The sequence below is a fragment of the Arachis ipaensis genome, chromosome B4 (genome assembly GCF_059453495.1).
Source record: "Arachis ipaensis isolate K30076 ecotype BB chromosome B4, ASM5945349v1, whole genome shotgun sequence".
NCBI lineage: Eukaryota > Viridiplantae > Streptophyta > Magnoliopsida > Fabales > Fabaceae > Arachis > Arachis ipaensis.
This window is the reverse complement of record NC_142439.1, coordinates 37,005,534-37,077,622: the sequence shown is the minus strand read 5'-3', so window position 1 is coordinate 37,077,622 and position 72,089 is coordinate 37,005,534. Positions and strand designations below refer to the sequence as shown.

At 32.9% G+C, this 72,089-nt stretch overlaps 5 protein-coding genes across 6 annotated transcripts in view; 1 reads left to right on the top strand and 4 right to left on the bottom strand.

Annotated features, from left to right (window-relative positions):
- Nucleotides 1–4,653: 4,653 nt before the first annotated feature.
- Nucleotides 4,654–5,754, bottom strand: LOC148567207 (uncharacterized). The gene has a single exon (XM_088484534.1). The coding sequence runs from the start codon at nt 5,752–5,754 to the stop codon at nt 4,654–4,656; it is 1,101 nt and encodes a 366-aa protein (XP_088340660.1).
- A 9,299-nt stretch (nt 5,755–15,053) lies between these two features.
- On the bottom strand, nt 15,054–22,962 carry LOC107636420 (synaptonemal complex protein 2-like). The gene is made up of 19 exons (XM_088484940.1): nt 22,603–22,962; nt 22,441–22,490; nt 22,107–22,314; nt 21,883–22,008; nt 21,664–21,762; nt 20,715–21,391; nt 20,376–20,624; nt 20,174–20,302; nt 20,022–20,090; nt 19,838–19,948; nt 19,345–19,452; nt 19,146–19,256; nt 18,991–19,077; nt 17,852–17,917; nt 17,629–17,739; nt 17,409–17,495; nt 17,234–17,293; nt 16,566–16,669; nt 15,054–15,348 (listed from the first exon to the last, which is right to left on the bottom strand). The coding sequence occupies exons 1-18, from the start codon at nt 22,757–22,759 to the stop codon at nt 16,568–16,570; spliced, it is 2,607 nt and encodes an 868-aa protein (XP_088341066.1). The 5' UTR covers nt 22,760–22,962; the 3' UTR covers nt 15,054–15,348; nt 16,566–16,567.
- A 20,075-nt stretch (nt 22,963–43,037) lies between these two features.
- LOC107639270 (DNA-directed RNA polymerases II, IV and V subunit 3) lies at nt 43,038–46,118 on the top strand. Its single transcript, XM_016342753.3, has 3 exons — nt 43,038–43,663; nt 44,288–44,528; nt 45,659–46,118. The coding sequence occupies exons 1-3, from the start codon at nt 43,200–43,202 to the stop codon at nt 45,929–45,931; spliced, it is 978 nt and encodes a 325-aa protein (XP_016198239.1). The 5' UTR covers nt 43,038–43,199; the 3' UTR covers nt 45,932–46,118.
- Nucleotides 46,119–46,392: 274 nt separating this feature from the next.
- Nucleotides 46,393–59,823, bottom strand: GRL (transcription activator). The gene is made up of 24 exons (XM_016342754.3): nt 59,619–59,823; nt 58,480–58,931; nt 58,317–58,391; nt 57,586–57,666; nt 57,263–57,343; nt 57,042–57,124; nt 56,275–56,359; nt 55,722–55,847; nt 55,520–55,627; nt 55,225–55,269; nt 55,006–55,148; nt 53,987–54,119; nt 53,630–53,740; nt 53,250–53,328; nt 52,323–52,516; nt 51,829–51,974; nt 51,648–51,729; nt 51,437–51,547; nt 50,238–50,363; nt 50,035–50,174; nt 49,836–49,932; nt 47,772–48,763; nt 47,285–47,497; nt 46,393–47,103 (listed from the first exon to the last, which is right to left on the bottom strand). Exons 2-24 carry the CDS (start codon nt 58,897–58,899, stop codon nt 46,602–46,604), a joined length of 4,173 nt encoding a protein of 1,390 aa, XP_016198240.1. The 5' UTR covers nt 58,900–58,931; nt 59,619–59,823; the 3' UTR covers nt 46,393–46,601.
- Nucleotides 59,824–71,082: 11,259 nt separating this feature from the next.
- The window catches only part of LOC107639272 (chaperonin 60 subunit alpha 2, chloroplastic), a 4,382-nt gene continuing 3,375 nt past the window's right edge, over nt 71,083–72,089 (bottom strand). For both annotated transcript variants that reach the window (XM_016342755.3, XM_088485831.1), the window contains exon 9: nt 71,083–71,746. In XM_016342755.3, the coding sequence (XP_016198241.1) occupies nt 71,459–71,746 (288 nt within the window). In that variant the 3' untranslated portion in view covers nt 71,083–71,458. The remainder of the gene's footprint in view (nt 71,747–72,089) is intronic.

Below are 72,089 nucleotides of genomic sequence, written 5' to 3'. Positions count from 1 at the left end.
TTGATGTTTTGGCTAAAAAAGGTCATGACCTTCCCATCGGCTTGCATATTTTTTACGCCCCACTCCCTGATATTTTCTAAGTTCTTGATGCTAATGTATTTGGTACCCTTAGATTAAGGGGAACTAGCTAGTTTCTTGGCTTTTCTATTATTTCTTTATTTGTTGGGATTCTTGACTCCACTTTTTCCAACAAAAATAAAGAATAATGAAAACACGTATTTATCTTCAAAAATTTAATAAATACTTTTTTTTCAAAAGTAAGTGTTATTCATTAATGATAAGAGAAATAACAAATGTCATCCCATTAAGGATTAGAATTAGAAGTGGGGGTCTCCCGAAAGTCACTATACAGGCAAAGAAAAGAAATTAATTAACATAGAAAAGGGACCTTCATTGCTCAATACGATTCATATGTTTGCAGCATCCTGGAGTTGTTGAGCCAGTTTCACCGTCAGCCACCACTTTTAATGCCAGTACCACTTCTTTCTCAAAAATAAAATGGTTCCTTGCTTTCCAGCAATTCTAACAGAGAATAGCTAGTAAAGAAAGCTTTCTCCTCCCTTCAACACCTGCCACTAAAGTGAAAAAAGCTCTCTCCCACCAGTTGAAGAAGGAACTCGCGCCATGTCTCCAGATCTGGTCCTCGATTCCGCTATTGGTCCAGACCGCAGCTGAGAGTGGGCATCTAATCAAGCTATGGAGGATTGATTCTTCATCAGTGGAGCATCTCGGGCACATGCTCGGCATCTCTAGGAAGCGGGAATGGAGCTACTGTAACACATGGATCTTCTCATACAAGTACTTCCAGAGAAAAATTTTGATTTTTGAGGTATCTTCATCTCCCATAATTTCCTCCAAATTTGGTGTTGTTGCATGTATTATGGCCCATGAGTAATTGGAGCATGGTAGAAAGCATAAGCTATCTTGTAACCTGAGGCTACTTCATAGCTACCAGATTTGTTACCCAGCCATATAATACTATCATCTTCATCTGTTGGTACAATTGATAGGATGCGCACTACAAGAAAAACACCCATTCAGCCACACTTTTTTTAGGCTACATTTGATAAGCGTAGCCTATTCCTAGAATAGGCTACGCTATTCTCCGTGTTTCCTTTTTTAGGAGAATAGGAAACACATTTGTGGCATCACTTGAAAAGTGTAGCCTTAGGTATTATAAATATCACGCGTAGCCTTATCTTAGAAGCTATGGGTTCACTTTTTACACCAAAGAGTACACTTTCAAAGAGTAACCTATTTTTCCGATTTCAGATGCGCTTTAAAAGTGTTGCCTAATGTATCTCAGGTCAAATGTCCAACACTTAGTAAATTTTTTTTCAATTTTCAGCAAATGATACACATACAAACACTTAGCCAAATAAAATGAAAACATAAAACCCCACCTTGGCTTTTCCCTTCTTCACGCCACCCCCAACCCAGAGAAGACTCTGCGCCATCACCACTTATCACCCCCAAATCAGAGAAGACTCTGCGCCATCACCAGTCACTATAACATCCCTAATTTCTAACCCTAAATTCCAAAATTCCCAAATTAACTCAGAAAACCCTAATTTTCCCAATTCCTAACCCTAACAGCCGCAACCTCACCCTCTTTCAACGTAACAAACAAAAGAAGCTACTGTAGAGAGAAGAGGGATCGGGAGAAGAAGAGAAGAGAGGAAAGGCCTGCCCAGCCGTCACCACCGCAGCGCCGCTGCAGCTATTGCCACCTTCAGAATTATGGAAAGTCGTCCTCCCTGCCGTCGAATGCCGCCATCGTGTCGCACATGAGAGAGAGAGAAAGAGAGAGAGAGAGAGAGAGAGAGAGAGAGGAGCTACCCACGATCGCTGTCGTCGAAGCCAGGCTCGTCGCCGTCACCACCGACGAAGCTGCGAGGAGTCGCTGTCGTGCTCGTATCGCTGTGCGCTGTCGAGCTTCCCTCACCCTAAGCCATCGATCTGTCACCACCGCTACAAGGGCTTGTCGCTGGAGCCATGACTGCCACTGAGCTTCCACCACTGCTGCCGTTCAAGCTGCTGCTGCCATCGATTTGGTGTTGCTGCGATTGGAGCCACTAGCGGGGGTGAGTTGCTACTGCCATATTGCCATCCTAATCATATTCAACGCCCACTGCCCTGAGCTATTTCTATCCTTGAGTTTGTTGAGTTCGGATTCCTTGTGCTACTATAATTGTCATTACTGCTGCGGGAACCAACATTTCTGTTTGGCTACTGCTGAAGGTCTTCCACTATCACTGGAGCTGCCCAGAATCATCGTGGAAGCTGCCAAGATATATGGTTGATTTCTAATTATGCCAAGACATCATCACTAATTAAGTTTTATGTTGATTTTTTTATTTTATTTTATGTCCTGACTGCATTATAACTTGTGAATCCCATTTCCTTTTTTATATTCAATGTTTTGACAAACTGCCATGGTTTATAATCTATTGATACTTGCCTTTTTCATGCTTAATCAATCTGATTTAAAGATATTTTGGAGCTAACTAAGGCTTTTAACATGAAAGAGACTGAGGCATATATATATATATATTTTAAAATCCAGATTACTTTCCTTTAATGCATCAGCTTGCTCTTTTTATTTTGTTATGCTTCTGTTTTATGTTGCCTCTTTAATAGTAAAAAGGATTAAGGAGGCTCTATCTTGTGTTTTAGTTAATAGTTTAAGGATTAAGACATGATATTGACTAATGAATATGAATGAATAGTATTATCCTATTGTGCATTTCACCAAAACCTCCTTATTTAGCATCTAAGAGCTAATGCCTGCTGGAAAGGATTCTGTTATCAGAGCCTGGTTCCAGCTTCAGTCAGCATTCAGCAAGTCCTTAACATAAAATAAGGACTGAGATAGGAGATTTGAGACTGCTGACACAGGGACATTGAACGGGTGCGGTGGTGGAAGCCAAGGGTCCTGTAAGATTCGGATATTCCTACCCGAACCAACTCTCCAAACTAGACCTTTCTCGATAACTTTTCGGCCTTCCAGAATACTTCTCCAACCCCAAGAAGGTACGCTGCCCATCTCAGCATTCATAATGTTTCCATATCGGAAATACTTTCCTCTGAGTAACTGAGATAGAGTAGAATTAGATTGTTTAACGATTCGCCAGCATTGTTTACCTAGCAAAGCCAAGTTTTGGGCTCGTAGGTCCTTTATCCCTAATCCCCCTTCCTTCTTAGCTCTTGTCATGGTATCCCATTTGATCTATGCCATTTTTCGTTCGTCGCCACGCTGTCCCCACTAAAATTGAGAGAGAATGCTGTGAATTTCATTTAGTAGCGTGTCTGGTAGCCGAAAACATGAGAGGGTGTATATAGGTATAGCTTCACCAACTGCTTTGATCAGTACTTGCCTGCCACCTGAGGATAGCAAACTTCATTTCCAGCTATGCACCTTCTTGCGAACTTTATCTTTAATTGCTCCAAATGTCTCTTTTTTTTAACGCTGAACAACTAAAGGGAGCCCGATGTACTTATCTTGGGTTCCGATGTGGTTGATACTGAGGGTTCCTGCAATTTCCAATCTCATATGTTGAGGCGTGTTTTGACTGAAAAATATAGCTGACTTTCCCAAATTAACCGTTTGGCCACTGAAACTTTTATAGTTTGCCAAAAGGTCTAAAATGCTTTAACTAGTTTCAATTGAGCCCCTGCAGAAAAGGATCGAGTCATCTGCGAATAAGAGGTGATTAATAGCCGTACTTCGTCGATTAACCTGAATCCCATCAATGAATTTGTTTTGCTCTGCTTTGTGTAGCATAAAGGATAAACATTCAGCACAGAATAAAAAAAGATAGGGAGATAGGGGATCACCTTGACGTATACCCCTATTTGGTCTAAAAAAACTAAACGGTTGAGCTTCCACAACAACAGAGTAAGAAACAGTAGTCACTAATTCCTTGATCCAGTTAATCCACTTTGAACCGAAACCCAATTTTTTCATAATATATCATAGGAAGTGCCATTCAACTCTGTCGTACGCTTTACTCATGTCAAGTTTTATGGCCATTTTAAACTTAGAGCCTCTCTTCTTGCACTTCAAATAGTGCATACATTCATGTGCAATAAGAATGTTGTCAGAAATGAGGCACCCTTTAAGGAAGGCACTTTGATTCACACTAATAATCTTATTCATAATTCTTTGTAATCTATGCACCATAATTTTTGAAATTATTTTGTAAATAACTGAAGACAAGCTAATAGGTCTTACTTGAGTCATGTTATTTGTGTCTGGGGTCTTTGGTATGAGACAAATCCGGGTGTGATTGAAGTTCCTAAGCATGTGGCCACTATGAAAGAAACTCTGAATCGCTCTAAACAAATCCCCACCAACAACTTCCCAAAAAAACTGAAAAAATTTTGCTGTGAAACCATCCTCCCCTGGGAAACTTTGGGCAGACACACTGAATATAGCTCTCTTCACCTCTTCCATTGATACTAGTCTTTGCAGCCTTCGGTTCATGTTGGTTATAACCTTAGGCTCCATCTCGTCCAGGAATTGGTTGGGATTAGCATGACAAGAAGAGGAGAATATATCATGAAAGTACGCCTCAGCCACTTTAGCAATTTCTTTTGGACTAGAAGCTACCTCATTATTGTTACCCACTGGTCTCCAAATTCTATTCTTTCTCACTCTAGACTGAAATTTTGATGGAAAAATTTTGTATTTTGATCCCCTTCTCTCAACCATTTGCTCCTTGACTTTTCCTTCCAATACCGCTCCTCTTTAAGGTATGCCTTTTCCAGTTTTTCCTCTAATCTAGTAATTTCTTCTCCTCCATGAACATCAGAAGCTCTCCTCTTGTCAAAGGCTGCTTGGAGCTCATCAATCTCCTTCTTTGAGTTGGTTTTATTGTGAATCTGCCAATGAACCAGCCTATGTTGGCATTCTTTAAGCTTCTGAGCCAATGTAAACATAGCTGATCCAACCACTTCCATCCTCCAAACCTCACTCACAATCCTCCTAACCTCCACTTCTTCACACCATCCTTCCTGGAATTTAAATCTCCTTTTAGTTCTCCATGTTTGCGGATTAGTATCCAAGAGTATGGGTGCATGGTCTGATCCAGATTCCGACAGCCTTAGAACCACTGCTATCTCATAGAGAGTCTTCCAGTGTAAACCAACTAAGCCTCGATCCAACCTTTCCTTAACCAAATCAGCCCCTTGTCTTCTATTTGTCCAAGTGAAAGGCCAGCCAATCATTCCAATATCCACCAAATCGTTATCATCAATAAAATTGTTGAAATCTGAGATAGACGTGGCTGATTTTAACCCATTACCCTCTTTTTCAGACTGAGACGTAATGGCATTAAAATCTCCCATAACTACCACTTTACTTCGAAATTGCTGAATTATTGTTGAAATATCTGCGAACTGAGATGCTCTACTGCTGTCCGAATAACTTAGATGCACACCCAATAACCCCCACACCTCATTTCTACTCGGATCATTCACCGAGGCAGCAATGAAAAACTCATTAGCACTAAGGACATGAACATCAGTGCAATCCTTCCAAGCTAGAGCTAGACCTCTTGCAACTCCATTAGGGTTAATAATGTGAAAATTGTTGTAGCCGCACGATCTGAGCTTAGCTGCTACTACTCGAGATTGGTTTTTGGTTTCACTGATAGACACAATCTCGAGGGAGTGGGATTGGCATATCTCTTTAAGATTGTGGATTATCAGGGGTCTCCCCAAACTCCGACAATTCCACGCTAGAGTTTTCATGGCTCCTGAGGTGCCACTTGAAGGCTGGCAGCTTCCACCATTTGAGTCAATTGCAAATCCACCTCCATTCGAGCCTTTTTTGGGGATTCTCCATCTATGTCACCTTCACCCCTTATTTTTGTACCCGAATAAAGATCAGTAGCATGAACCCCTGTCTGGCCATGTTCTTCAGTTTTCTACCCCCTTTTATATAATACTTTTTGCTTTACAAGGGCTGTTTAGACTAGGCCTTGTGTTTAATTGGTGAAAGAGAGTAGTCAGGATGTATGATCTTTCCCACCTCATTTGTTTCACCCTCACATGATTGGTTGATCCTAAGCGCATCTGATTCTGATATCTCCTTTTCTTTTCCTTCGTTTCCAGAGATTCGCAGTCCTGAGAACTCCTCTACCAAACAGGCGAGCATAGGTTTCTTTTGCCTTTGGGAGCCTTTAGGTTGGCTCTGCTGTGTTGAGGTTCCATCAACATCCACATCAGTAAGAATCCTCGTCCCAACTTGATTAGCAATCACCCAATCACCAATTGTATCTTCTTTCACTTTATTAAGTTCTGTATCTATCAACAACTCACGACATGATTTAGAGGTATGACCCAACTTAGCACATTAGGTACAAACCGTTCCTAATCGTTCATATCGAATCCCAATTTCAACTTCTTTTCTGTTTGGCCCTGCAACTCTGATACTGTCTTTAACCCTCTTACTTCCATCAATATTAACTCTTGCTTTCACAATTCTGGTTTCTCTCCCTCGCGTTAGAAATAATCTTGCCTCAAGCACTTTACCAATTCTTTCTCCTAATTTCTGTCCAACCTCCAGGGTTTTAAAAGATTCTGGTAAACCCCAGAATTGTACCCAAACTGGAAAGGATCCTATTTGAATAAGATCTCCAGTCCACCTCTTGACATGAAGGACGTAGTCCTTGAACAACTATGGTGAACCACGTTCAATCCTTATGACATCAAGCTCCTTAGAGAAGAAGAATTGGAATCTATTACTCCCCATATCGCTAACATGAAAACCTTCAGGTTTATCCTATATGGCCCTGAGAGCGTTCTCCATTGTTCCAATAGAAACCGGTTTGTTGGCAAAGAGCCTGCCCACGAGGTTATTAGCACAAGCGTTAATCCCCGTTGAAATATCCCCTTCTTCTAACAGCACCATTTCCTCCTCTTCACTGTTCTTGCCACGGTCATCGTTTTCTCCAGGGTCAGCCATAGCAGTGAGCCCTTGTAACTCTCCTGAGTAGAATTTGACTTGACTAAGCAGTGTCGTCACGTTGACTGTTAACCTTGAACGGCACAATATGACTCTGATGGAAAAACCCTAGCAGAGCACTAGAAACCTTGAACAGCACACTCTTAGAAATAGAAAATTGATAATACGAATCTACTTTATTTAATTTAATAAATACTTTTGTAATCTTAGATATAGTCTAATTTAATGCGTATTTCAAAAACTTATTTTTTTTGCAAACTCTGTGTGTTAGATTAGTTAAATATGTAATTATTTTATAAAATTCAATTGTGATACATCATACATTGTCATTGTAAAGTAATTTTATACGTGTATTTAATTATCTAATGTTACATCAACAAAAATAACTAATTTTTATATTAACAATGTGAATAATCATTTAAAATAATAAATATTATTAGACAACTATATAAAATATTTTGCACTCAATACATCAAAACTAAACTATTATTTTATGTGTTAAAAGTATACAAAAATATATTTATTAGACAATAATACATAAAAAATTATTTATCTTCTAATTTGAGAAGGATATCAAAACAATCTATCTATTTTATCTGTATAAAAATTAATACACAAGTTTTACTATAACTAAAAATTAACATATCATCTATTACTCTATTGCTACATAAATTTTTCTTTATGTTGTAACTTTTTTAGATTTTTAAATTTTTTATTGCCTCTATTCATTCAAGAATCTCCACTAACGTTACCTTCTAATTAATATTAACAATAAACTTGATTAATAACTTTCATTAGATTATCTTTTAATTAATTAATATTAATAATAAATATGATCAATAACTTCTATTAGCATTATCTTTTAATTAATAAATTTAATATCATTATTAAATTATTTTATAAGAAAAACTATTCTATTATTTCTTTCTTATTAATTATGTTTATTAAAATATTATTCTATTTTGATATATTTTATGTTATAAATCAAATTACCCACATGTTATATATTTCTCTAGATTCTTTAATTTTAGAAATTAAATTATAAATTGTGAAGTCCACTGATATTCAATGATATGATATTAAAAAAATTATTATAAATAATTGAATTTATTCTCGTTTTTTATAATTTTATTTTTTTAATTTATATAAATAATTGTAGAATTTTATTTGACAAAAAAAAAATTTAAGTAGAATTTATATGAGTCAAACTTTATTTGAGTGCCAATGTATTACCTTTATATTTATATGTTTTTTATTTAAATTTAATTTTTCAAAATTAAATAGACAAAAAATTAATTCTCTTTTCTATACTTTATCAAAAAATTCTACTTAAGTAAATACTATATATATTGTTAGAATTAGCTTTTATTATACTATATTTATCATTGTATTATACTATAAAATTTCTTATGATATACTTTTTTTATTTTAAGAATTATATAGATTATTTTAGAACTAATTATAAAATCAAAAACTTATTTATTATCATTTAATTTATCTATAAAATTATGTACAAAACAATAATTAAAACTATAACCCTCATAATAAAGTTATTACATATTATTATTCAATGAAAATATAAAAGCACTAATCAAATAAATAAACATTTATAAAGTGTCACAATAATAATATTAATCATAACAAATTTTAAATTATAAATATTTAAATTTTATATTATTTGACCTACTTATATTTTATAAATAAGACTCTTACCACTATTTTATTTTATTTTACAAATTCTCATACTAACAGCAGCCTCAAATTTAGCATAATAAGATATTTTTATTAGGAACATTCAAATATACTATAATCATATAGTTGATTTTTAATTTTATATTATATTTTTCGTATTCTCATTCCGAATCAATTTTCTCTAATTTTATTTTTTTAATTACTTTTAAACTATAGAACATCTCAAAATTATACAATAGAGTATTATTTTTTAGACAATATCACCAAATTAAACAAACAGATAATTGGTTTATCAAAATTTGTGTAGTTCTTTTATAAAAAATATTTACACCAACAAATAAAGAGGAGCCTATTTTCTTAGAAATGATTATATTAGATGATAAGATACAAAAAAAATACTTATTACATTTTTAAAATCAAAAACTCTTATTACTTTTACTATTTATACTTTTTCAGCAATATTTTACATATAATTATATTTTAAGATCCTTATAATTATATTTTTTATTTACTAATTTATAACTATAATTTACTAACATCGCAGAAAATACCTCTTTATGTAATTGTAAAAAAAAATCTATATTATAAAAAATTTAAAAATAGAATATACAAATGATTTGTATAGACCAATTAATAATACAATGAAAGTATATTTTTTTACTAACAAATATTGTAAACGAAATTAAAGAATCAATTTTAAATATTTCTCAATACTATTTTTAATTTGTATCACTTGAAACATTGTGAGTCAAAGAAAAATATTAACATGTATTTTTACTTTATACAATTTAAATTAATCTTATTAAAAATAACTTATTCAATATTTATATACACATACTAAATATTTTTAAAAAATTTATTTTTACTATTGTAAATGTCATTGAAAAAATACATACTCTAGGGAAAAAAGAATAAGTAAATATCAAAAAAAAGCTACAAAAATATAAAGAATGAAGTTAATATTTAAAGAATAAAAAAATAAATATGCAATTCATTTTTTATTTACTTATATAGTAATGCAAATATCATATACCTAATGATAACAAAAAAATGAAAACTTGAATAGAAAAAAATCTTTATAATAATACATGATTATCAAGACATTTATTTTAACAAAAAATACTAAAACTTAACTCTTATCTATTTTTAATATATAAAAGTAGATGGATAAGTTTATCCACATTATTTTTAAGACATCTTTCTCCTCCTACTAATATCATGTCAGCAACATCACTTACTTGTCAAAATTTTAGAATTGACTACTCAATTTTTGCCAAATCAACAGAAAAAAATAAAATATACAAAAAAATATACAATAGAAATATATGCAAATTAGGCTACAAAATTACCAATAACAATAATTAGAAATTAATAGTGTCTAACTAAATTTGTAACCTACAAAAATCTATATTCTTATATTTATTATATTTTACCATTATAAACAATACAATAAATTTATAACCCCAATAATTAATTTATTTATTTCTATAAATAACTCATTAAATATAATAAACATCCATATTACAAATGTCATAATAATCTATTAATCATAATAAATTTTACGTTACAAATATTCAAATTCTATACTATTTGAACTACTTGTATAAATCTCTTATCACTATTTCTTCAAATAACATCAAATTTAGCACAAAAAATTTGTTTTCGCACTACACAACATCTCAAACTTACTCAATAGAGCATCATTCTTTGGATAATATTACCAAACAAACAGACAATTGGTTTATCAAAGTTCGCGTGGTTTGTCTATGGGAACATTAATACCCACAAATGAAGAAGAGTCTCTTTGCTTAGAAATGATTATATTAGATGAAAAGGTACAAAATAAACATATTTATTGTATTTTTAAATTGGATTTACGAAAAAATATTTAGTTATTTTTTCTTTTTATATTATTTTATAATATTTTATATATAATTGTATTTTAATATCATTAAAATTATACTTCTTTCAATATGCTATTTATTGTTTCTTTTCTAATAACTTAAAAAAAATAAATGTAGCCCATTTTTTTAACTAATTATTAACTATAATTTACTAACACTGCAAGGAATATCTCTTCATGTAATTGTGAAGAGAAATATGATGAACAAATTCAAACATTTGTTATAAGAAGGAAAAGTTTATACTATAAAAAATTTAAAAATAAAAGATACAAATGATTTATATAGACCAATTAAAAGTACAATGAAAGCAAACTTTTTACTCACAACTGTTGTAAAAGAAATTAAAGATTCAATTTTGAATATTTTTTAACACTATTTTGAATTTGCATCATTTGAGATATTGTTTAACAGAGTTAGTCAACGAAAAATATTAACAGGTAATTTTACTTTATATTATTTCAATTATTTTTATTAAAAATAACTTATTCAAAAAAAATTCTACATATTTTTGTTCTTTTTATTGTAGATGTCATTCCAAAACTGCATGCACATCAAAAGATTAAAAAAAAAGAAACCATACAAATTCAAGACACATCTTCGGAAGAAGAATATATATATATAAAGATGAAACAAACAACACAATATAAAGTGCTACAACTTAATAATTCATAAAGAACACGCATTCACAAGAATCTGCCACAAAAAGAAGAAAGCAATAACTCTAACAATAACCAATAAAGAAGAAGGAGGACGAGCGCCACATAATAAGACTAAGTCCATCAACTAAAACAAATACAAAAATCAAATCACCAAATAAAAATGTCACTTTGTACAACTCCAATATCCAAATCTTTTGTACTACAAATTATTTTAAACAAAATACCTTTTAAATTTAACTTTAGTTTACCCATATTTAATTTAATTCTACAAAACATAGCTATTTTTAATATTTATTATATACTATCATTAATTTACCATCCGCGCATCACGCGGGTCTCATTCTAGTTACAATAAATAAAATAGGTAATACTATAAAAAATTTAATTATTCAAAACATTCATTTATATTGCTCATTTATACATACAAAAATAAAACAAAAAAGATAATAAAAAATACATACAAGTCAACAATTCAAAAAAAATATATCCTCGCAAGAATATATAATAAAAAAATAAAAAATAAAATAACTCAACATCAACAAAAAAAGAACAAATATCATATAAGAAAATTAAATTCTTCAATTAAAATAAATACAAAAATAAAAATAAATAAAAATATTACTATGTACAATTTCAATATCAAAATTTTTTATATTATAAAATATTTTAAATAAAAAATACAATCAAATTTAATTATTAATTTATATATTTTAATTAATTTTTAAATAATATAATACTTATTAAAATATATTACATACTATCATTAGTTTACTATGTCGTACATGACGTAATGTCGTATATTGCGTAAGTCTCATTCTAGTTGTCAATAAAGTTTTACTATTTATGTTAACTAAGTTTTAAGTATATTTTGAGGGTTTTACTACTGTGTAGATTGTAAGATTCTTCTACATATGTAGACGTGTTAAACTCTTAGGAAGGATTGCTGCAAGACTGGCCAATTTAGGACGACAATTTCTGAAATAGTAAAACTCAATAACTAGTGAAGATATAAATTTTGTAGGTCAGTAGTGTTAATTTGTAAAGTAATTAACCATGTAATAAAGTAATTAACAGAAGAAAATAAATATTTTTAACTATTTTTATTTGTGTGTAATGACCGTTGACACTTTATTTTAGTCCGCTTCTTTTTTTATTTTTTTATTTTTTTTGTTTCGTAGATAATAAAACCATTGCCATTGAGAAAGTAGGTTACATTACCATATTGTTATTAGATGTTACTAATGCATATTCTAAAAATATCATAAAAAAACACAATTAAATTTGTGTATTTTTAATATATTAAATATATTAAAAGTTTTAAATATTTTATTAGGATAAAATATATTTTGTTCCTAATATTTGTGATTTTTTTGAAAAATATCCCTATTATTTAGTTACAATTAATTTTATTTTTAACGTTTTCAATTTGTATCAAAATTATCCCTAAATGTTAATTCCATGTAAAATATTAGGGATAAAATTAAAAATTTTTAAGGATAATTTTGACACAAATAAGATACGTTAAGAATAAAATTGAACGCACCAAAAATGTTAGGGACAAAAAAAAAATTATACTTTACCCTTTTATTATTATGCTCTTAATTTCCGTTATTACTTATCAGGATATAACTTTTTTAGGAATAAATGGTCAAATTCATCCTTGAAATATTACTCATTCTCTAAATTGGTTTTTGAAAAAAATTTTAATCAAATTTTTCATTAAAAAATTTTAAATTAGTCACATTAGTTATGCCGTCATTTTCGTTACAAAAAGTGTCAAAATTTACTTATGTGACACATTAAGTAATACCACGTTGACCATAAAATTTACTAATGTGACACATTAAATGATACCACGTTGACCACATCACGCACTTGACAATTCTAATTAGCTGCTAACATGATAAGTTTATACAATTAAATGAAATCAAATCCAAATTAAGGAGGATCTTGAGATATTAAAAATTTTCAATTTGGATTTAATTTGATCTAATTTTATAAACATATCATATTAGCAATCAATTAGAATTATTAGGTATGTAATATGGTGTTACTTAACATACTATATTAGCAAACTTTGATGTCATAAAATTTAATTAAAAAATGGTGATTAACTTAAAATTTTTAAAAGACAAATTTAATTAAAAAATCTTTTAAGAATCAATTTAAAAATAAATAATTTTTTAGAGACGAAATTAACTATTTTTTTATTTTTTTAAAATCCATTTAGACTTATTATATAGTAATACTAAAACAACACATCAATTTGTACAAATTTTTAAATAAGTAAATGATGCAAAATTTAATTCTGAGACGTGAATATTTGTATAGTTGCATGCAAATGAAAAAAAAAATCAATTTTGTTCAGAATTATTATGCTAAATTAATGCAAAGGTCCTTATATTTTATTAAATTCGTAAATAAATCTCTATACTTCGCAAATTTGTAATAAGATTTTTATACTTTGTGATAGTTTTTAGTTAAACTTTAGTTGTCATGAAAAAGTTTTTTTTTTTTTTTTAATATTCTTAAGTATACATACTTGTAAGATTTATTTGTTATTTTTTTTTTCCGTTTTTTTGTCAACAAAATTAACTTTCAGGTACCATTTTAAAAATTTACTCTTTACTTTTAATATTGTTAGAATGATTATTAAAAATTTATAAATTATATTTGGTTTCACTTAAAATCTTAATTTGAAAACAATTTGATTTGATTTTATTATTTAAAAATACTTCTAACATTTAATTTTATTCAATTTTATTCTTAATATTTGCGGTGTATTTAATTTTATCCTTAATATTTTTTATTTGTGTAAAAACTATTTCTGAAAATTTTCATTTTTATCTTCAACATTTTACATGGAATTGATGTTTAGAGGTAATTTTGATACGAATAAAAAATGTTAGAGACAAAATTAAATGTAACTAAATATTAAAAATATTTTTCAAAAAATTTACAAATATTAAAAATAAAAAATATATTTTATTATAATAAAATATTTAAAACTTTTAATATATTAAAATATAAAAATATAATTGTATATTTTTTAATAATATTTTTAGAACATGGGTTAATAACTTCTAATAACAATATCGTGGTATAACCTACTCTCCCCTGGCAATGATTTTATTATCCTTGAAACAAAAAAATAATTAAAAAGAGGATAAAAAAAAGGTGTCAATAGTCATTACACATAAATAAAAATATTTTAAAATATTTATTTTCTTCTATTAATACCCTAGAATAATTATTATTATCAAATGGTTAATTATTTTACAATTAACATTAGTGAATAGTAACTCTCAAATTACAAAACCTATATCTTCACTAGTTATTGGCCCCACTATTTCAGAAGTTGTCGTCCTGTATTAGCCCAGTCTTGCAGCAATTCTTCATAAGAGCTTAACACGTTGCATTCTACATGTGTAGAGAAGAATCTTGCAATCTATACAGTAGCAAAACCCATATTTTGAACTACATCACAAATGCAGTGATTTGGAACGTGGAAGTGTCTTTATCCACCTAACCGAGTTGGAAAAGACCGAAGTACTATCCAATCGTAGAAGTGGACACAAGATATAATTCGTCAAACTTAGGGATAAAAGAGCAATTTGTCGCCCACCATGGGCCAAAACTTTGCCCTGGCTTTCCACAAATCTTCTCTAGATAGGTGCGGCTCCTCTCTCACCACCAAGTTATTGCATAGCAGAACTGCATGCCAATTATGAGTGCATGACAACGCAACTTGCAGACCCTAGGCGAGAGTGCGGAGTACTATATTGGTAAAAACATGAAACACTTACAAATACTGAAAATACCTGGTAATTGAGGTGATAACTGGTTTTTAATGTTCATATTGCTGAACATCATCATGGCATACATTCTGAAATTTCCGAAAACTGTATATTTTAAAACTAGCCTTAAAATTTACAGTTCTAATCGTACATTATGAAAAAGGAAAACAAAATATTACATGGGGATAAGAGAGAAAATTTCTTCCAGCTAACACCATTATGTCGTCAGAAGCTGTTGATCAGAGAAAAAATTTCTTCCAGCTTTGATGCCCTCTATCTCCAATTTACTTTCAGATTCATGTGCATCAAGAAATACAGAAATTGGTCTGCTGCCACAATTAAACATAGTAATTACTTGGCATCAAAGTCTCCTCGCTGAACAATATACAATCACTGCCACATTTTCAGAAACATACACACTGCCACACTGATAGAGTAACAGCACTGATGGCTAAGGCCTTTGTGTCGAGTAAAGTCGCGTACAATGATCAAATAAGATCATGATATCTTATCATAGGTTATGTTTATATTTAGGTTATTGAAATTCAAATTCCTTTAAACCATTTTACCTATTATTATCCATATGATATACTCTCTTAACGGAAGTTTATATGAGCCTTCTCTATATATGTCCAAAGCCCCTGGAACAATATTCGACAATCTTTCTTTCGGTTGGGATCATCTCAACTTTCAGTCTAATTTAGATATTGTCAATCTCATGCATGTTATTTAATGCTGATATTTATTTAATACAAATACTTCGTTCTCTAATAGCACAAGAGCAACAAAAAAGCCGAAAAAAAAAACTCAAAAATAGAAAAAGAAAAGGGAAGAAAGGCAAAAATAAAAGCAAGTTTCAAGCAGTTTATAAGCCAAAAGAAAGAAGGTGAATGAATCATGAGAGCCAAAAGGGTTAATCCTAAGTGATCCGGAAAATAAGAACGAGAAAATCAACAATCTTACGAGCTATTTCAATTCACAATACTGTTTAACTTTAAAGTCAGCTTAGCTATATTTTCAAGTCCAATAAAGTTGTCTTTATATATAACTTACGCCTCACAAGGAATCGAGAAAATAGGAGTCCATGGACAGGAGATAATCATAAAGCAGTCAACATGGAAAGCAGGGACAGTGACTCAAGAAGACAAGACATTGATATGGACCATCAGAAAGACTTTAGTTAAAAGTGTATTAGCGAATTTCCGGACCCAAATATTTGATGAAACTACTTTTAATGTAACACAAGCATACAATTGGTCCTACAAAAGTAGTATACTAGTATTTCAAAAGCAATTATTGTTCCTAATGTTTGTTTATGGATGTCGTCACAAAGAAAAAGGAATCTTTTATCCAATAGTCTTAAACATCAAAGAATGTTTTGGGGAGCATTTAATCACTAATAAAAGTATGGCAATTATCTGGAGCCTATCTTCACTTTATATGAAATCTTTGCATCATGTAGATAATAATGTAGGAAGAAATGGCGCCCTAGGCAGGACGAAATCATATTTAAAAGGAAATAAAATTCAGGATTATCAAATACCTCTAATCAAATGCATAGGGATCATCTGCATAAGGGTTCAGAGACCCTTCTGAGAACAGATCACCAATATTAGAGGGACGAGGATGACCTTCTCCCTTCATGCTCTGCATAAAACAAAAACAATAATAAACAAAGTCTTGGCACAGCACGGAAGATGCAAAAGTTCATCACCTTATCCACCATGTTAATCGTGAATTCATTTCGAACCCATAAACAAAAATAAATAAAATTCATTTAGAAATAAAGGGAAAGAAAAAAAATAGAATAAACCTCTTTTTCCGTTTGATTAGCAGAGCAATAGCACTAAATAAAATAAATCAAATAAATTGCCTAGATAAATGGACCTAACAAATTAACAATTATTAAAAGAACAATAGTATGGTAAGAACTTGTCAAGACTCTTGAATGTCCTGAGAGCAGATAAATATTCTACATAGAAAATCAAGAAATAAAGGACCCAAAAGCAGCAACTTGTGTTAAATTAATTAATATAACCCTAAGATCGTATAACTCCTAATCATTGTCATTCTGGCAGCATCAACAGCGTAAGGCTAAGAACAAGATATAAGCCATAAGATCGTATAACTCCACCATGATATTTTCAAGCAATAAGGATAACAACAAGATATAAGCCATAAAGGAAGGGAAATTTCGGCTGAATTGGATACCTTGACAGCAGTTCCTGGGGTATTTGCTTTGGGGGTGTTTCTCTTTTGTTTTCTCGGGTCCTAATTAAGAGTAGAGATTCAATATTTACAGGCATGTAAGAAGCCAATGCACATGGAATCAGGGTCTGATGATGTATCAACGTAGCTCAGGTTTGTGAGAGAGAGAGATACATACCTCAAACATGACCGTACTTCTTGTTTTTCTTTTCTTTGTGATTGTTCTACCATTGGAAGTCTCGACTTCATACTCATGGCGAGTGACCTGCTCATTGTTTAAGGACCTTAGGCAATCTTACTAAATCATAAAGTTTAATTATATTATCTTGACTTATGTAATTGCTACAGTATAAGGGTGTCTCTTATTAATTTATTCATTTTATATGGAAGTAAATCACCTTTCTATGGTGCTTAGGGATATTTAATGCACTTCCAGTTTTTACATTCTCTACTGTCTTCAACAGCTTTGGTACTGGTGTTGTTTGTGTTGCGTCATAGTAAGGAGATTCCTATCAAGAGAAGGAAAAGACAAAATTGATTAGGTGACATGTTGATAACATAATATTAACATGTGATGAAGGAAGGAGAATGAAATTTATTTCTGTTGATTTTCATTCGTACTATTTCATGCTGATTTCTTTGGCCTCCACAAGAATTCCTTCTCTTAATTGATGTAATTGAGTAATCCTATCACATGCAGAAAAAACAAGTATATGATACATTTAAAAGATGATTAAAATTGCTCAAACTGAACTCAGACTCCACCAACTCTCAAATTTTTATCATATTCATATATTCAGTTCAGCACATTTGCCATTGATAGAAACTTCTTAGATCTCATAGTCACTCAAGTCCATTGTTTCAGGAATATTTATGACATAATGAAATAAGAATGTGTGCGTGCGTGTGTGTGTGTGTGTGAGAGAGAGAGAGAGAGAGAGAGAGAGAGAAGAAAACCATTATAACCTTAAAAGCATATAAAATTACTAAGTAGCATTAATCTTGTACATAATTTAGGAGCTCTGAACAACAGATGACAACAGTAATACTTATTAACTAATACTAAATATATTTTGGGTCCATATTACATTTGTCCAACATGACACCATTGGAGCTTTGATTTATTAGTGCAAAAAACCATCAATATTGATCTTTAACTTCAAAAATCAAATCAGCTAAAAGAAATTGCACCAAACAAATCTATCCAATAGCATGCTAGCTAGTAAATATTCATTACAGAAACGTTATGCTATCAACAACCAGATTATGCCTGTTTTATATGTGACAATATACCATGCAAAATGCTTATAAAGAACCATGGATCTTTATACCTAGATGATATAAAGGAAAAACTTATGATGCTACAATACAATTTCTTCACTTTTCCCAACAGTTCATAGCATAATATAAATCTATTTGTTTAATGGTTAAACCAAATGTATTCTTCTATAGTTGGGAACTTGCTACGGTAAGACAAACTTTGCAGAAAGTAACACACACATCCCCAATCTGAACATAATAAAAAAAATCACGTACCTGATTCTCTAAAAATAAAAATATATGCCAGTCATAAAAACATAGTTGGTGGCGATTAATATGAAAAATCTACGAGCAAAGTCACAAAAGCTATAAAAGTGCATGATTTATACAAAACTCTGACAAACATACTATCTTTACACCCAAACATGCAAATAAACTGATATGATATTTGATATATAAGACAGAAACAAACAAAATGATTGTTAAGTACACCAGCCAACCTGTTTTGAATTCACTTCTTGGTCCTCTTTTGGCTTGACGCTCATCACTTTCCACTGCAACTGCAGCAAAGCCCTTTGCCTGTCTTCCTGCAATATATTCCGAAGAAATTTAATTTATGCGATGAGATTAATTTGTTATGTTAGGTATTCCATACTTTGGTTTTCTGGAGATGCAACTCCTCTTCCAGCTTCTGACACTCATCTTCAAGTTCACACCTCAATGCTTTTATCTCAGCTTCATGTTCGCTCCTCAGAAACATCATTTTCTACATATTACAAGAGAATCAGCCGTAGAAGTAATTTCAAATATAAGCCGCATCATAGACCTAGTAGAGTGTTGTCTGTTTATTGGACCTCTCTGAGTTGATTTTCTGCCTCTAGTTGGGTATGCTTTAGCTGTTCATTGTGTTCAGCTATCATGGCTAGTTGCTTTTTGTCATGCTCCTGCTGCATTTTGGTTAACTGTACATTTTGAGCAGGAAATTAGCTGACCATGTAGTTTTTCAACTTGAGGTACAGTAAGTTTCACGAAAACAAAAGCAGTGATGCAACAACTGTCTAAAAATCAATACATAACCACCCATAAAAGAGTACAGGAATCAAATAGGTATCTACTCTGTAGTGTGATCAATTCAACTTTTCAATTATATATATATATATACGCACACAATTGAGTAAAGTTATTAATAATCACAAAGTAACTCAATATTATAAAAGAAGCATGGATCATTTTGGTGGAAACGGTATAAATAATATAGACCACCAAGAGACAATAAAACCTGGAGCAATTCTGAAATACTTAGAAATAATCAATATTTTTAAATTCATGTCCATTTTTTATGCATACAAGCCCAGCCTGTTCCTCCTGAATCCTTGCCAAATGCAGCCTAGATTCTTCTTTGCATTCTACCAGTTTCTGGTCACACTTTTTCTCAATTTCAGCAATAGCCATGTCAACCTGAAGGATCAAACAGATCAGAAATCTATCTGTGGCAATAATGTGTTATAATGGCTAACATATCATATCAAACCTTTTCTTTTTCCTTGTTAATGATTTCCATCTTCTCCAACTCATATTTCCTTCTAATGTCATTAATAGCCTGCTCAATTACAACAATGGTTAATGAGAAGTTACGGTACGATATATCCAGCACCTACAATAGATAACTAGCTATAATAACACCTGATCATTTCTTAGAGAGATTTCCTTCAAATGCCTTGACAATTCAAGCTGCTTGCTTTCTACCATTTGATCATATTGCTTTCTAGCTTCTGAAAGCTTACTTTCAGAAGCAGTCAGTAATGACTGGTTCTGCAAAAGAATACAAACATATTACAGACGAGTTAGGAATGTATAATGTCTACTATTTGTTTGCTTTTAAGACCTCTGTGATCTGGTCTTCCAGCTTCTTTTCCTTTTCCTTATACTGCAAAATATGCTGTTCTTTGTCCTCTAAGATATTATGAAGCCGTCTGACTTCTTCATGAAGAGAGTCTGCATTCTGCTCCAGCTTCATTCTCTCCTTTTGCAAAGTATCTATTTCCTCTGATTTCTTCGTTATCTCTTCTTGCAGTCTTTCAGTAATTTCTTTGCTTTCAGTCTCTAATGATGAAATTTTCAGCAATAAACCTTGCTGCAAGCATCAGTAACTATGATAAGTAGTGTGGCTATTTGTATTAGTAGGAGATTAACTATATAGTGAAATAACAAATAAGTGTCATACTGTTTGATTTTCTGATGATTTAGAATTTTCTAACAGAACTCTGGCTTTCTCCTCTAATTTGGAAATCATAAACTCTGCTTCTTCCCTTTTGGAGTTTAAACTTTCAGCATCCACCTCCAATTTTTTAATTCTCTCAGAAGCTAATAGACATTCCTCTGTATGCTGGGCTACAGTAGATTCTATGACTTTCTGAAGCTCATTCACTTTACTGCTTAACTCACAGTTTATCATTTGAATTGCATCCTTTTCTGATGCCATGGCCAAGAACTTATCATTAAGCTCACAATATTGCTTTTGAGCATGCTTAGAGAAAATGTCTCTCTCCTGTTGGACCAACTCAAAGCCACAAGCATAAAGAGAGTTCAGTTCATCAAACTTGCTTGAAAAGTTTAAGCTTTCTTTCTCTACATTTATCACATGTGCAGCCAAGGCCTGAAATGATCCTTCAAAGTCTTTGATTTTCAGGAGTGTAATGTCAAGTTTTTCAGTAAGCTCAGTGTTGGACAATTGAATATCACTCTTTTCTTTCTCCAGCTTATCTTGAATGGTCAAGTGATGCACAATTTCCTTGTCCTTGACTGTTAATTGAAGGTGAACCTCCCCCAACTTTGCATTCAATCTCTCTGTATCCAATTTACTAGCTGTTAGCAATTCTTCAAAGTTCTTTATCGAAGTATCTGCAAAAAAATTCATGATCCACAAAAGTATCAATTTAGTAGCAAGTCGACATATTTAGGCAAGTAGATATTACTTTATGTTCACATTTCAGTAACTGTGACATGAGAAGAAACCATTCCATGTCTTCTTTGAAAATCTTTCGTAACAAATCAAAATAACATTATTTAAACATCTTTGTCAGTCTCTAATTAATTCTTAAATTTCTTGTGATAAACATTCAGCACATGCCATGTAAATTCTCATCAATTATCATTTGCAACTGAATTGTCACCTTTCTCTTGAATAAGTTTGGCAACTCTGCTCTGTTCATCTCTGAGAAACTTCTCCCTTTCTTCGGCCATAAATTTGAGTTTCTCTAGCTCATTATCACCTATCACAGAAATAGGAGCATATTACATAATGGAACATCACAGATATATCACATCATTGATCGATAAGGTATATAACCTAAATCATTTGCCAAACTTTTAAACAAGCAAAAAGCACTTACGAGTTCTAATTGTTTCCTCTGCAGAATCTAGCTTCAAAGACAAACCTTCCATCTGTTTATTCAAGCTATCAAGAGCTTCCGAACTAGCTGACAGTTTATTTTCCAGAGTTTCCTTATCTCTCTCGGCTAACAAATTTTATAAAAGAAAAAAGACTAATTAAATGGGGGAAAGAGGAAGGACAAAAATGAGAAAACACGATGACATTGAATATTAATGTTTATACCTTCCTGAACAACACTAGCTAACTGTTGTAGAGTCTCTGTAAGCTGATCACATAGTGTCTTAGTCGACGAGAACTTAGATTCCAATCCCTTCCACAGTTTCTCATCTTCCTTCTGCTTGACCTTGAGCTTCGCGTTTTCGTTAAATGCGTTCTGCAACTTCTCTTCAAGTGCATGGACATGCTCCGTCGATTTCTTAAGCTTAGCATTCTGCACGATTACAGAAAGAAAAAAAAAAAAAAAAAAAAAAAAAAAAAAAAAAAGCAGCATTTCAACGTGTGCGCATTCCTCTCATCACATCTGAAGCAAAATCGCAAAAGGAAAGTTTTATCATACCGCAATTTCGAGATCGGTCTTTACCGAAGCTTGTTCCTTCACCAATTTCTCTACAACAGGAAGAAAGCGACGATGTACGGACACATTACGATCAAAAATGACGTAAAGTTAAGAATACCGAGAAAATCAGGAATATGAAGCTAGATTGGGATTAAAAAAAACCTGCTGTGAGCTTGAGATTCGCCAAACTCCCCGACGAAATGGAATCTGAGGAAGAGCGCGAAGAGAGCGATTGCGGCTTCGCGGTTCCCGATGCTGAACCGTACAAGGATTTGAACTGGTCAAGGCTCTTGGAGATTGGGTACGCTAGCCTCTTCATTTCGAAGATTAGAATCGGAATCGCAAACAAGAGAGCGAAGGTGAAATGAAACCTTAGAAATCTTAGAGAAGAAGGTGATTTCACTGTTATGGCTACTTAGAGGCTTCTCTTCGAAGCTACTCCAGGAGTGACGATTCAGAGTTCAGACGGTTATTTGAAAATGAAATTGCGCGCCATGGTGACGTGGGATTTTATACTGCCGCGAGCGTCAGCTTAGGCCTTTGGAGCAGACCGTTTAAACTTTAAACTACCTTGTGTTTTTTCTATTTTAAAAATAGAATTTAGAGTGATGTTATATGGACAAATTTTTTATAAGTAAGTTTAATTGAGTTGCTGCAAAGTTCAGCGATATTTTTGATATTAGGATCGTAGTGGTGTATGGCACCATCATGGGAGTGCAGGGTGTATCACACGGGCTGTGACCGCGCTGAGTAACATATCGGACGGTCCGATTTGAGGTATCGCAGGTACATAAATCGGACTGTTCGATTTGTGTATTACATGCCACGCGTTACACATGCAAAGCTTTCTAATGTAAAGTTTAAAGTTTGTTGATAATTATAAGTATCTAATAAATATAAATGTAAATTTATTTGTAAAATATATTTAGTATATTTTGACTAGTTAATAATATAGTTGTTAATATGATTAATTTTTACTGATTATGTGATTATGTGATGTGATATTGTGGATTTGATTTTGTCAAATTTAATTTGTTAATTAAATTTGGATATCTCTGTTTTGTTTAATGTCATATATGGCAACGTTTTGTAGGTTTACGAATGTTGGAATGCAACCACTTAATGCCGTTGAATTCATACAATCAAATTGTGGAGGGGCATTTACGGGAGACTAATTTTTATCACGTTTTTTAAATTAGAGTTGTCCAATGTCAGTCAGCATTGGTTAATGCTCTGATCAAGAGATGGCGCTCTGAGAGTCACACATTCCATTTTCAGGTTGGTGAGTATCCTGTGACGTTGGCGGACGTGGCACTAATTCATTGATCACGTATTTCATTTGAAATTGAACGAACCCACTAAATACAAATATAGGATATCCGTACAGAATATAAGACACTCTCCCAGATATTTGAGAATCCATCTTTTCATAAATTACACCTTTTAATTCTTCAAATGACAGTGTGAATGAAATTATAATATCTAATGAATTTTCACACACAAATTTTATTCCTTCAACTGTTTGTAATAAAATTTGACCACAATAATACACTTTTAATATAACTCTATCATCCATAATAACATACTCACATTGCACACTCTCAACTTTGGTATTAATCTTTTTCAAATAATAGAGAAGAAGAGAAACAGCAGATAGGAGCTTCGGAGATTTGAAGAAGGTAAGAAGGAGAAGATGAAGTGAAGACCTCGATGATGGAATTGGTATATATAAAGTTGAAATCGGACCATCCGACCGCCTGTTTGACTGGTTCAAATTTTTTAAAAAATAAATCAGACAGTCCGATTAGATGAACGGCCCGCCAAAAAAATTTGTGTGCATCAAATCGGTGGGTCCGATTTCATTGGCAAAAAAAAAATTGACCTCCAGCCTTGAAATCGGTGAGTCCGATTTCTTTGGACAAACAAACCTTCATTTTGTCTGCATGAAATAGGTGGGGTCCGATTTCTTTGCAAAAAAGTAAGCCCAGCACAAATCGGACGGTCTGATTTGTGTCCCTTCTCACCTCCAAAAAATCAGACCGTCTGATTTTTTCCCATCAGTTAACCGCCGTCACAATCGTGTAAAAGACCCCTAACTTCCATAACGCGGCGTTACACCAACACAGGTGTCATATTGAAAAAATTAGCCTACATCACTATTTCTTTTTTTTTTTTTTGCGCTTTCTGTAGCACACGAATTTTTGTTCGAGAGCACAAAAACTTATTGATATAGCACACAAATTTTTGAAGCATAACACATAAAATGTTGTACATAACACAAATTTATCGATGTAGAACAATTTTTTGCTATGAATATATTTTGTTAGTTGAGTAAGTCAATGTTCTAAGTACGTAGTTGTCCAAAATTTTCTATCTTGCATATAAAAAAATTCTATGCTATCCAATAAGATTTTTGTGTTGTTCACACAAATTTATGTATTATGCTTATTTTATTGATTGGGTGTCAATGTTTTGGACATGTGGTTCTTAAAAAAATTTTGTGCTATATACAAAGATTTGTGTGATGTGCACCAAAATTTATGTGTTAGCATCAAAATTTCTATGCTCTAATTTTCTAAATATTTATAAGAGAAGAAGATGATGATGAAAACGATGAGGACGATGATAATGATAATAAAAGAGGATGATGAGAAAAAAAGAGAAGAAATTAACAACAACATCAACAATAACATCAAGTAGAAGAATAGCCATGGTAACAACGACAATAACGACAGCAGTGGCAGCAGTGATGACGACGGCGGTGGCGACAATGACGACATCAACGACGTTGAAGAAGGAAGAAGAAACGTAAAAAGAGGAAGAAGAAGCAGCACCGAAGATCATTAAAGGAGAGAGAAAGTAGCGTGTGCTTTTATTTTGGATAAAGTACACTTTTTGTCCTTGAAGTTTGTTAAAAAAATTTTAAAATACCTTTAAGTTTTATTTTATTTCAATTTGTCCGAAAAATTTTCGATTTGTATTAAATATACTTCTAGTGGCTAATTTTTTTAAAAAATTAGGGCAAATTCAACAATTTCATAAGAACAATCTTCAAAATAAGCAAATCAACCATAATTTTTATGCATTATTGTTGGGTTGATGTTAAATTTTTTAAAAAATTAGCTATCAAGGATATATTTGGTGCATATAAAAAATTTTTGAGACAAAATTAGAACAAAATAAAATTTAGGAATATTTTTAAAACTTTTGTCAATTTTCAGGAACAAAAAAATATACTTTATCCTTTTAGTTTCAAATAATTTGGTTAGATTTTGTTATGAAAAAATTTAAACACTTAGTATTTTTGTAGAATTTAATACCACTTCAGTCAAAAATAAAATTTAATTATTCTATTAATCTTTATAATTTTATCAAAATTTCAATTAAATTTCTTTATTTTTTTTTTCAATGGAATCTTTACACCAATTTCTTTTTAATTAGATTTCTACCGTGACAGAAATATATTTTTCGTAGCCAAATTGAAGATTTTCTCATTTTTTTTGGAATTCTTAATTTCTCTCACTTCTATTTTTCATAAAGACAAAACTAACCCTCTAAATTTCCTAACTTAACACATTTTGCAACTTCACTATTTTCGGTCCTCCTCCTTCTTGCTCAGCTTCTTCTTCAACAATGGTGAAGGCAAAGGCAGAGTCCGAGTTATCAAATACGTGTGCATACTTGTGGCCACGAACTGCCATCTCGGGTATATGGAGAAGGATGAGATACGACGGCATGACTCCTTCAAAGCCTTCGAGGAGATTTGTTCAATCGCCTTCACAAAAGCGCGTCGACTTCCTCCTCCTCGCCGGAGACCTCTTCTACGAGAACAAGCCTTCTCGCTCCATGCTCGTCAAGGCCATCGAGATCCTCCACCACCACTGCCTCAAGGGCAATCCTGTCCCCTTCTAAGTCGTCAGCGAGCAGACTCTCAACTTCCAAAAGTCATCTGATTTCTCTCTCCAATCCCAATTATATTGATCTAATTTTTGTGAGCAATGATCCCAATTCCGAAGACATTCTCCCATCTTCTTCTTCTTTCACCCATGGATTTCAATTTTCTTCTACAAAGATGTATCTTTTATTTTATTTTCATTTATAAATCAATCAAGATGCAAAATTTTCAATTTAGTCGTTTTATGTCTATTGTCATTTTTTGTTTCAAACAAAAATTAGATTTTTGGTTGGTGGCGGTGGTGGAAAATGGATCTGATATCTTGCACACAAAAATGGATGTCAATTGGTGGATTCATGTTATCAAAGGCTATGGTACAATTATGCAAAACAATTTGAATTTCTATATTTCGGCGCCATTATTTTGTTAAAAAAAAGATCTTTTTTCAAATGAAAAAAAAAAGATCTTTTTTTTTTATTTTTTTAACGTGTTTGGTAAATTTTTAGTAGTAAAAGTAAAAGCACTAGTAAAATCAAAAATAGATTTTTTTTTAAGACGGTATTTACATCTTTTTTTAAAAGATCTTTTTTCCTTAAAAAAAAGATGTTTTTCATGTAATAAATAAACAAAAAAGTATTTTTATATTGTTTGGGTGAGCTTCTAAGAAAAGATCTTTTTTCGAGTTATCTTTTTTTAAAAGATCTTATAGAGAAGTAAAAGTAATTTTATGTTTGGATATCTCATGTAAAAAGGTCTTTTTATCAGTCAATTATGTTTGGGTATAACAATATAAAAGTACTTTTTTGTTTATTTATTACATGAAAAAATCATTTTTTTAAGGAAAAAAGATCTTTTAAAAAAAGATGTAAATTACAGCTTCTCAAAAAAGATCTTTTTTTGATTTTACTAGTGCTTTTACTTTTACTACTAGAAATTTGCCAAACACGTTAAAAAATAAAAAAAAGATCTTTTTTCATTGAAAAAAGATCTTTTTTTAACAAAATAATGGCGCCCAAACATGCACATAATTGATTGATAAACTCATAAGATTTTTTAAAAAAGATAACTCAATGAAATTAAAGGAAAAATAAGGTAGTTGATTTTGATCCATGAGTATAAGAAGCAAACAGAAGAAAAAAAATAAGTTAGGGAGAGGCGAGAAGAGTTAAAACTCTAGTGAATGCTTTGTAATTTTATAGAGTAAATAATAGGTATGATGGTAAATTTACTCATTCTTAATGTTTTTGCTAACCATTGTTATTAAAAGGGACCTAATTAAAAAAATATTAATGCAGAGACTTAATTAAAAAAAAAGTGTAGAAACTTAATTTAAAATTTAACGAAATTATAGGGGTCAATAAAGTAATTAAACTTAAAAATAACTACCTATCACATTGACTCTGTGAATAGTTATCTAAAAAACGGATGTGATAACACGATTATATAAAACGCTTTATACTGTCGGTGCATCAAAATTAAACTCTTATAAATATTAAAAAGATAAATTTTAAAATATTTTTTATTTAGAAATTAAGAGAATAATTAAGTTAATGAGTTAGGATATTTTTTTATTTTTTTGAAAATTAAAAACTATGAAAATAATAACCGTTGTTAAAAATAATTATGAAAGATACAAATGATAAATAAGTATCTAAAAGATAATAAGATTAGTTAATACTCAATTTGATCCCTAAACTTACATGCATTAGTTCGTGAAGTTTCAATTGCCTCTCTTTAGTCCCCAAATTTTACAAACGTGACTCACATTAGTTCGTAGATAATTTCCGACACAAAAATATTAATAAAGTACTGACATGGACAACCAAATGTCATGCTAGAACTTGTAAAACGATGCTGTTTAGTTTTGGCGCTCAAATAGTCCAAAACAACGTCGGATTACTTGTTTTAGAAGAAAAAATTTCAATAAATACCACTTACAATATTTTTTGGGGCTATTTGAGAGCCAAAACAAAAATGACATCGTTTTACAGAGTCTAACGTAACATCCGGCTGTTGATGTTAGTGCGTGTTTTGTCAACGTTTGTACATCGAAAATTATCCCAAGGAATAACATGAGTCACATTCGCAAAGTTTAGAAACTAAATAGAGGCAAATGAAATTTTAGAGGCTAAATTGAGACTCGCATGCAAGTTAAGGGAGCAAAATGAGTATTATCTCATAATCAGATATTAGATATATATTTTCAAACAATTTAAAATAATAAATTTTGATGTAATTTGTCAATGAGTTATAGCTCAAATGGCATAATCTCTCTATACTAATCTAAGAGGTCGCAGGTTCGAATTTTCCTATTTTTGGTTTAAAACAAATTGATGTAATTTTTTACAAGTATTATTACAAAGAATTTAATTTTGATGTACTCTTAACCTAAGAAACGTTTAGGATACATCATGTAATATAACAAAACTAGCGGTGGCAAAACGGGTCGAACCCGTCGGGTTAAACCGCCAAAAAAGACGGGTCGGGCCGAGATTTTGAACCCGTCAAATTTTAAAAAAACCGCCTAAACCGCACTGCCAAACTCGCGGGCCAGGGCGGGGCGGGACGGGCTGCCATCTTATTTTTAAGGGCATTTTTGTAATTTTACATATCATATAAATAAAAATTTTTTACTTTTCCTTCCCACAACCAACACAGCCGGCCCTAATTTTGCTTCCCTGACCTTGACTCCTTGAGAGAACGAGAGTTGAGAGTGAGACCCTGAGTCCCTGTCCCTGACCCTCGCCTCAAGGCCTCGACTTCCTTCAGTAGCTCATCGTCGTCGGTCTCCCAGTCGCCAGTCGTTGTCTCATCATCACGATTCTTGCCAGTCCTCACCGAATCGCACTTCTGGCGGCGCTGTTTGGTCTTGTCTCTACTCTATCCTCTACTCATCTCTCCTCCTTTGCAGCTCATCGTCGTCGGCCTCTCAGTCGCCGGTCCCTGTCTCATCACGATTCGTGCCAGTCCTCACCGAATCGCACTCCCGGCGGCGCTGTTTGGTCTTGCCTCTACTCTATCCTCTGCTCATCTCTCCTCCTTGGCTCCTTTGCCTCTCGGGCCTCGACGGTTGTGTCTGGCCTCCGGTGGAATCCCGGCACGCTCCTCTCTCCTCCTCTGCTTCTTGGCGGCTGTGTCTCATACTTTCAGTAAGTGAAGATTTTTATCTTCTTTTTTTTTTTAAATAAGGAACTGTGATTACAATTTACCTATTCTTTGTTTTTGTTAGGGCTCTATCATATAATCATATATTCATGTGTTTGTGGCTATGGACAGCTTGTTTCATGCTTTTCAAATTTTTTGTGAATTTGTTTAACTGATATTTGTTTTATTGGACAGATTCTTTCATGCTTTTGTGGACAGCTTCTTTTTCCTATTTTTAAAATGCTAACTAACTTCTAATTTATGAATGAAGTCAAACAACGAAACTAGTTTGGTGGCTTGGTAGCTTGATTGAATATGCTATTGACTGTTTATTCTTAATTTCTTATTTATGTTGATATGTTTTTTTTTATATGCATTCTGTTTTAGTTCGTTGCTTTACTGCTTTTTGCCTTTTTGAGATGCTTGGTGCATTTGTTTCAATGTAAAATTATCGAAAATTATTGATGGTTCAGGTCTGATGCTTAGCTTCTTTCATACTTGTTCTGATGTATTTGTGTTATTTAGGTTGAGTTATTGATTTTGTTATGGATAACTCTTTCTCTATGGAAGTTGATGGTGGGAATGTAACACAAAATTTGGATATTCTTCTAATTGTAGGTGAAGATGAAGATGTGAATTCTCAAGATACTAGGTGAGGCGGTGTTTCAACTTCCGAATCAGATTCAAATTTTATTGATTTGGAAGTTGATAATTGATTTATGTGGATTGATTTAAGGATTTTTTCGGGTGTCTTGTTGATTTATAAATTATGTTGTGTGTTTTGTTTTAATTATAATAAAATTTATGTGTGGATTATGTGTTTGTTTTATTATTGTTATGCACTTATGTTTGAGACTTTGATACTTATTATTTGTTATGTTATTTTCAATGAAAAAAGTTATAATGGTTAATTATAAATTTTTTTAGGATTAATAATTAATTTAAGATATTACTTTATATGTTAAAAAACTATATGTGCGTTAAATTTTATAAAACGTCAATGATATTTTCTTTTAAATTAATTTATAAATTTTTTTAGATTTGTGTCTTTTGAAAAGTAAAAAAAAAAAATATAGTAGAATAAAATTTACCTAAAACCAAATAACATAGTGTAACACACATCTTTGATCAATATTAAAAAAAATTAGCCTAATTATGTATATAAAATCCTAAAAAATACAGTTCTATCTTTTTTAATTAAGTTAGCTTTAAAATACCAATAATATTTTTTCATGTGCTACTTTTAATCTAAAATCCTAGAAAAAATTGATTTAAAATGTTATAATGTTATTATATTGACACACCACTTTATTTTTGTATGATAAATACAAGTACATTTTTATACAAAGTATTTAAAGTATATAAAAATGTACTCCTATTATAAAAAAATATTTAAAAAGTCATTAAATTTTTATATGTTATTAAAATTTAATAAATACAAGTACATTTTTATATGTTATTTTTAATTCAATGTACTAATAGGAGTTAAAATTAATTTATATTTAATAATTTTATACTAAAATTAATTTACTATAATCTTGTTTTATACTTCTTTTAGTATATATTTTTTATATTATATAGTATTTTTTCTAGTATCTTATTGTATAATGTGTAATTAGCCATTTGATTCAAAATGTGAGTAATTCGAATCAATTTGATTCGAACTTCCCCCTACTCACGTGTTCCTACTAATTCGAATTGAGACAATTCGAATTATACTTTTATAATTCGTTCCAAGTTGATTCGAATTACTTGTACGCAATGGTTGGGAATAATTCCTTACATGTTGATTCGAATTACGTGTTGCCAATTTTTTCGAGTAATTCGAGTTATATCAATTCGAATTACGTTGAAAACTAATTCGAATTGTATTGATTCGAATTACATATATTTGCTCTTTGGTGGATTGATGTATCAGAATTTCGTTTAGCTGATTTGGGTAATTTTAAACCCCTTGTACATATAGGTTTTTTACCCTTATTATTTATGTTATTTTCAATGAAAAAAGTTATAATGGTTAATTATAAATTTTTTTAGGATTAATAATTAATTTAAGATATTACTTTATATGTTAAAAAACTATTTCGATGAAATAATTTTATTATAAAATAAAATAATCGTTAGTACTTAGTAAGTTGGTACGTTAAATTGAATTTAATTATAAAAAAATATATGGTTTAAAAAAAAAAAGAGGCGGGCTGGCCCGCCAACCCGCCAGTCCACTCTTTGGTGGGACGGGGTAGCAAGTTGGACCCATATTAGTTTGGCGAGGCGGGCCAGCCCGCCCCATATTTGGGCAGGCTTTGGCAGGGCGGGCCAGCCCACTTTGCCACCCCTAAACAAAACATATAAATGATTAATCTTAATAAAAAATAGCATTAAAAATAATTAAAAATATTTATTGTTAAAATTTGTGCACATACACATATTAAAAAAAAATAGATCTACATGGACATAAAACTCTAGACTTATGTATCCAATCAATTTCAAGAGTATTGGACATGGATACGATATGGATATATCAAAGTTTCATACGTATCCATGTTTTTTAGCTCTCAGTATAAAATATTTTACACAATCGTTTAATTATATCTATTTTTTATGATTATTTATATTATTAATGTAAAATATAGATATTTTTATTGACATGTGCTATTTAAACTATTTTACGGTAAAAATATATTAAAATTAAATTCTATTACAAAAATAAAATATTTTTATTTTTAAAATTTAGTAATTTTTATGTCAAACGGGCTTTTTTTTTATTTTTTTGAATAATAATTTTTTTTTTAAAAAATAAAAAATAACTAGAGATGAAGTGTCTCTCTATTATTTTATATGTATCTTTTAAATAATTATCCAAATGTTTCACAAAAATTTGAATCAAAAGCACAAAATTTTGGATAAATTCAAAAGTCATTTGCCGTTAATAAATATATATGATCCCTGTTTTTGTTATTTTTGAAGTTTTTATTTATTTTGTACATACTTTTTTAGATGACTAAAATGATAATAAATAAGTTTTTTATAACAATTCGAATTTTTGAAAATTGAATAATGAGTTATTTATGATTTATTATTTTATTTAAAAAAATTTATTTTTCTAAAGTAATTAAATTAAATTTTATGATATTTTAAATTTAAAATTTATTAAAATTTTTAAATATTTTTTATTATAATGAAATATTTCAAAAATAAAAATAAAAATTATACTATTATTATTATTATTATTTAAAAAAAAGAAAAAAAATAGGAAGTGGCGGAATGCCTTAAGAAGTAAAGAAAGAAAGCTAATGGCTTGATATATATAACCAATTTCATTAAGTGAACAAACGAAAGAAATAAATGTGGCTATATATATATATATATGATCATGACACGTATACTTCCTTTATTTATTAACTAATGACATTTGAATATTAATCATCATCAATCACCTTCATAACTTTCATGAAAAAGTCTAGCGTACCAACAACTTTTGTATTTTATAGTTAGTATTTAATCATAAAAAAAAAAGTGAGTGATCTCTCACTATTAAATGTAATCTCACACCATTAAAAACATTATTGATAACCAATTGATGATTATAAAATACAAAAATTACTGACTCCTAACACTCCTCAACTCTCATTTCACCACCGAACTAAGTTTAAGAAAAATAAGGGAAAGAGAAATGGAGGAAGAGAAACAAGAAACCTCCATGAACTCAAAGCTTTCGAGTCCGATTTCTTTAAATTCGTAACTCCAATAAAAAATCTAATTCGATAAAAGTGTTCATATTCTCCTTCTCTACACGTTGGTACTACTTTTATCCGATAAAAGTTGACGGTGATGTAGCTCCTCTTTCCTTGAATTTTGACCAATTAGAGTTTATGAGGCACAGATAATTTCTGACATTTTCTTCTTCAGCAGCTCGGTCAAAAAGCTTTTCCAGAATTTTCATCGTTGTGATTTCTGTACAGAGGTAGGGTTTGGTAATTTTATAATAATTAAATGTGAATTTGATAAGTGAATGTTGATTTGGTTGATTATTGTTTGAGTTTAAATGAGTTTATATTGAATTATTATTGTTGTTTGTGATTTGTTGGTTTGACTATGAGGAACAGCTCAGTTGTGGTTGTTTTAATGGTTTTGGAACTATTGTGATGTGATATTTTGAGGAAATTGATGAGATTTGATTGTTGAAAGATTAAATTAAAAGTTGAGAAAAATCGGTAACCGAAAGACTTGAAAACGGATTAAAATACAAGTAATATTTTGAAAGGAGAGGGCTAAGGGTTTCGATTTTGATATAAGAGAAAGATTAGTAATTAAATTGTATTTTTGAAGGGATAAAAATGGATATTTTGTAAAAGATTAGGGTTATTTTTATAAATATGAAAATAAGTGAGGGTTCAAATATAATTTTATAAAATATTGAAGTTAAAAATATAATATTAAAAAGTTTGTGATTTAAAAAGTAATTAATAAAAGTTTAAAAATAAGATTTTATAAACTAAATTTTAAGAAATATATATATATATATATATATATATATATATATATATATATATTTACTATTTAAATTATTCTATTTATATTATTGTTAACATTTTATTACGAATATTAACTAGTAGAAATATTATTAATATTATTATAAGTTAGAGAAGAACAAATAGAATGGTCTTAAAAGCTTTAGAAAACGCAGACTTAATTAAAGAACTTTATAATTCTTTTTCATAAGACACTTAGAGAAAAGCGAAGGAATAATGCGAAGACAGTTTATATTGTAGAATGATAAGAAAGAAAAGAAAGAACCAAAAGAAAATGAGATAAGCAAAGATATGGTGGTGAGTCCATCGAGATTTGCTTTCCAGAGATACATCGGCCAATCTAGGGAATGGTTGCACCTGTAAGACAGGTGATGCTTACAGAGGTTATATCTGCATACATCGGCTCAAGAGAGTCGCACCTGTAAGACAGAGGTTACTTATAAAGGTTATGGCACTGGAAGCCAAACTCAGACAAAGGTTGCTGAGTTAAGTGGAAATATAATTCAATAAAGAACAGAGGACAAAAGAATTAAAAGAATAAAAGAAACTAATGAACGTCTATCACAGTAGAGCAGATAGAAAAGAATGTATTAATTAAAGGGAACTCTACCGCAGTAGAGTAGAGAGCGAAAATTGAAAAGAAATTGAATGATATTGGGCCTTAGTGCCAAGTGTTTAGTAAGGACGGCGATGCGTAATACTCACTTGATACTGTAAGTACGGCTCAATGAGGACGGCGATGCGTAACGCTAACTGGAGACCGAAAGGAAGGTTCCCCCATGAGGACGGCGATACGTAACGCTCATGGAGGGGACGTTGACTGAGATAAGGACGGCGGTATGAAACGCTTATCTCAGGACCAGTGTCGGGAATCGGGCAACAAACTGACACATGAGCTCCTGTATACGACTAGACATGCATCATACTTGTTTGCGCATATTTGTTTGTGATTGTGTTTCCTATGATTGTATGTGCTTGTGATTGGATTCTATGTTCTGTAATTATTGAGTTGGATTATACTTTGTTGACTGTTGTTATTAACTAAGAACATAATGAAACGAACTTAACTTCTATCTCCAATGCTACTAAGAACTCCCCAGTTCTTACCCTCTATCTCCACCCCCTTTCAGCTACAGGTGCGAAGGCTTAGTGCGGAACTACAAGAACATAGAAGATTATGTTTACAAGATGAGTTGTTAGATTTTATTTTCCCCTCCTCATTTACTGTTTTAGTTTTTAAAGGGGTAGAAATTGTATTTGAGGATCTTTGAGTAAGTATATGTATATAATGTTACGTGGATATATATAATTTTGTGATTAAATGATTTAAAGTATCGACTCTTCGTTTTCTTGGTGAAAGTATCGGTTCATATTCGCGAAGGCTCAATATTAAATAAACATAATATATAATTAAAGGAATAGAGGTAAGTAGCGCTCAAATTTTTAGTACGATCATGAGGTGCTAAAAGTTAGAGTATTACATTTTTTATTTTTATAATTAATTTTAAAATAATCTATATAATTCGTAAAATAAAAAAATTATATTATAAAAGATTTTATAGTATAATATAATGCTATAATATATTATAATAAAAACTAATTCTAATAATGTATTTTATATATATATTATTTACTTAAGTAGAATTTTTTTTATAAAGTATAGAAAAGAGAATCAATTTTTTGTCTATTTAATTTTGATAAATTATATTTAAATAAAAAATAATGTATAAATACTACAAAAAAGTAAAATTCTACTTCAAAAAATATTTTTTTTATCAAATAAAATTCTACAATTATTTATGTAAGTTAAAAAAATAAAATTATAAAAAATTAGAATAAATTTAAATATTTATAATCATTCTTCTTAATATCATTGAATATCAATTAACTTCACAACTTATAATTTAATTTCTATAATTAAAAAATTTAGAGAAAGATATAATATATAGATTATTTGATTTATAACATAAAATATATTAAAATAGAATAATATTTTTATAAACATAGTTAATGAAAAAAAAAAGAATAATAGGATAATTTTTCTCATAAAATAATTTAATAGTGATATTAAATTTATTAATTAAAAGATAATGCTAATGAAAATTATTGATCATATTTATTATTAATAGTAATTAATTAAAAATACTATTAATGGAGGTTGTTGATCAAATTTATTATTAATATTAATTAAAAGATAAGGTTAGTAGAAATTCTTGAATGACTAGAGATCACTAAAAAAAATTTAAAAATCTAAAAAAATTACAACATAGAGAAAAAAAATTTATGTGACAATAAAGTAATAAATGAAATGTTAATTTTTAGTTGTAGTAAAACTTGGGTATCAATTTTTATATAAATAAAATAATTAGATAAATAGATAAATAGATAGATCACCAAAATGGTATTGAAAAGTTCATTTGTTGAATAATCTTAAAAAATACAAATAACAAATAAACTGTTGAAAAATTAAAAAATGTAATAAAAATAAGAGTAAAGGACAAATACGTTCCTAACCTTTTTTCCATAGACATTTTAGTCCCTAAGGAATGGAAAATACATTCATGTCCCTGAACCCTCGGAGATGTGGACATATTTATCCCTCCGTTAAAGTCACTCTGTTGGGCCTGACGGAAAATGCTGACGTGGCACTGACTTGACCGTTACGGGCTGACACGTGGGATGGGATTTTGAAAAGAGGATGAATTAGTCCCCAGGAACCAAAACATCATCGTTTCTCCCCCATCCCCAATCTATTAAATCCTTGAGCCCTAATCCTTCGATTGCAGTGGGAGGGTGAAGTGGGTGAAGGAAGAAAGGGAGCATTCCGGCCTATGGCATCCGATGGAGTATCATCAAGCTCGAGAAGAAGCAGAGTTGGAGGAAGACAAGACCAGTTCAGTGCGTGCTCAGTTCAGAACGGGAAGGATGGAAAATATGGTGTCTCACAAAAGTGCTTCTGTAGAGAAAATGCAGTGCTGTTCATGTCGAGGACGAGCAGTAATTCTAATAGACTGTTTCTGTGATGTCTCTTTTATAAGGTATGCAAAGCAAATCTGTGTAACTCTGTTTGTATTAAGGTTTATCCCCAATTCCAGAATTCTTTTGAGTTTTGAGGATTTTTGTGTAGGTAAGACAACCATATTGCAAGTTTTTTTTTGTGATTGGATGAGCACATTGCAAGTCTTGGTGTTGGTGTTACAAGGTATCCGGGGGAGGAGCAAATTTTTTATGGTGAAGAGCATCAGTAGAATAAAGACATGAAAAACAAGATAACGTTGTTGTAGAAGAGGATAGTAGCATTAGAGGTGAAAAAAATTCTAATAGGGTGGAGTATATGTGTGATGTTCATTGTCCTGATTATTGCTATTTTAAGTTGTAAGAAATGATGTAAGAAATGATCAATGGCTGAAAATGAAATGTATAAATGATTTGTATATCTGGTATCATTTTTAGGCATGTATGTTACTATGTATGTATGAAATGAAAGCAGACAAAATCACAGGAAATCAAACATTCAACTAGTGATATTAAGGGTGTAAAATTAAACCTTCATCATCTGAACTGACACCAAAATAAAAGGAAACCAGTTTGCTAGTTATGTCTATACATGTATGGCATGCTACCATTAAAGGAATTTGTATCTGGAATTTGCCATTAACGGTTATATGGGGTCACATTTAAACCAAAAAATTCATAATTTCGTGAGTCTTCACTCATTAGATGCCTTAGATGTTGGGTCACTTGGTACAGTTGGCAGTGGAGCCTTCTGATTGTGTGCAGCAGTTTGGGTGTTAGATGAAGTTGTTCTTTCGGAGAGTTCCTGAGCTGGTGCACCTTGCTGTGTGTTAGATGGTCCTTGAACCAGTGGAGCCGACGACCTGAAAATCTTCTGCTTTGGTCTGAATTTTGATGGTTTCGGCCGACTTGTGTTATTTACCATGGATGGAGCCTTGCCTGGAGCTTTAAACGGAGGGGTTGAAGTCGGGGCCGGTGGCTTGAATGGAGTGACTGTTGGCCCTAGTGGTGCTATGACAAGGATGGATCTAGTAAACCTGGTTGAAACTAGTGCAACTTTTTCCTGACTTGGTCGAGCTACACTTAGAACCTGCACGCAAGACACCAAACCGTGACCAAAAATAAAGCACATCAAGAGGGATTTAATCAATGCATATATGAAACTTATCACAAAGACAAACAACTGCATAATTACATTAGTTGCTTGTTGCTGGGGTGTTGTGTTGCCTGGTTGGCTGCTTGAAGAATCCTAGACATATAAGTGACAAGGATTAACAGTTTAATAACAAGACAGATTAGTCCCTTAAGTATTGTTCAATAAGACAAATTGATCCTTGACGAATATGGTACTAAGACTCATTCACCCCTAAGGTATATGCCACTAAGATAGATCAATCCCTGACAAGCTTAATGCTAATTCAGAATTATTGCAGGAGTGTATAGTCAAAACTAGCTATAAATAAAGTGATATTATCTCTGGTGGAGGAGCTGACTGGGACAAAGGAAGCACAACCAGTGGTTGAGAGCTGCTTCCTGCCTTCTTCTTAGGCTTCTTTATTTTCGGCCTCCAATTGGGATTTAATGGAGCTCCCTTACAGGTTTTGTAATTGTAGCCCTTTTCACCATACTTGCTGCAAGCCACAGAGAATGACTTCTTCAATTTTTTCCCTTGCATCAATGGCTCAGCAGGATCTTTCTACCTATTGAGAACTTTTGGCCGGCCAATTGGTCTCTTGATGATGGGTGGGTCTGGCTGTGAAAAGTCAGTTCGGGGCCAGAATTCTGCACTGGGGACTGGTTTAATGCAGTGTGTATACGTCCTCTTGATTGATTCCATACATAACTAGGGGTGCACATAATCCTCTGCCTTGTCACGTTTCTTCCCAATAGCAGCAAGTGCATGTATGCATGGCATGCCTGAGATAATGAAGTAAGCAATTTCAGTGGTGATCAAATAATTAACAACATAGTGAATGAACTACAATGATTATAGTTTGTACCAGTGAGTTGCCATCAGTTGCAGGAGCAGGTATACTTAATGAGGTCTACATCAACCTTGCTAGCTTTGCGGCTCACCTCAAACCTTTTCCTTTCGTTGGCTCCAACCCATTCTACCGTCCACTTAGTGCTAAGGTTGATTAATCTCTCCATTCTCTTTTGCTGGACTGGTGCTAACTTGTCAAGTTGGTTGTCTAACATTCGCTTGTGATGATTCACCATCCTCCTCATCAGGTAACACCTGATTTCTTCACACATGGTGAGAATTGGCTTGCGTCAGTAGTTCACAATTTTGGCATTAAACACCTCACACATGTTATTTGTGAGGTTATCAATCTTTGCCCCATGCGAGAAGTAAGCCTTTACCCATGTTTTTGGATGAGGTAATCCCAAGCACCCTGGTTCACTGCCTTCAACCTTTCCATACATTCTTTGAATTCCGCAACTGTAGTATATCTGGCACACTCCCATACAACCTCTCTTATGTACAAGTCCTTGAGCCGGTTTATGAAATTTTTCCACATGTGCATGACGCAGTTGCGTAGCTTTGCATGTGACATGACCTCCTTTAAGGCAGGGAGTAAACCCTGCATTGAATGGTGGCAGGAAATATTTTCATAATGGAATAGCAATGCAGTCAAGAAATATAATATCTGAAGTGTACATGACTATACAATGAGTACATCTTACCTTCTGTTAGTCCGATATGAAGTTCCAGCCGTGATTTGCATCATCTCTTATGTCGTCCTGAAGATTAGTCAGGAACCACTTTCAGGCATCCTTGGTCTTAGCCCCGACTACCCCGTATGCAACAACATAAAATTGATTGTTTGCGTCTTGCGCAACTGCTGCTAGAAGCCAGCCCATGTAATATGTTTTCAGAAAACAAACATCCAGGTGCAGCAAAGGCCTGCACCCATCTTTGAACCCTCTCTTACAAGCATCTAAGCATATGTATAATTTGTCAAACACAGGGGGGCTTCTAGAATTGGCATGACCTCCAGCCTTGCGGATGATCCTGGATTACTACTCAGAATCTGCTCACAATTGTCCCTCGTTCTCTTGTATTGTTCCTTCTCATTTCTCATTATCTTATCCCTGGCCTCCACTACTGCTCTATACACCATCTTAGGATGGGGAGATGATGAAAATTCCTCTCTTAGGAATTCAGTTGCCTCTCTTGTGTTCATGTGTTGTTGGGTAGCCATCCGCTTCTCAATTTTTCTGCTGATCCAATGCTGGTTAGCTGCATTGCTCCCTAAATCCCTTGCACAAGTATGTTCTGGCTGGTACATCTTGACTTGGTAACACTGTAAGGTTTTTTTGTATAACAAATGAACCAAGAACGGACACTCATCATCCTTACAGCCCACTTTGATCCTCTCCCTATCATTCTTGATCCACTTCAACTCCCTCCCCTTGGTAATGAATGAGTCCTTTACCACATCTTTAAACCTTTTAATAGTTGCAAACCTCGTTCCTAACTCAAATCTACCCTCACCGTGAGCACAGTCATCATCAAACTCTGGAAATTTGTGGCTGTTACCTTCATCCTAGGATGATATATGGATGTATACAAATCCTCGGACTCGTACTCAAACATGATTTTCTCAAGCTCTGTGGGGACTTCACTGACATAGAATCCCCTGCCACTGCATTATCTGGCACCACTTCAGGTCTATTGGCACCACCTCCTTGATCATTCGATCCATCAGCCTCCTGCAACCCACCATCACCACCTGCTCCTGTTTTAGCGTGCCCACTGTTTTCTCCTCTTGCATTCCCCCTCGCACCATATTGCAGCTTCTTCTTTCCCATCTTAGATTTTCCCTTCAACCCTTGCCCCTTTGCAACCGGCTTCTTGGGGGTCACCACCTTCTTTCTTCCTTTCATTCCTCTTTTTCTCTTGCCACCAGCAGCCCTCTATTACTGTCAGAATCAGTACCTTCACTCTCAAACCTAGCTGGTGGAGGTTTATACAAGACATCTTCCGTGCTCTCATACCCGTCATCCGATGAAGAGGAAGTATTTAGTTCCTCTGAAATTTCATCCACATCCACTTTGTCATCACCACTCTTGCCAGCATCATCTACAACCTTTGGAGCATCAACGGGGTGATCAAAGTATATGTGGAATTCAAGAGACAGTTGGTTCTTCAATAAGTTCTCTCGCATTGCATTGATCCCTGCGTCCCCATCTAACACGTTCATCCCAGACTCAATGTCGGCACTTGTTCAATCATACCAGTATACTGTCTTGTATGACTGGTATCCCAAACCCTTAAATAACGTTACAAGGTCTCCGAAGTTTGCAAAGTCTAGGTCCATCTCAAGGAACCTCTCTTCCTTACCATTTCGATAAATCAGGGCACCATCACTTCTTCTCACGAAGTTGCCTCCATGATGAAAAACCGGCACCACAAAAATATCAACCATCTGAAATTGATCAACGAACAACTATGTGTCATTATTAGGATAGATTCAAAATTCATGAATGAAACCCCGCTGCCCTAACACAATCCCTCCTACTAGTCCTACACACGACGTTCTAAAAGCAATTTTTACACCACATTGCACCACTGTTACACACACTATCAATATGCACACAAGATGACTTCACCCTTAGTACATACATCAATAACAGAAACTTCATCGCTAAGCAAGGCAATCTTACCTTCTCACGAAGACGACAGTGATGACCTCAACAATAACCTTCTTTCTTGCCTCCGATAGCAACTTCACCCCACATCGATTGCTCTTCTACGTAGTGCAATTTTTGGAGGGAGAAACAAGGAGGAGGGAGTCTGAACGTTTGCCTTTTTAGTGTTTTCAGTAATTCAGAAACTCATACATGGGTGTTATGGGTATTGCGTATGTGAATTAAGGTGTGTTTCGAGGGTTGGAGGAGAAATAGCGACGTTTTGGTTCCTGGAGACTAATTCGTCCTCTTTTCAAAAGCCCTTCCCACGTATCAATCCCGTAACGGCCAGGTCAGCGTCACGAGAGCCACATCAGTCTTTTCTGTCAGGCCCAATGGAGTGACTTTAATGGAGGGGTAAATATATCCATATCTCCGAGAGGTCAGGGACATGAATATATTTTCCATTCTTCGGTGACGAAAATGTCCATAGAAAAAAAGGTTAGGGACGTATTTGTCCTTTACTCTAAAAATAATTAGATATTAAAAATATATATTCTCAAAAAAATTTTTTAGAAATCATAATTTTATGAGATCTTTTGCAAGTTTATTATTAAAAAAATAAAATATTTTTATTATTAAAATAATTTGATAATGTAACGTGAAGTGAAACTTTTTTTTTTTGCGATTAATTGAGTTTTTTTTTTTAATTTTAAAACAAATAGTCTATATATTTTTACATCAAATTTTTATGTGTACATTCTAAATAGTTATCTAAAGGTTTCTACGAAAATTCGGATCAAATAAAAAAATTGTTTGCTAAATAAAAAATCCTTTACCCTTTATAAAAAATAAAAATAATATTTAATTTGGTCCTTCAACTTACACGTGAGTTTTAATTTAAGTCTTAAAATTTTAATTGTCTTTATTTAGTCTTCAAATTCTACAAATGTAACTTATATTAGTCTTGGTTATGGAATAATTTTCGATCCACAAACGTTAACAAAATGCTGATATGAACAACTGAATGTGATGTTAGACTTTGTAAACCAATATTATTTTTATTTTAGCACTCAAATAATCCAAAAAATATTGTAATTGGATATTATTTTTAAGTTATTTAAACACTAAAATTAAAACAATGTCATTTTATAAATTTCAGTTTGATTATCATGTCAGCACTTCATTAACGATATTATGCGAAAACTTGTCTTAGATCAATGTCACATCTATAAAATTTAAAAACTAAAAAAAATAATTAAATTGAAGTTCGAACACAAATTCAAGAACTAATTAAGTATTAATTCTTTTTTATTTTTTGAGGAAAACAACTGTGATTACCGATTACTCATTAGCCATCCTTCTGGTTACAAAACATACAAATCAAATGACCATATTATCCTTTGGGGTTTGAGGGAGGGGTTTAAAAGACCTATTTCGACTTCTCTTGTCTACTCCGTTTGCTGCTACTATGAACTCTGCGTAGCAAAGACCACACAGTGACTGAGTGAGGGTTTCGTTAAGAAGCTTCCAGAACAATGGAAGGCCAATCCTACGCCCGCATGCCGCGCGTGAAGATCCGCGAGCTGAGGGACGACTACGCGCGCTTCGAGCTCCGCGACACCGACGCCTCCATCGCCAATGCGCTCCGGCGCGTGATGATCGCCGAGGTCCCAACCATCGCCATCGACCTCGTCGAAATTGAGGTGAACTCGTCCGTACTCAACGACGAGTTCATCGCTCACCGACTCGGACTGATCCCTCTCACAAGCGACCGGGCGATGAGCATGCGCTTCTCACGTGACTGCGACGCATGTGACGGCGACGGCCAGTGCGAGTTTTGCTCCGTCGAGTTCCACCTTATGGCTGTTTGCAGGAACGATGAGACGCAAGATGTTACGAGCTCCGATCTCATCAGCTCTGACCACACCGTTGTTCCTGTTGATTATTCTGAATCTGCTGCCTCCATTGATGCTTCTGATGGCATAAGCGGCAATAAGAAGTATTCTTATTCCTCTCTTTCTTTCTTTTCTAACGAATGCAGTTAGGGCACTTGTTAAGGATATTAGATATTAGATGTGGAAAATTTTAACAGAAAAAAAATTATTAAATCCTCAATGTGTTTGATGCATTGGAAGAATACAAATTTATGCCTATATTCCCTTTAAAGGCACAAATGTGTGTTTTCGTTTTCAAGTTGGGGTTGTTTTCTTTTTTTTTTTTTTTTTCTTTTAGGCAAGGTGATTTTTATTTTACTCATTTCTTGAAAAATTGAAGGAACTTTTTGGTAATTGTTTTTAATTGATCCTTTTGTTTTTTTCCAAAAATCATTTTGCGTGAAAATTGTTATTTGGTGACACTGTGCAAGTGTGAATTTCAGTGGTGTGAAAATTTTGATATATAGATTAATTCTTGTGTAACTGAAGTCCCTAGTTATTTGAATTATGATGATATCTGTTTTACCGAAGGCAATAATTAAGCTAGTTTCATCGCTTACGTTCATACCTGAGATCAACTGGATGGTGTTTATAAATAAGTGAATGAATTGAAATAACATAGCTATCTTGGTCTTGGATGTGTAATTTTAGGTGGTTTGAGGTTTTTTATTTTTGTTTGTTGAATTCAGGGGAGGGATTACAATTGTGAAGTTGCGGAAAGGTCAAGAGGTGAAGCTGAGGGCAATTGCTAGGAAGGGGATTGGCAAAGATCATGCGAAGTGGTCACCGGCTGCAACTGTTACTTTCATGTATGAGCCGGAGATTCACATAAATGAGGATTTGATGGAGAGCTTGACACTTGAGGAGAAAAAAGAATGGGTTGAAAGTAGTCCTACCCCTGTTTTCGAGATTGATCAAGTAACACAACAGGTTGGTCACTTTTCACTGATATCATTAGTAATGCTAGAATTGCTGTTATCAATTTATCTTACTTATGTGCTCTGTGATTCTTGAATTTTCCTAAAAGTGCTGGTTTGAGGCTTATATTAGACTCTGGTATTTTATTATATAGTTTGTGATTATATGCTTATCCTTAATATTGTAAGCTGCATCTTTGAACAATATAATGCATCTGCATCTTTTATGTTAAAGTAGGAAAGAACAATGAATTAGAATTAGAATATTAGATGTACTACTTGCTTTCACAATGGGATCAATGATTGGCACTTGTAACTTGATGGTTTGATAGATTGATTACATGATGCTTCTTGTGAGGAAACATTAATTGCTAATGGTCTTAGGAATTCTTCTTCCATTATTTTACAGAATCAAATTGTAATGTAGGCCTACAGAGTCACATAGTGAAGGCACATTCTGCAACTTAGAGACAACTCAAGTCTATATTTTGGTGAAGCTAGCTACCACCTTGAAAAAAGTGTTTCTCCCTTTATTTTGGATTAAAGTGGTGTTTGAATATAGTGTCTTGTCTGCATTCATCCCTTTGCCTTTCTGTTTTGGAATCAAACGGACGTTTTTCTAGGGAGCTTTTTATACTTAAACTTTTATGGCCATGCCAAAAGCAAATCTGGATTTTGACCAATGAAAAGTAATCAACTTCGTATGGCATCATTCTAAGTTGTACTTCCAAGGAAGATTTTGCATGTAAAATAACAAGTGTATGAATTATGAAAGTAACAAGGAGATTGCTAAAAACATTGTGAAGGATTTGCTGCATCAGGGCGAGTCAGTTTCTAAGCAAGCAATTGCATAATGAACCATAGGTTTCAAAAACAATATATAAAATGCTAATGTCGGGATTAAGTGATTAAGGATATCACCCATGATTGTAATTGTGCTGTCTTACTGATTGAATCAAGCACAAAATGTTGTGTCTTTGAACTGTTAATATATGGCTCTTCATACTGATTTGTAAGTTCAGTTTGATTTTTATGGTGAATCCTTCCTTCTCATTCAACATATCATAAAATACCAAACTTTTCACTGCTACGATACAATTGTATCAAGGTGTTTATTGTAACCAAGCTTCTAGTATTTAACAGGTTATGGTGGTTGATGCCGAGGCATACACCTATGATGATGAGGTCATCAAGAAAGCTGAAGCAATGGGGAAGCCCGGCCTTGTAGAAATCAATGCAAAACAGGATAGCTTTATATTCACTGTGGAAACTACTGGAGCCATAAAAGCTTCTCAGTTGTTGCTAAATGCCATTGAAATCCTGAAGCAGAAGCTGGATGCTGTACGGCTATCTGAGGACACAGTTGAGGCTGATGATCAATTTGGTGAGCTGGGTGCACATATGCGAGGAGGTTGATCAAAATTATTGTTAGATAGCATTGCAAAGTTTTTATTGTTGAATATGTTGGTACATTGTATTAACCAAGGATGCTGATTATCTCACCTTTTGTCATGTGGAGATAGAGAACTTTCAACTTTGTGTAACTTTGCAAACAGTGGCTAGCTTATGGTAACATTTTTTAGAGCTATTGCATTCTAGCAAAGTACAACTAATTAGTTTCTTCACAATGATTAAGGGATGAAGTATTTTCACATAATTTCACTTGCAATATAACCTATCAATCTTCTTATTCATAAAATTTATATTTTGTTTTTAAGTCTCAGAATGATAATTAATTTGAAATATATTAAATTTTTGGAAAAACAATGTGTGAAACAGCGGGAAAGTATGCAGATTCTAAGGTGTTTTCCCTGCGAAATGTCAAGGAAATGGCTTAAATAAAGCAAAGCGATAAAGCATGAAAACTTGGTTCCGAGTTCTGACTAGCACAGACGAGACTTAATATGACATTGATTTTAAACTATCCAGGCTACTACAAAAGAAACATTTAGTATGACATGATGATATACATTTTGCCAAAACTTGTGGGAACCTGCTTAGATGATTTATGATATTATGAACAACTGATCACTAACAAATGGTGAATAATTTACCAGCTCTTTCTGAAGTATCTTAAACAATATTACTACTTGTATGCTAACGGACCAGATCTAGATACTGCAAACCTAGGGAGTGGACTTGGCCCAGTACTCCCAGAAGTTGACCCTTCAACAGATTTGACTCTATTACGGCTAGCGCCATAATCCAAAGGACCAGAGCGACGAGCGTTCCTCTGCCGGTTGTCCATGCTCCTTAAGTTGCTGGTATCAATCTCATAGATGTGTTCTTGGCTATGTGATGATGACCCTTTGAAATATCCGGATGAGTCGTTGGTGTAATGCTGAGGTGTGGAGTCCCCGCGAGGCTGCCTTAAGACAGGAGAAGCATGCGCTAGTATGATGGCAGGTGAATGACGGGGAGAAGAATTCAGTATTGCCAATGGGGTTGATGGAGTATCTGCGTAGTATTGGCTGTATATTGAGCGGAGAATGGAGTAAGGAACGTGAGTTTCCAATGAGCTTCTTGGAAGGTATGGTGAGATCTCGCAGAGTTGGTCTAGGAAGATAAGCTGTGCTACAAGATGAGATCTGCACATAACCCAATATGTAAAAATAAAAATAACACGAAAAAGAAAAAGATCTTAGTAAACTACAAAATGAGAACGTTCCAGGCAAAATATAGCAATCATGTAGAGCTTATAGTAGTCATTTGACGTGCTGCTACATTATATAATACCATATCCCTAAACGTAAAATTTGATATATTTACCTATGTGTTTCGCTCCAATAATCCAGTATGATCTCAGCAGAGAGCTTCACAAATAACTGCAGCGTGGACTTGATGCTTGCTTCAGCTGACACATGACCTGTTAGTTCAGGATCCATTCCTTCGCTAGCATGCACATTTGATAATGACGACCTGTGCTGATGTTCCCGTTCCAATCTCACAAACTCGCTTCCGGCAATCACCGCCGAAATACACCTGCTCAGTTGTAAGGGGTTAGAGCCAGATAAAAGGTACCAAAATAAGTATGCGTAGTACATTGATCTCCAACCCCACCCCCAAGAGAAGAAGAGGGAGGAGGAGGGGGGGGGGGGGGTAGAGAGAGAGACGAGAATAACATGTAGGCTTGTTGTATGTCAATCCAATTCCAACAGCATTGGGTCAGATTACGGCTATGCAAATACAAGCTCCAAATAATTACAAAAATTAAGCACGATAATAACATATAGCTTGGATAATTATTCATACTGACCTGGCTAAACAGTGGATATTGTTAGTAAAACCCTCTGTGTCGACATTGAATGCGGTAGTGGACCAAATATTTGACGTCATAAATGTTGCAAATAAGTATGGTAACAAGCTCCATGACCCATCACTTGCACCGCCAACTTCCTCTAAAATTGATCTCACCCAAATAGAATCATGATCATTGACCACATCTGCAATATTTGCCACTGATCTTATTCTCTTGATTTCTTCCTTTTCTGGTACTTCATCAGGCAGATGCTTAACCACCCCGGCTAAAAGTGAATGTATCAGGGGAGCACCTTCTTCAAGTACAGCACCAGAAGCCTCAGATAGTAGCCGATCAAAAGCCAGGGCTAGGCCAGCCTGAACACAAAAACCAATCAAAGTTTCCAGATCAACTATTTGCCTCATGGAAGCTTCTCTTTCAAATCTATCACCAGCATGCAGGCTGGTAGCAACTGACTCAAGGACGTCACGGTTAGATCGCAATGATGTGTCAATACAATTTAAAAGTGCAGCTGTGTGTTCTTTTAGCATCCTGTCTAGCCTGTCTACCCCATAGCCACCAAAAATACGAACAAATGCCTGCAGTTCCCTGAGATCAGTGACTGAATCTGCGAAATATCCACCAACAGGCCTTGTACTCTTGAAGCATTTATGGATTGGAACAAACAAGATACCAGCACCAGATATGTCCTTGATTATGTTTTCAATATACCAATTGCATACAGATTCAGTGGCCGATCCTGTGTGTTGGTCTGTTGGCTTCTCAAACAAGTGCAAAGAAGAAACTGGCCCTGAAAAGGATTCTGAAAGCAAAACTTCACGAATACCCTGAGTGATGTCCATGCTGATGTGCTGCTCTGCAAGATGCACTATGCTAACATGCCTCTGAATCAGTGATTCCAGAACAGAAGGCCGTTGAAGATCATTATCTGTTTTTAAAACACTAAGTAATCTTCTCCTGAAGTTGCCAAGAATGCATTCTCTCATGTACTGCAAAAGAAGCATGAGTAAGAAAATAAGAACAGAAGGAATGTACTGGTTTGGAAACAGTACAACAAACAAAGTGGGAGTGAATGTGTAATGGCTTGGGTTTAATGTGTTGATCCATTACTTGAATGCAATCAATATTGGCTGTGGACCTTTAAAAATGAGAACAATACTTCCAATGGTATAGACAGCATTGCCTCCTGTTGTTGAGAAAACCAATGGCTCAGGATTTCACATGTACAAACATCTGGACAACAGAACATGGATGTGAGCTACTCCCTTGATTTCCTTATCAGGGTCTATTTCATGCGCTTCACTCTCTGAAGTGTATATCCTTTAGAAGAGGCATATCGAACCAGTGTCCAATAATTATCATCAGTGATTAATCCATGCATTTTTATTATTATTATTATTATTATTATTATTATTATTATTATTATTATTATTATTATTATTATCACAATTAGACAGTTTTAAATGCGAGATTTCATACACTGTACTTCTACACGTAACTAGAGGAATGTTGATGTCATTCAAATTTTGTTTTGAACAAAATATTTCTGGAACATGATTCTCTCGAACAGAGGAAGGAAAAAAGAGGAGAGAAAGAGGGGGGGGGGGGATGGGGGAAAATAATTCCTTGACTCTCATTCCCACGAGTAACCTTAACCAGATTAAATTGTATAGTTACCAAGTGAGACCTTTTTATTCACAATCAGCAATTCTACTCGGTTAAAGAATCTTTTTAATAGTTATATGTTTCAAGATCAAACATTATTTTTTTACTATTCTATTCTATTATCTGTATGCTGTCTGAACCAATATCCTTACCAAGCTTTTCCAATGCTTCGATATCTTCAGATTGAAACAACCAAGCATCTATGTCACTGTGGCTACTTCAGTTTATCTGTATAGGAGCTCTAAAAAGCTAGAACTATTCCCAAAAGTAGTAGTTCCATCATAGATTTCTTACCAACCAACATTTATGCAACTTATAGCATTACCTAGATTGTTCTACATATAAGTAAATCTCAGTAAGGGAAAGAAGAGAAACAAAACAAGGATCCATCCTAACCTCTCTCAGAACGAAGACATGGTTTAAAACACATATAGGCTCCATGTCATTTAAGACTGAGCACAAATTAGTCAACCTCTGCATTGCAGCTTCTAACCTGTCAATAGAAAAATCAGCGACATTAAAAATAAATCAGCGACATTAAAAATCTATATGTTGCTATACATAATACATTTGGAAATGGTTTACAGTGTCATACATTTTGATAGAACTATTATTTTCAGGTAGGCTCTCATGTCCAGGTAACGGAAAGCCAGCTGCTCCTTTTGGAGATTTAAATGATGGAATAGAAACTCTTGATGCATGATTCAGATAAGAAGCTGCTTGCTCTGGCAGAAGCTGAAATGGATCTGACAGTCAGTTTTCTGAAATGGAGTTAACTAGTCAAACAAAATTGTTTACCTGATTCTCTAGTGCACCAAATCCTCCTTCAGAGTCAAGAATATTTATTAGTCCTTCCAATCCTCCCATGATGGATTCAATCAAAGATTCAACGTAAAGAACTGCATCCCTTCCAATTTTCGTAACCTGCTTGCAGACAAAAATACAGTGATCACATTTATTTGATATTTCCCAGCTCTGTCAAGGAAGCTTACATGATAAAGTTTCAATTTTTGACCTATATGCTTTGTACTTTTGAGACCAGCATTGTTAGAAGTTTGGATTTGCAATCACATTGAATGCACAGCAACCACACAGATTCAAACAGAACCAGAGTTATTCATTACCTTGAAGTAAGATTAACAATAAGCCATGTTTTATAAATGCAACAATTGTATGAACTATCAACCATTACAGACATGTGAAACACCCACTCCTAAAAGATCATTAGGTGCCATTGACTCTATTTTTCGCAATAAAGCAATTCTTCATTTTTATTACAACAACAAACCCTTATCACACTAGGTGGGGTCAGCTACATGTCTACATGGATCAAACAACGCCATTGTGTCTTATCATAGATCATGTTTATAATGAAAAATTTTAGATAGATCCCCTTTGACCACCTCCTATATAGTCTTTTTTAGGTCTTCCTCTACCTTTCACCACTGGTCTATCTTCTATTTGATCTACCCTTCTAATCGGATGCTATGTCAATCTTCTTCCCGTATGTCCAACCACTTAAGACGAGATTCTACCATCTTTTCAAATTGGACAAAGGCAGTCACAGATTGGACATTAATGGTAATTTGTTAGGGACTTGGTTATAATGGGGTTCCCAAAGTCCCACATCAAGTAGTATGAGATGTTTGATGTTGTATTTAAGGAAAATAGTTTATCTCCCTTAATAGTTCTCTTAGATGTGACCAGGTTTCTTACATATTAACATAAATGAAATTCTCTATTGTTCCCTCAGTAGTCAATACCTTAATGCAATTCTTTCTTTTGTTATTATTTAAAAAAAAAATGAAAGTTAGAAATATAAATCATAAATATTTGCAGACCACGTCTTCATGTGAGCAAAAATACAGTAGCTAAATATCACACCATAGAAGTAAAACGAAGTACAACTGCATTGCAACTTGCAGTTAATGATTTCAACGTTTTGGTCAATACTAAACAATTACAGTAGAAGAATGTCAGGGAGGCTTTGGTTTTACCTCTTCTGGAACAATAGGAGATGCACACTCTGGAAAACTACTAGCAATACCAAGCCAAGCACAGCAATGTTGAGGCCGTCCTTCGGGACCAAACATAGTATTTCTAAAAACCTTTCATAGGAAAATACTTTGGGTTTTAAAATGAAAGAAATGATATATAACATCAAGTTGCAGAAATAAGTTATGTGGGAGGCAGAGTGGGGACACTCACAGCAGTTAGATGCTGGTGGTAGAAATAGAGCTTCCTAAGACTACCGTGCTTTGAAAGTAGGGATTCCAATTCATCTACACATCTGCATCAAAAGAAAACCAGATATCATCCTGATTTGTTTTAGCGTTTGTTTGTACGTAGAGAATAGCGGTGCAAAGAAAATCAAAACCAGGATAAAAACCTGGACCAATTATAAGCAGCATTCCCCTCAGACAATAAGCCTTCTTTGCCAGTGGAAACTGTAGCTTTCTCCAAGTGCCTAATGTTTATAGAAGAACGTGATGAGGTGACTATCAATAAAATTGATAGCCAATCCTTTCGAAAATCCTGAAAGAATGGGTACATGTCAGAAAACTATAAAATTATTAATAACTATAACAGCATAAAGGACTCAGAAAACTATAAACTATGATTCTGGCACCGAAGAGCAAAGGTGAACTGACAATCTTTGTGTGAATCAGCCCTCACTAGCATGATTTCAGAACTTAGCTTTCTTTGTCATAACAGTGACTTGATTTATTATAAGCAAAATGACATGTAAAATTATTGAATGGAAAGTCACAACTGTGATGAATAGTTCAATGCAAGTAAATTTATATCAAAGCTTATGAATAGAAGGCATATATCCTATGTATAAGATTATTATAAAATGGTCCACAAGGGTTTCTAACATACCGATAGATCACAAGTTATAGCAGATATATTTTCACCCTGTGGTTTTGGTAAGTTTTCAAGGTGATGGACTATCTGCTGAAAAAGTCCTTTCAAGCTGGCATCTAAATCAAGTGCTACCATTCCAGGGGTCCCCAGCAAAAAGCGGATTCTTCCCGCACATGATGAAAGATATGACAGTGAGTAACCACGAATTGCTGCAATAAGGGGGAAATTCCAAAAAGATTAAGGTAAAAGTTACACGGAAAGTTAAAGGAGAAAGCAACACTAGTAGTAGTAACTAAGAGTTGCATATAGAACATACAAAGTATCAATTATAATACAAAAATACAATTTAATATATTAAAGAAAATCATGGATCATTCGTTAGAAAACAGCTTGTCAAGGAATTTTTTACACTATTTAATATCTGATTCCTAAGTCAAAGCTTCCATACCAGAGACATATCCCAACTTCTACCATTCAGAACTGACAACTCTTGACTAACAGCAAAGTCTCCATGAAAAGAATAACTGCATTTTTCCTTTACAATTTTAAACATGCAACAACACACCCTATAGTTGTCACCAATATGGGAGTTCTCTTTTCTTTTACTGCTAGAACCAGATAATAACAAAAGAAAAACTTTTGCCAAAGAGAAAAGGTGAGATCCCACACTATGGAACAGCCACCATTTCAGATTCATTATGAAAGCTATGATAAAACATGGAGGCTACATGCCTACGACTTGACAGTATGTAGATTTAGTGGATTTGACAACCCTGGTTAGAGGCTTAGAGCAGAATGCAGACATTTTTAAGGGTATCAATAACATTGGAATGTGAGTGCACATTGTACCGAATAACATTCTTTCACAACAATGCAAAACACTTGTTAGATATTATATTCCCTGAACATAGGAGAAGTTAGTAAACATAAAATCAATCTAACCTGCAATGTATTTGCGCACCAAGCAACATAAATGGTCCATTCCATCTAACAGAAATCCAATGGTTGGGTCATTTGGGTCCTGTAACATGACCATGAAACTTTGAAGTCAAGACAATCATCTTATCAATAGATTCAAACAATACACTGAAAGAAAAATAAAAACAAGTAATAAAGAATAAAAAAACTTTTCACCCAATTACAATCCATCCAGCAAACAAATCCACCGAAGTAGAGTATTTTCTATTTTCTCCTTCATTACATGTAGTCCTTGTTCTTCTTCCTCTCACCACAGTAAACTCTATCTTCCTTGGTAGGTTGTTTGCAAGAGGCCAGTAGTTAGGCAGAAAAGACCATAAGGGAAATAAAGAACAAATGCTTACTATGTCCACTGGTACCACCCGAGTAGTTTTAGATTTTGAAGAAGCAATCCCTACATGTTGGAAATACCATATCACTTCACACTGTGCTAAAGCCAATGCTGAAAACACCATCTGCATGAAAGATTACATCCTCTCACAAACAAGTCATCTTAAATAGCTGTAGAAAAATGAAAATATAACAAAATACACAACTGATTTCAAAGTTATAGAAAGAACATGGTACAGGGCTGAAATTTCCAGGAATGAGACAAAATATAATATGCCATCGTGAGGCCACCAAACATCTTAAGAATGTAAGACAAATGTCAGATACACTCGTCAATCTGTATACATGTCAAATATGTTAATAGAAAGAACCTGAATGTTAGGGGCCAATAGACTGGGCTGATCAGTAAAAAACAGCACCATTCTTCCAATTTCTTGTTTCAGTAAAATTCTCCTTTCACGATGTATGGCATCACAGGAATATATTGCTTGTTCATGAACTTCGCTGAAAAATTCATTTATTTTTGTGTTTAACACTGTTAACCGTTATTATGCCATACACATTAAAATAAAATGAAGACAAACAAATAAATATGAAGAATATGAAAGTATGGAAAAAAATGTGTGCACACATCAGATTTGCAGAAGTGCTTTCTTGTAGTAATGCTAACTTTCTTTTGGAAAAGTAGTTTACATTTTATTCCTTAACATGGCACAGTCACCTCTTGTATACACATTTTAGTTGAAAATGCCACTTATTTTTCCAACAAGTACTTCGTAATTTGTTGAGCACTTGAACCTAATAATTGACGTTTGTCTTTAGATTTATCTGACCTCACCTAGGGGTGTTAGTATCAAATCAAAGTATACTCACAGATATCTTACTACTGCAATTACATCCAAAAGATTTTTAGAAATAGATTTAAACAAAAAACAAAAAACAAAAGAAAAGAAAACTTTTAGACAACTACATTCTTTCTTCTGCTTTCGTTTTCTTTGTCCTGTTGTTTCTTGGAAAGCTACAGTGTCTGCTTTAATTATAAATTAAGGCAAGCCAGAAGCATGTGCATTATATACCACAAGTAACAACAAAGTATGCACTCCATTCCCTCTGAATATCAAACGGCAATATTACATGCAAATGAATTTGTCAAACACGATAAAGAGGCTGATAAAACCACTGAACCCAAAATAAAGCAACCCAAATATAAAATCTGATAATCCCAACCCTTTATAAAATCACCCCGAGAACTCATAAATGGTACACTTCCCCAAATTTTTAAGCACATTATTTTCTCAATGGGATTCAGGATTTAGAAGTACTACAAATTTAAATAGTTCCCCTGATTATGTTAGAATTTAAGATATTTACACAGGTATTTTGAATATACCTTATCATTTTCTCAACCTGCTTTGCAACATTATACTCCAAATCAGCCTCTTTTTGCTTTGTACGTCCAGATTTTGCCATCTTCTTAGATTCTAATATTCGAGGCAGAACGTATAACTGGTAATCCTCGTGCAAGAGTATGTACTGTATGTTGATTATTACAAATTGTCAGTTACAGCAGTTAAAAGACAATATTTGAAAGCCAATATTTCAAATTTACCTCATCCCTGAATAACGTGAGCACTAGGTTCTCCTTCAAAACAACCTGAAATGCCATGAGCAACCAGAAATTAAGTAAACTTGGCATAACTCCAATAATTCAAGTGTAAAATATTGTTTTAGCTATAATGACGTTTCATTTGAATAACTTGGATGAAAGAACATCAAACTTTTTTTTGAAAAAACGGTAAACTCAGAAGCTCGCATTAAACTAATTAGTAAAGTGCATTAGACCTCCATCTTAACATACACTGTCAGGCACATCTCTAAGTTAGTTGTATAAGCATGGAACATACCAAAGCAATATCAATGCTAGTGACACGAAGCAGCTCATCAGGACATACAAGATACCCAAATAATACCCATTCTCGATATGCAGTTACATTTGCAAGATCTTGTGCCCTCTGCACGTTGAATGGTAAAAGAACACAGTTTTGTTATAGAAATAATTATCTTTTAAGAATAAAGTATCAATATGTTTTGAAAATTTAACATTACCATGGGATGGGCAGAATTTGTGAGAATGTCTGGATATCGGGGATGATATGGACTTAAAAACCCCTCATTTCTAAGTTTCCTTGTGTCTGTTGATAGAAAAATAATAGGGCCTACAGCCTCTAGTACCTGAAAAATGATATCAAAATTGTCAATTGCAGTATATTAACAGTTTTCCAAATGCAATCACATGTATTCATCCATAAAGGAAACCAACAAAAACAAATTCTTCATACAAAAATAATACGATGTGTATACATAAAACAGTGCTAAGATGTTTAATCTTCCTATTGAATTTGAGGACATTTTGCATTCTTTTGAAAATGTTATGAGTAACAGGCGATGTAGACTCATCATGGATGAAAATCATAATGGATATGGAAGACTATAAGTAAGCAATGGAAAGTTCCTACATCAATGGTTTTTACCAGACTCAGTTACACAAAATAACAAAGAAAGGAAAAATATAAAAAAATAAAATAAAATAAAATTTAGGTCTTCTTGTAATCCTATCCCAATTAGAAATTTTCAGTACACACAAAAGAAAGCGACTAACCTCTCCAATACGGGGGCTCACAAAATTTAGGTCTTCTTGTAATCCTTTCAGTGGGGGATCATAAGAGTCAATGAATTGAACCAAGCTGTAGAGAAATAAACATAAGAAACGAAGAAATTAACATTTATTTCCTTCAAACTACGTGTAAAGAAAAAACATGATTTAAATAATCATGAAAGAATTGCATAATAGAGCTAGTGTAGTCCACTTTTATGATCCTTAACTAATTTTGTCTCATAGATCTTACTTTTCCCAATTAAGTCCATCAATCATCAACTCCCGACAATGACACCCCCACCATTTCCCAAAACTGACTAGTATAGGAGTAATACCCTTTCTAGAAATGCCGAACCATCTTTACCCTTTTCCATATGTAATGCATAATTACATGTGTAAGGCCTGTCTGCTTTTTTTTTTTTTGAGAAGTTTTTTCCCATGTTCTCAACCAAAAACAAAAGAATTCTTCTCAGAAAATAGATATACAATTAAAAAAGGTTATGTTTGTGTATTCCCTCTTTTTTTTTTGTAAAATACGAACTATAATAACATAAAGAGAGAAAGAATATCAGGATAAAGACGGATATGAGATCCTTTCCAAAAACATGAACTAAGAAAAAAAAAAGTTATCAATAAAGCAAAGCTTTCTATCTCTTAGCATATTTAAGAGAGAAATTCCCCCCGAATGTGCATATACATGCACACCTATAAATTGCAAATTTTACCAGAAACTGATGATAATATATGAAAATGTAATAAAAATATCTTACCGATGATAAAAATCACAATCCCGCTCATTTCTTGACATTGCATGTAGCATGTTATACGTCTGTAGCAACATCTTCCTTGGAATCTGTTATGAAAGCATTAGTGTAGATATAATTTCACCGATGTATAATTGGGAAAAGGAAAAAAGAAGAGAGGGGGGGGGGGGGGGGAGGTTTCAATAACGATATAGCTTTTTCGTTCATGACTGAAAAGAAACACCTGCCTTCTCGGAAAAAAGGTTGACCCGCACGAAGGAACAGAAGAGATCCATAAATGCATGTAGTATAAGAGAATTCTGGTGGGGCTGCAAAAATGATGCAGTAATTATGCTATTAGTTTATTTCAAATGCTAAGAATTCTATCATACACTACGACTATACACTAAAGTACCATCTCCACATGAACGGGTAAAAATTGAATGGTTTTGTAGGAAAAAGTTTGATGTCATTGCATATAACATTATGTGTGTACGGGAAAACTAGTTTCAAAATCCATTCAACATCAGAGCAACTCATGTTGAAGGAAAGAAACAATATTCAGACTTACCAACAAAGTAATTACTGTACTACTCAGGTCCAATATAAGCCGCAGAGCTTGTTCACGGAACACCATCAAGTCAAGAAGTAACTGTTACACACAATGCTTGCTGAGTTATTTCAGGGAACATACAGTTGAACTGGAAATCTAAACGATATGGCAAAGGTGAGCAAGTTTTAGTCCACATAAAATTACACCAACGGATCATTTATTGGTCACAATCACAAATCATAACGATGGTGGAACCTATAAATCTTATTAGAATTGAATGGGCCTAACTCACCTCAAAAACTAGCACAAGAGGTGAAAGACGTCTCACACTTATAAACACTCTAGAGACCATATCCCTTGAGAGATGTGGGACTTGTAACAAATCTATCGCATTGAAGTCTAATTAAAGGTTATAGACTTAGGTATAAGCTTCATCTTTCACTTTCACTCTCTCCAAACCTTTCCTCCGACACAACTTTAAAAAAAATGAAGAGAAAGAAAAAGCTACAACGAATAACAAATGTCCAAAGTCCTATTCACTCGTGCAAATTAGTAGAGTAAAAAAGATATTGACAAGTCGAATTTGGCAAGTCTTAACAAACCTCAATCAAGTCAAGCTAGTCAGGTAAGAATTAAGATGAGGGCATGCAATGGAATGTTTAAGCCTTTAATCGACAATTATTCATGTAATAACTTGTCAGATATGAAAGGGGGAACCAAATGGGAAAAAAAAGGAAAGAAAATCACACCTGCACCCAAGGTTCCAAGCTTTGTAGATGAAGTTCTGCATGATCTTGCATTGAATCCCAAGCAATCTTATCTATCTGCAGCCATTTCTTCTCAAATGAGGAAATCCCATGGAGGTTTTGATCAATACACAAAATTCAAAGCACAGCATACATCACTTCTTACACGTTCAAGTTGCAATTTGCTGAAGTGTTCAGGAAATTTCTTAGAGAGCATCACACAGATTCTAGGATGGTTGGGGAATACACCAGCTTTCCAAAACCCATCTGAAAATACATGATTGATGGGATCCGGATAATCCAAAAGCTGGTTCAACCTATACATTTTAGCCATAAGACCTTCGGCAACTTCGGTGAGTTGAACCACCCACTGCATGTTAAGACCCTTATGGGACTGGGACGGCGTGGTGGTCTGGGACTGCGCATCATTGTAGAAATTCTTGGAGCTGGTAGATGACAATGGAGAATTGATTTCGGTACCTAGATAGTCAGTCCATCTAGAAGGACCATCCCACTCCCTCGATCTTGCAGCGGTAGGCGACAACGAAGAATCCTGATTCGAAAACTTTTGCCTTGACCTTGCCATGAACCAATAGTCACCACTACACACAAACTTTTCTGCACATCAAGCGTTCCAGAATCAAATCCATACAAAATCACCACCACTAACCAAAGCTTCTCTCACTTCACAATTCCACAATATTCCAAAATAATTGTCAAGAAAAAAAATAATAAAATGGGGCCTCTTAAGAAAAATTCTCAAATCTAAAACGATAACTTCAAAATTCCCTGGAAATTCTAAAGTCCACACCTATTATTTTCCCAAAACAAAAATAAGCAAATAAATATATAACACCACAAAAATAATTAAAGAATGAGCTTAGAAGCCAGCAGGATCACACCAAACACAATTCTTGAGGCAGCTAAATTAGTAAGTTCAAAGCATCAAACTTCTATTTTTTTTTTCCTTTTTTAGTTTATAAGCAAAACAATTTACTAAGAAAAAAAACCTAATCCCATTTCCCATTTCTGACCATAGTTTCTCGATTCCTTTGACTGAACGAACTGTAACATTGATCAGCAGAAGAGGTGCTAGAAACAGTAAACTAACTCACAAATTAAATGAACCAGAGTTTTTCAGAGCAAAAGCAGTAACGCAAGCACAACCGAAAAAAAAAAAAAAAGCAGAAGCATTTTGCTTTAGAAGGACCCAAAATCAATTGAGAGAGAGTGAGTGAAAAGACTTTCCCCTTTCCACATTTTTCCCGAAAAATAAGAGAGAAAGAGACAGATGAGAAAACTTACAGTGAGAGAAGATGATTGAGTTGTTGGAAGAGGTGCGAAATCAGATCTGAGATTGGAATGAAAATGAATGATTCATTATGAGAATGAGAATGAGAATGAGAATGAGAATGGTGGAAGTAGTAATGCAAAAGTGTGGGAGCTGCTTCTGCATTTTTTTCAGCGCTGATATGATATTATTGCTAGTTTTAGAAGCTTGCTGCTTCCCTTCACTCTAATAAATATTTTTATATTTATTCGTGTTATTATTTAAATATATAAAATTATTGAATAAATTTTCACTATTATATTTTTATCAAATTAAAAATATTTTCACATGACTAACATTTTTTCTTTTGATTTACAAAATTCTCGAGAACAATTTTATTCAATAATATTATTTTGATTTCAAATGTTTTTTATTTTGATATTCGTATAAAAATATAATAATCATTAATTAATTATTTTTAAATTAATAAAATAAATAAAATATACGTTAATTGTTAAGAAAATATTTACATTAGAAAAATATTAACCATAAAGAATATACACAAAACATTTATTTTTTTTTAAATCAGCTCTTCTTTAAACCGGACTTTATTTTGACTATCTCTTTCAACACATTTCTTTAATTCTTTCTTATCAAATTCGAACACAAAACTACAAATAAGAGATCTAAATTTTGATACTTACTGAATTTTAAGTCATTCCTGAAAATTCGTCGTCTATAAAAATTTTGGTAAATATTTTTAACGAAATCATTATATATTTATATATTAAAGACAAATCAGAGAGTGTCCACTCTTTAATCTTTATTTCTTTCACCAAAGTCTTTCGTTTTCAAATAGTTCTTTGGGCTATTTCTTTGCTTATACTTCGTACCTCTCTGTACACGACGTGCGTCTACGTCTTCGCTTTTTCTGTCTTCTTCGTGTGTGATGACTCTTCCATAGATGAGTCACACCAAGCAGCTATTGTGAATCTTCTTCATGTCTTTGTTACTCTATCTAAAGATGAGGGATTTTTTTTAAGTGGATTAAAAGGGTCAAAATTGGTTAGAGTAATAAAAACTAAAATTTAAATTTTAAAGTTATTTTTTATACCTATAATTTTTCTTCTTAATTATTTTATATTTTAGGAGTATAATTTGAAAAAATATAATTAATAATATTACATTGATTTACTAAATAAACACTTATTTGTAGAAAAATATATTTCAGAAAAAAAAATGCTTATCTGAGGAAAGAAGAGACATGTAATTTAAGAATTTAACTAACGAATAATCTAAAGACACTTGTTAAAACTAATAAAAGTTAAAAAAAAAATTTACCAAGTAGTGCATGTTAAAAGCTACAAAAGAATATTAAACTGTGATAGTATATGTAAAATATTTTGGTAATTAAGTCCAATTAACACATTATGAATCCAACAAAAAAAAACACACGCGTTTACTACATGGTTTTTTTTTTATTTTTGTGCTTCTTTAGTACAGAAATTTTGTTACGGAGTATAGAATAAAATTTTATTATAAAACACATAAATTTTTACACACACAATATAAAAAATTTTACATATAACACATAAATTTATTAATATAACACATAAATTTTTACATATAATATAAAAATTCATTGATATAGTACACAAATTTTTTTTATATTACATACCAATTTTTTTATATTGTGCACTAAAATTTTTGTGATGTATATCAAAATTTCTATATTTATTATTTTTACTAAACATATATAAGTAAATAAAAAGAAAATGATGATCATAATGAATGAGAATGAAAAAAAAAAGAAAAAAATTAAATAAGAGAAGGAGACCGTCGTGACAATAAAAAAAATGTATGACAGAAAAAAAAGTGAACAATGATTTAATTAAAGATTTAGTTTTAAAAATATGCCAAATTTTATCCAAATATTAGCTATATTTAAATTTATTAAGATCTATGAGACATTTCTATAAATTTTGTTTATTTAAATTATGTTTAGATTAATTTTTATTAAATTACAGAACATAAACATTACATTTTATTTATTCAAAAAATATTTAGCTAATATATATATCCTAAAATCGTATATTAAGACTACCAATTGAAATTTTTTTATAAAAAATATACAAACTTAGTTTTTCAATGTATTTATTTTGTACTTATTAAAATAACAAATGCAAGTATTTTTACTAATAATAACTTTTAAGAACATATGTTACCCAAATAAGAAAAAAGTAGTTGAGATTCGTAAACAATAACATTGGTTAATAGTTGAAGCATACCCTTTTGTGGGTCATGAAGATATTATTAGATATGTATATATCTTATGCGTATGTATATAAATCAAGAACAGTTTAAAGCAAAGAACGTTTAAATGACGGTTAGAAAGACCCTATCATTTTATAGGGTCTATAATTAGATTGCATATATAGGCATCATAAATATATCACCACTTATCAATAAAGCCATCATGGTTAAGAAAAGAAAGTAATAACCACGCCATCTAGTAACATCCACTGTACGAGGTATGTATTATGTATATATAAGATCACGGATCATGGTACTGTTGTATCAATTTAAATTTAGATTTCATTTATGTGCGTGGTTGGTGGGTAACAAAAAAGTATTTAAATATTAATTATATATTTCTATTTTAATAAAGATATTGGATTCAGTTGTCTATTACTTTTGAAATTCTACAAATGCAAATATTTAATTACAGGATACTAATAATATAGAAAATCTTATACCTCCAATGTATAACCAAAAAAAAATATATATATATATAGATAGACAATAAAACTAATAAACAATGTGAAATTGTGAACAATATAATAAAAAAATTAAAATTATAAATTAAATTATTAATTATTTATTTTTAATTTTAAATTTTAAAATTTAATAAATAAAAATTAGCAGTTACATCCAATTTAAATTTAACATCCATCCTTCATTTGCCATTTTGAGTCTGTAGAGACACTCCAAGCGTCGATTTACTTCCCTCTCTCCGACCTGACGCCATCCAACCTCTGACTGATGCTCCCATGCGCCCGATGCCGCCCAAACAACTTCGCTGCGTGTTAACCGTACACCCCTGCAGCCCCATCTTTACTGTTGCAGCTCACCACTACCGTTGACAACAACAACAACCACCTCGACGCTAATACATTGTTCAAAGTTATGCAGAATCTCTATTACGTTCTCGCTTCCCACGACTTCGACCGCAAGATTTCATGGTGGTTCTCGCTTCTTCTTTTCCTTCTTCCTCCACAATCTTCGCTATAAACCGCCGCACAGTATGGATTTAAAAGGCTACGTCTACAGCAACATACTGGACGTGCAGTGAGAAAGCATGCAATGAAAGTTTTATATACGCATGTGCATGTTTATTTTTCATGCAAATGAGATGTTTATTCTTAGTGTAAATGGGATGTTTGTTATTTATATATAAATGAGATGTTTTGTTTTTAATGTAAATTGAATATTTATTTTTCATGCAAATGGAATATTTGTTCTTAATACAGCACTCGAAGTTGGTGACCGCAGAAAATAGCAATAGTGGGAATGAAATTTGAATTAGAAAGAAGTGTAATTAGAATTAAAAGAGATGATAGTTAAAATTTCTAACAGTAGAATTAAAAGAATTTTTTTAACTTGATTTGGGGTGGTTTTTTTTTTAATCCTCAATAAGCTAAAAAATTAGTCCATTATTTAAGTTGTTGAAATTTTTTATTGTCTACTTGCAAAATCCATATAACAATTATCAAGGATAATAATAACGTTCTTGTCTTAATTTTATGCCACCAATATGCAAAGGGTAGAGGTGTTATTAGTTATTAAAAATATATATGCATGCTAAAAATTAATATAGGAAAAGTTTAGGGGCAGCAATTTTTGTGTTTTTTGGCCAGCACTTAACCATCAAAACAAAAGTGAGTGAGTTCAAAAGATGGATCGAAGAATGTATGTTGATTGACCTAGGATTAGTGGGGCCAAAGTTCACTTGGAGGGGACCGCAATGGGAGAATCTTGAAAGAGTTTTCAAGAGGCTAGATCGAGCTCTAGCTAATGCAGACTGGAGAATAAAATTTCATGAGGCGAGAGTTGAAGTTCTAGCGCGGGTTAAGTCAGATCATCACCCCCTCTTAATATCTATGAAGCCCAAAGATAACCTTGCAAATAATAAACCTTTTAGGTTTGAAGCAATGTGGAGTAGGCATCCTGATTTCAAGCAGTTTGTAGAAAGTCATTGGAGTGGAGCTCAACATTGGGGGAGATCCTTATCGGCACTTGCTGAAAATTTGATGGTTTGGAACAAAGAGGTTTTTGGCCACATTGGCAGACAAAAAAGATCACTTATGAGGAGAATTGGAGGAATTCAAAAAGCATCATCTTATGGAAGAAACCCTTTTTTGGAAGAGCTGGAGAGAAATCTGACGAATGAACTTGAAGAAATTCTGGATCGAGAAGAAATTATGTGGATGCAAAAATCGAGAGATATTTGGGTAGTAGAGGGAGATCGAAACACCAAATATTATCATACAAAAACAATCATTAGAAGAAGAAGAAATAGAATTTTAAAGCTTATGAACTCACAAGGTGATTGGATTGAAGATCAAGAGGAGCTCCGCCAACATGTAGTGGAATTTTTTAAATGTCTTTACAGGCATGATAACTCTCTTTCTCCGGTTCTAATTACCACAAGATCCTATCCCATGCTGGAAGAGGATATTAAAAGAAGCTTCAATTTAAAACCAACAGAAAAAGAAATTCAAGATGCACTGTTTGGTATAGGCTCCTTCAAGGCACCGGGTCCGGATGGCTTTCCAGCCCTTTTTTTCAAGGAGAATTGGAGCATAATTAAAGGGAACATTGGGCAACTAATCCACCTTCTCTGGAGCATGCCGAGTATGGTAGAAACTGTCAATCAAACATTAATTACACTCATCCCTAAGGTGAAATTACCAGAGACCATCAACCAATTCAGGCCCATTTCTTTATGTAATGTGAGTTATAAGTGTCTATCAAAGATCATCGTGAATAGGCTGAAGCCTGCGCTAAAGGACCGAATTTCCCCCTTTCAATCTAGCTTTGTGCCTGGCAGAATAATACATGACAACATCTTGATAGCTAAAGAATTAACCCATGCCATGAAGAAGATGAAAGGGCGCAAAGGATTTATGACGATCAAATTTGATTTTGAGAAAGCTTACGATCGGCTTCGTTGGGATTTCCTTAAAGAGTGTCTGATAGACTTCGGATTAGAAGAGCAACTGTTAAAGGTTATAATGAATTGTGTTTCTACTGTCTCGTACAATGTTCTTTGGAATGGGGGGAAGACGGATTTTTTCAAACCTTCTCGAGGTATTAGACAAGGAGACCCAATATATCCTTACCTTTTTGTCATAGCTATTGATAGATTATCTCATCTCATTGAAGATCTTGTGGAGAAAGGCATTTGGAATCCAATCACTGTGGGTAGACAAGGCCCTCCTATATCCCACCTCCTCTTTGCAGACGATTTGTTAGTTTTTGGAGAAGCTACCGAGAAACAAATGAAAGTGATTCTTGAATCTATAAAAGCTTTCTGTGTAGCTTCAGGGCTGAAAGTAAGCGATACTAAAACCTCTATAACTTTCTCCAACAATGTTAGAGGGACAGACAGAAAAGCTATTATTGACTTATGCCATTACAAAGAAAATAAATATTTGGGGAGGTATTTGGGAGCACACATCACCAATCACAGAAAAGGGAAGGACAAGTTTAAGAATGTTTTGGAGAGAATGCAAAGCAAGTTAAAGGGGTGGAAGTCTCATTGTTTGTCGTTAGCCGGGAGAATAACCCTCTCTAAGTCGATCTTAAATCCCATAGCTAATTTTGATATGCAGCATATGAGGATTCCAAAAGGTATTTGCCAGGAAATGGAGAAAATGCAAAGGAGATTCATATGGGGTGACACTCCAAATCAGAAAAGAATGCACCATGTTAATTGGCAAACTCTCTGCTTACCCAAAAATCAAGGAGGAATGGGGCTTAGGAGACTCAACCTTGTTAATGATGCTTTCCTAATGAAATTGGTTTGGAGATTGTTGACTGAACCCAATAATTTGTGGGCTCAGGTTTTTTATCATAAATATATCCATAGCAGAGAGGATTCAGGTATCAGTTTTAAAGCTTCTGACTCTCCCAATTGGAAAGAACTGGTTAAAGTGTGGCATATAGTGGAGAATAATTGTAGAAGAGTTGTTGGAGACGGAACAAGCATATCTTTCTGGAAGGATAAATGGATACCGAATGAAGACTGTCTTGCTAGAGCTGCCATCAATCCAATTCCAATGGGAAGAGAAGAAGATTTGGTTGCAAATTATGTGGACAATCAAGGAGATTGGAAATTGGATAACTTATATACTCTCATCCCTCCTTCTATCATTGATAAAATCAGAGCTATTCCTCCCCCCAAAAGTAATTTGAAAGACTCATTGTGCTGGACTAAGTCCTCGAGTGGACAATTCACAATCGCTTCGGCTTATAAAATGCTTGCTGAGTGGGATGTGAATGATAATGTAGACAGATGGACGAAAATTTGGAAATGGAAGGGGCCAGAGAGAATAAAGGTTTTCATATGGCAATTGTTACATGGTAGAATTCTAACAGCCAGCAGAAGAGCATCTATGATGGGAACTAATCCTAATTGCCATCATTGTAAGCATGAACCTGAAACTATCTTGCATGTGATAAGAGATTGTCCAAGAGCTGCGACTATTTGGGTGAAGCTCATCAACCCCGCTGCTGTAGCCCTGTTCTTTAACCTCAACTTCCAAGGATGGATTGAATTAAATTTGCAAAATTCCATTGGTAAGTCACCATCTGAGTGGATAGATGAGTTTTATGTTGCTTGTTGGATGATATGGAAGTGGAGAAACCTTGAGGTCTTCTCTCCTCCTTATGTAAGACCCAAGAACGCTGTTGAAGTGATTAGGAATTCCCTCAATAATTACAGGAAAGCGTATGAAAGAAGAAGTCAGAAATGCACAATAAATGAAACCAAAAGCCAGGAAGGTATATGGATGCCCCCTCCTATTGGGTGGGTAAAATTGAATACTGATGGAGCAGTTTCAAAATTAAAAAATATGGCTGGGTGTGGCGGTTTAATCCGAACGTGGAAGGGGGAGTGGGTTGCAGGCTTTCAAGCAAAGATAGGCAATACTCAAGTTTTTCAAGCGGAAATGTGGGGAATTTTTTATGGTTTACAAACAGCTTGGGACTTGGGAATAAGAAAAATTATTGTTGAAACAGATGCCCTAGAAGTTTGCCAACAGATTACAAAAGGAGAATCTCATAATCAATACAATTCTCTTCTTAGAAAAGTCCAAGACCAGCTGGCGAAACCTTGGGAGGTTAGAGTTCTGCATATTCACAGGAAAGGCAACACCTGTGCCGACTGGATGGCTAAGCATAGCTTGAATAAATCATTTGGATATAGTTTCATTGATAAACCTGAGCCAAACTTAGAAATCTTCATGGAGCAAGATTGGAAGGTCTCTAGACCCACTAGTCAAATTAGTTAGTTTGCTTTTGTTGGGCTTAGGCCCCATTACTTTACCAAAAAAAAAAAAAAAGTGAGTGATCTTCCACCATTAGATGTAATCTTATACCATTAAAAACACTATTGATGGGCAATTGATGGTTACAAAACACCAAAATTGCTGGCCTCCTAGCATTCCTCATTAATATATAAGTTATACATATCAATTTACCCCTAAAATTTAGTTCGATACTCAGAATGACCCCCTAAACCCTAAACCCTAATTAGAATCTTCAAATTTGCAATCGTGGCTCTTACTTGTCCCTGCGATTATCTCCATCACCAGAATGCTGATCTAATGCAATTACATGACACGATGGACACTACTTAAACGACGGGGCATTGTTTTCACGCCCAAACCATTTGAAAACCACGTCGTTTCAGTTGTTTTTTGTTAAAACTCTCTTTCTTTCCACTACGACGATCATAAGATGAAAAACATAAAAAAAACTCTTACAATACGTAGTTTCCAAAGGGTTTGGATGCGAAACCAATGCGCCTTTATTTAAGTAGTGTCTACTATGTCATGCAATTGCACCAGATCAGCATTCCGGTGACAGAAATGATCGCAGGGGTAGGGCGGAGCCATGATTGCAAATTTAAGAGTTCTAATTGAGGCCAACGAAATTATGAGGATCATTCTGAGTATCGGATCAAATTTCAAGGACCAAATTGATATTTAACTCATCAATTTATATATTTTCAACTAAATAATCATCTATTAGAATAATTAAATTTACAATAGAAGAATAATTAAATTTATTTAGTATAATAAATTTTCTTTTATGTCAAACAAATAATAATATATTGAAAAAAGAAAATTTTAAATTTGAATTTGAACGACTATAGACTTATTTGGATGAAATTTTATGGAAAAAAAATTTTTTAAATGATCTTTTTTTAAAAGATCTTTTAAAAAAGTAAAAATAATTTTATGTTTAGATATCATATAAAAATATTTTTTTATTTAACAATTATGTTTAGATATAATAATATAAAAATACTTTTTATTTATTCATTATGTTAAAAATATATTTTTTAAGTAAAAAATATCCTTTAAAAATATAAAAATTATAGCTTTTAAAAAAAAGATATTTTTATTTTTTTAATATTTTTATTTTTACTATTAAAATTTGTTTAAATGCACTAAAAGATAAAAATAAAATTCTTTTTTATTAAAATATTTTTTATAACAATTAATAATACCCAAACAAGCTCTATAAAGATTTACACTCTAAAAGAATAAAAATATTATAAATAAAAAATGTTGGGAACCAACACTTTTAATATAAGAAATGAGAATTGATTAGTATAATGAAAAAAAAAATATTTATCACCTAATATTTTCATTATTAATATAGCTAAATATCAGAAACCTAGAAAATGAAGATGTAGAAAGTATATAAAATATTTTATAAATAACGATGCATAAATTTACCATCTATCCATTTCATTAGTCTTCTTCCATCTAACTGATCCTTGGGACCCCATACACCAAAGTGACTGTATATGGAAAATTAATGGTAAGGTATAGTGGGTGAAGGTGATGGCATTCATAGAAGAATAATGATGATGTAGGGCCAGAAAACATGTGTGTTTTTAATACAAGAGATATGTTAATATAATTAACAATAGTTATGTTGTGTGTACATTTTTTATAATAGACATTTTTTTTTTATTAAAGATAGGAGACTCGAATCCGCAACTTCTTAGATGAGTATGAGAAAATTATGTCATTTGAGCTATAACTCATTGGCATAATAGACATTCTTTTAATATTAGTATTTTGTAACAATTAATATATATTTTTTATTAATTAAAAAATAATATAAATATATAATTAATTAATAACAATTATATTTTTATACAAGTATTAGAACACTATATTCGCTGGATATATGAACAGAATTATTAAATCTTGAATCATTGGATACTGCCTACTAAGACTATATGTGTACTAATTAGTGGGATATATGCAAAAGAAAACGTTGATACTTTGAAGCCAAGTGCTGTATCTTTGAAGCATTTATTTTCCCTCAGCGATTAACATACGTAGCTTACAAATTAAGCTATCATCATTTCATATCTCAATCTAAACTTTTGTTGTTTTTTTTTTTTTTTTCTTTCCAATAGTGTCTAGATGTCAAATATGTATGTTTAGTATTTTTCTTTTCACTTATTGAAAGATAGTTTGAAAGTCTTAATGTACTGATTAGCTTTTTAGAAGTTTCGTTTTTTTTAGGGGTGTCAATATGCACTCTATACGTGCATATCCAATCCGACCCAATTCAAACAAGTAGGATTGTCAATCTGATCCGTAGTGGATAAGGTCGGTAGCATTTTCGTACAGGTCGGTTAGGGTGTGAATTGAGTCTTAACTTTATCTGATCAATCCACACCCTATATATGTATATATTATATATTTATATAAAAATATATTTTAAGTGGATGTTAAATTAAAGCTTTCTCATTAAATGTAAAAGATTCTTACTTTTTTTAACCACTAAGAAGAAGATCACTAATTGATAATTTAATACTTTTTTTTTTACATAAAAATCAATTCTATTTTAAATTATTATCAAGTTGTATAATAATGTTGCATCTTTTTGATAATCCACAGGTAGGGTTGAAATAATCTCAATTCACGGATAAAATTAAGATTAGATCCAAATCCTATCCTACCCTATCCATTGTCACCCCTATTTTTTGTGGTTTATGTTGTTTAAATTTATATAACAAAGACAAAATAATCTATTTATGGATATACCATTAAGTTTAACTATATATGGGTAATGTTGCATGTAATTAACTTTTTTTCCAAGGCTATATAGAAAGATCAACTCCATAGACTTGCTCATAAATAGTAGTTACTCTTTAAAAGTTGTGATTAGTTCAGATAATAATCAATTGAGAGGAAATCTTGGGTCTGAAAGCTTCAACACCTAATTGTTTTTATAATAATCTACTACTTATAACGGTTTTAATTATTCTTATAATTTATTACATCACCATAAGAAAGAAGGATGGCAGTTGGCCAATTATGAGGAACCAGTACAGAGTTTTTAATAGATTCATAATCATGGAAAAGTAAAACCTATCAGAGGAAGAGCAGTTAATAGCAGTTGTTGAAATAAGATGCACTTGTTTTATATGGATTTCTATTCGTATTATTCTTCTTCTTGTAGTGGCGTTTTAGTTTGGTTAAGACAATTGGTCAGTGTCAAAGTAAGAGTGATCATAATAACAAAATGGTTTATAATCCTTTCTCTAGTGAATATAGTCTGAAGTGTTTGGAAGGAAAAGGTGTTAAGTAATGACTAAAGAGATGAATACCAAGAAACAAAACTGAAGAGTTAATGAGAGAAAAATTTTGTTAGCAATAAGTGAGAGCACATGACATTTATAATTTTATAAACTTATATATTTAAAATATGAAATAATTTCACAGCGAATGCTAATATATTTCGGAAAAAATAAAGTGCAATGCTCTTTGAAATAATTTGCTATAAAGATAAAAAGAAACAAAAAATAAAATAAAATACATCCTGAATACTAAATCTAAACATTGATATAAAATATAATAAATAAAAAGTTAAAATTTGTTTAATTAACAAAGAGTACAATATTTCTTACTTAAACAAGGAACATTTAAAGATGAACTTAATTTCACATATATAAAAATGAGAATTTATCCAAATTAAAAGCTTGCTAAGGAATAAAAAACTTTAGGATTTTAATATTTCATATATGTAAAATAAATTCATTCCTATAAAGATAAATAATGAGTGCATACTTTGGATTTATACATTAAATAAAAATGGATCATAGAAGATTCAGACACCACTTGCTATTCATGTTTTTTTAGTTGGAGATTAATAAGCTTAAAAGCTATACCAACAAAGGAGAGATTAGAGAGGAAGCAGTTATTTGTGTGGAGCAATGCCAAGTACACTATTTCCAGTTTGCAAGGAAGAAGAATGGTTGAAAGATTGTAATTAAAATTCTAATAATTAGGAAAAATAATTATACACAAGTGAAGAATACATGCAGGAAAGAAAAGTGTGTTTAGGCTTGTGATATAAAATGTGGTGGATTCTTCATGGCTGCATGGCACATGGATTTCATCAAGTCAATACTCAAATAAGCAGCAGCAACCCGAGACTTTTCCATTCATGGCAAGAGCATTCTTATCGCTGGCCGAGTGTGAATCAACAAAAGGGACATTTGCAGGCATTGATTCATGATACTAAAGTTGATTGTCAAAATTGTAGTGTTTTCGCCGTTTTAAGGTATCATACCAGGGAGCAGAGGCACAGATGGCTCGGGTTTTTTTGTTTTGTCCACCAATATAGCCTGGGTAGTTAATACCATACCAGCAACTGAAACTGCACTTTGAAGAGCGCATCTGGCAACTCGACAAGGATCTATCACTCCTGCATTTAGAAGATCTTCATATGTGCCTGTCATTGCATTATATCCAGTTCGCCAATCAAGTGTTCTCGTCTTCTGGACAACAATGTCTCCATCAACTCCAGCATTGGCTGCAATTGATTTTGCAGGTTCAAGCATTGCCTGCAATGCATTGTGTGAAACTGCTTACATATATCTAAAGGCATTCAACACAAGTTCATAAACAAATTGCCTTCCACAAAATTAATCCCAAGCCTCGATGAACTAATGAAAGTACAGGGGAAACAAATATGGAATGCACCAGATTTTTATTTTTTTATTTATTTCTTTTGAAAAGAAGAATGGTTTCAAGTAATATGTAATATCTAAGAATAACAAGGTTAAGAGAGCAACGAGCAATCACATAGAGAGGTTGACAGAAGACCTGACACACAACCTCAACCTCCAGGAAAACATAATCAAAGTTAAATTCTCCCTGCCAAGTTCACTATTAGAATTAAAATTT

What these genes read in the sequence shown, in the direction of transcription:
- LOC148567207 (XM_088484534.1), bottom strand. Translation starts at nt 5,754, where the DNA reads ATGAAAACTCTAGCGTGGAATTGTCGGAGTTTGGGGAGACCCCTGATA.
- LOC107636420 (XM_088484940.1), bottom strand. Translation starts at nt 22,759, where the DNA reads ATGAAGAGGCTAGCGTACCCAATCTCCAAGAGCCTTGACCAGTTCAAA. An exon ending in TGCATCTCCAGAAAACCAAA is followed by an intron (nt 19,078 to 19,145) that starts GTATGGAATACC and finishes AATATATTGCAG; the next exon opens with GAAGACAGGCAAAGGGCTTT. An exon ending in AAGAAGTGAATTCAAAACAG is followed by an intron (nt 17,918 to 18,990) that starts GTTGGCTGGTGT and finishes TGCATGTGATAG; the next exon opens with GATTACTCAATTACATCAAT.
- LOC107639270 (XM_016342753.3), top strand. Translation starts at nt 43,200, where the DNA reads ATGGAAGGCCAATCCTACGCCCGCATGCCGCGCGTGAAGATCCGCGAG. An exon ending in GGCATAAGCGGCAATAAGAA is followed by an intron (nt 43,664 to 44,287) that starts GTATTCTTATTC and finishes TGTTGAATTCAG; the next exon opens with GGGAGGGATTACAATTGTGA. An exon ending in TTGATCAAGTAACACAACAG is followed by an intron (nt 44,529 to 45,658) that starts GTTGGTCACTTT and finishes AGTATTTAACAG; the next exon opens with GTTATGGTGGTTGATGCCGA.
- GRL (XM_016342754.3), bottom strand. Translation starts at nt 58,899, where the DNA reads ATGGCAAGGTCAAGGCAAAAGTTTTCGAATCAGGATTCTTCGTTGTCG. An exon ending in GGGTGGTACCAGTGGACATA is followed by an intron (nt 53,329 to 53,629) that starts GTAAGCATTTGT and finishes GTCATGTTACAG; the next exon opens with GACCCAAATGACCCAACCAT. An exon ending in GGTGCGCAAATACATTGCAG is followed by an intron (nt 52,517 to 53,249) that starts GTTAGATTGATT and finishes CCCTTATTGCAG; the next exon opens with CAATTCGTGGTTACTCACTG.